Source organism: Saimiri boliviensis, chromosome 2 (assembly GCF_048565385.1).
Source record: "Saimiri boliviensis isolate mSaiBol1 chromosome 2, mSaiBol1.pri, whole genome shotgun sequence".
Lineage (NCBI taxonomy): Eukaryota > Metazoa > Chordata > Mammalia > Primates > Cebidae > Saimiri > Saimiri boliviensis.
Window position 1 is genome coordinate 182896008 of NC_133450.1, and position 72089 is coordinate 182968096.

Consider the following 72089-nt stretch of genomic DNA (forward strand, 5'->3'; position numbering starts at 1 on the left):
GAATGTTTCTCCATCTGTTTGTGCCCTCTCTTATTTCATGGAGCAGTGGTTTATAGTTCTCCTTGAAGAGGTCCTTTATGTTCCTTGTTGGTTGTATTCCTAGGTATTTTATTCTCTTTGTAGCAATTGTGAATGGCAGTTCATTCTTGATTTGGCTCTCTTTAAGTCTGTTATTGGTGTATAGGAATGCTTGTGGCTTTTGCACATTGATTTTGTATCCTGAGACTTTGCTGAAGTTGCATATCAGTTTCTGGAGATTTGGGGCAGAGATGATGGGGTCTTCTATATATACAATCATGTCGTATGCAAATAGAGATAATTTGACTTCCTTCTTTCCTAGTTGAATACTCTTTATTTCTTTTTCTTGCCTGATTGCTGTGGCTAGAACTTCCAGTATTATATTGAATAGCAGTGGTGAGAGAGGGCATCCTTGTCTAGTGCCAGACTTCAAAGGGAATGCTTCCAGTTTTTGCCCATTCAGTATGATATTGGCTTTTGGTTTGTCATAAATAGCTTTTATTATTTTGAGATACGTTCCATCAATACCTAGTTTATTGAGGGTTTTTAGCATAAAGGGTTGTTGAATTTTGTCAAAGGCCGTCTCTGCATCAATTGAGGTAATCATGTGGTTTTTGCCTTTGCTTCTGTTTATGTGGTGAATTACGTTTATAGACTTGCATATGTTGAACCAGCCTTGCATCCCCAGGATGAATCCTACTTGATCATGGTGGGTAAGCTTTCTGATGTGCTGTTGCAATCGGCTTGCCAGTATTTTATTGAAGATTTTTGCATCTATGTTCATCATGGATATTGGCCTGAAGTTTTCTTTTCTTGTTGAGTCTCTGCCAGGTTTTGGTATCAGGATGATGTTTGTCTCATAAAATGATTTGGGAAGGATTCCCTCTTTTTGGATTATTTGGAATAGTTTCAGAAGGAATGGTAATAGCTCCTCTTTGCATATTTGGTAGAATTCGGCTGTGAACCTGTCTGGACCTGGCCTTCTTTTGGGTGGTAGGCTGTTAACTGCTGCCTCAACTTCAGACCTTGTTATTGGTCTATTCAGGGTTTCTACTTCTTCCTGGTTTAGGCTTGGGAGGAGGCAAGTGTCCAGGAATTTATCTACTTCTTCCAGGTTTACTAGTTAATGTGCATAGAGTGGTTTGTAGTAATCTCTGATGATGGTTTGTATTTCTGTGAAATCTATGGTGATATCTCCTTTATTGTTTTATATTGCATCAATTTGGTTATTCTCTCTTTTCTTTTTTATTAATATGGCTAGTTGTCTGTCTATTTTGTTGCTCTTTTCAAAAAAACAAGCTCCTGGATTTATTGATTTTTTTTGAAGAGTTTTTTGTGTCTCTATCTCCTTCAGTTCTGCTCTGATTTTAGTTATTTCTTGTCTTCTGCTAGGTTTTGATTTTTTTTTTTTTTATCTTGCTCCTCTAGCTCTTTCAATTTTGACGATAGGGTGTCAATTTTAGATCTCTCCTTGCTTCTCATGTGGGCACTTATTGCTATATATTTTCCTCTAGAGACTGCTTTAAATGTGTCCCAGAGATTCTGGTATGTTGCATCTTCGTTTTCATTAGTTTTGAAGAACATCTTTATTTCTGCCTTCATTTCATTGTTTATCCAGTCAATATTCAAGAGCAAGTTGTTGAGTTTCCATGAAGCTGTGCAGTTCTGAGTTAGTTTTTGAATTCTGAGTTCTAACTTGATTGCACTGTGGTCTGAGAGACTGTTATGATTTCCATTCTTTTGCTTTTTCTGAGGAGTGATTTACTTCCAATTATGTGGTCAGTTTTAGAGAAGGTGTGATGTGGTGCTGAGAAGAATGTATATTCTGTGGATTTAGGGTGGAGAGTTCTATAAATGTCTATTAGGTTTGCTTGTTACAGGTCTGAGTTCAAGTCCTGGATATCCTTGTTAATTTTCTGTCTGGTTGATCTGTCCAATATTGACAATGGAGTGTTAAAGTCTCCCACTATTATAGTGTGGGAGTCTAAGTCTCTTTGTAAGTTATTAAGAACTTGCCTTATGGCCCGGCATGGTGGCTCACGCCTATAATCCCAGCACTTTGGGAGGCTGAGATGTCTGGATCACAAGGTCAAGAGATTGAGGCCATCCTGGTCAACATGGTGAAACCCTGTCTCTACGAAAAATACAAAAAAAAAAAAAAAATTAGCTGGGCATGGTGGTGCATGCCTGTAGTCTCAGCTACTCAGGAGGCTGAGGCAGGAGAATTGCTTGAACCCAGGAGATGGAGGTTGCAGTGAGCCGAGATCATGCCATTGCACTCCAGCCTGGGTAACAAGAGTGAAACTCTGTATCAAAAAAAAAAAAAAAAAAAAAAAAAAAAAAACTTGCCTTATGTATCTGGGTGCTCTTGTACTCTTGTATTTAGGTGCATATGTATTTCGGATAGTTAGCTCTTTTTGTTGCATTTATCCTTTTACCATTATGTAATGTCCTTCTTTGTCTCTTTTGATCTTTGTTGCTTTAAAGTCTATTTTATCAGAGATGAGAATTGCAACTCCTGCCTTTTTTTTGCTCTCCTGCCTTTTTTTGCTCTCCATTTGCTTGGTAAATTTTTCTCCATCCCTTTATTTTGAGCCTTTGTGTATCCTTGCATGTGAGATGTGTTTCCTGGATACAGCACACTGATGGGTTTTGGCTTTTTATCCAATTTGCCAGTCTGTGTCTTTTGATTGGGGCATTTAGTCAATTTACATTTAGGGTTAATATTATTATGTGTGAATTTGATACTTCCATTTTGATGCTAGCTGGCTGTTTTGCCCATTAGTTGATGTAGCTTCTTCATTGTGTTGATGCTCTTTACCATTTGGTATGTTTTTGGAGTGGCTGGTACTGGTTGTTCCTTTATATGTGTAGAGCCTCTTTCAGGAGCTCTTGTAAAGCAGGACTGATGGTGATGAAATCTCTGAGTACTTGCTTGTTCACAAAGGATTTTATTTTTCCTTCACTTTTGAAGCTTAGTTTGGCTGCATATGAAATTCTGGGTTGAAAGTTCTTTTCTTTAAGGTTGTTGAATAAGGGTCCCCACTCTCTTCTGGCTTGTAGGATTTCTGCTGAGAGATCTGCTGTGAGTCTGATGGGCTTCCCTTTGTGGGTAACCTAACTTTTCTCTCTGGCTGCCCTTAGCATTTTCTCCTTCATTTCAACCCTTGTGAATCTGACTATTATGTGCCTTTGAATTCCTCTTCTTGAAGAATGTCTTTTTGGTGTTGTCTGTATTTCCTGGACTTGAATATTGTTCATTCAGAGCTGCTGGGCAGGTACGTTTAGGTCTGCTGCAGCAGAACTCACAAACTGCTTTTTGTTCCTAGGTGCTCTGTCCCAGGGAGTTAGGGCTTTATTTATGAGTTTCTGTTGTGCTGCTGCCTTTTTTTCCAGGGCTGCCCTGCCCAGCTAGGAGGCAGCCTAGTCACTGTCTGCCTGAAGAGGCTTTACTGAGCTGCTGTGGGTTCCACCCAGCTGTCCTGTGAAATTTCCTGCAGCCCTGTTTATATGGGTGTAGTTAGAATTCCCTCTGCAGTGGTGGCCCACCTCTGTATTGGCGGACTCTCTCTGTAATGGCAGGTTGCCTTGGCAACAGTGGTTTGCCTTGGCAATGGTAGGCTGCCCCAGCAATGACGGACTACCTCCGTAGTAATGGAGTGTCTCGGTAATGGTGGATGCCCCTCCCCCACAGAGCTGGACCATCCCGGGTTCAGCTGTGCTTGCTGTGAAACTCTCAATCCAGAGAGTTTCTGATTGCTGTTCTTTTGTCAGAGAGGGACCAGCCGAGCCTGATCACCTGGCTCCCTGATTCAGAGCCCTTTTCTTTTTTATTTAGTTGAACAGTCAACTCTCTCCCAGGTGTTCCAGTCACCTGCTGAAAAGGCGCTGGGATCTGTGTGATTTCCCCTGTGGTGACTCACTGTGCCAGCTTAAACAGCGGCACTGAGATTCATGGCACTTTTTTTGCCCAGGAATCTCTTAGCCTAGCTCCCTGTTCAGTCCCATTTTTAATCAGATGAATGTGCGACTTCCTGGGGCTCCAATAGCCAGCTAAAACGCACCTGGACCAGAGTATTTTGTACAGAGAACTGCTGCGCCAGGGTGCCGGCAAAGCAGGGACCCCAGCAAAGCAGCCGCACCAGCCAAAACAGCTGCGCAGGCCAGCGCTGGTGACCCATGGGGCTCCTCCACCTGTGAATCTCCTGGTCTGTGGGCAATAAAAATCCATCGGGAAGTGCAATGTCGACTCACCCTGTGTGCTTTCACTGGGAGCTGCAATCCTGAGCTGTTTCTAACCGGCCATCTTGGATCTTCCCCCAGTAGTCATTCTTAATGAGAGAGAGATGAGTGAGTAATAGGTTCATTTCCAAAATAAAGCAATATTAGTTCATAGTATAATCTCTGGAAGTTTGTAAATCCTGGAACAAATATTTAATACTTTTTCTCAGTGTTACTGAGCAAAGAAACAAATGTATGCCTAGTCCTAGTATCATCTAAATTAAGAAAAGGAATTACATTGCTTTATCTTCCAACCACTTTGCTCTAAAAAGGAAAACACCCAGAATCATTTCAGGAAATAATCGTTAATGCTTTAATGCATACAAAAGATAATTATGCACGTTAAAATGATAATGATGTAACATTACATACCTTATTAAAATGGCTAAAACTATCACATTCCAGCAGAAATAAAGAAAAAAATGGCTAAACCTAAAAAATTGACATAGCAGTTCCTTATAAGGATATGGAACAGCGTAACTCTCATTTATTACTGATGGAAACACAAATGGTATAATACTTTGGAAGACAGTGTGGCAGTTTCTTACAATGCTCAACATGGTCTTCCGAAGTGATTTAGCAGTTATCTTCCAGATATTTATGTAACTTATTTGAAAATGTATGCAAATATTAAAATAGTATATAATTTATTCATAATCAATGAAAACCAGAAATAAACTGATATTCATCAATAGGTGAATAAATTATTATATTTCCAATGTTACAATGGAATATTTTTCAGTGATAAAAATTAGACTAATGAGCATATTGCTAAGTGAAATAAACAATTCCAAAAAGATTACATAATATATAACATCATATATATGAAAGTCTGAAAAAGGCAAAAATATAGAGATAATCAAATATCAGTGGTTGCCAGAAATTTGGGAGAAGGAGAAAATTTGAATAGACAAAGTATAGGGAATATTTCAAGGTGATGCAACTATTCTTATGATACTGTAATGGTAAGTGCATGGCCCTAGGCATTTGTCAAAACCCATAGGACTTAGGAGCACAATAAAGTGAATATTAATTTTTTTTTTTTTTTGAGATGGAGTTTCACTCTTGTTGCCAAGGCTGGAGTGCAGTAGCATGATTTCAGCTTACTGCAGTCTCCACCTCCCAAGTCAAGTGATTCTCCTGCCTCAGCCTCCCAAGTAGCTGAGATTACAGGCACCCACCACAACACCCAACTAATTTTTTTTTGTATTTTTAGTAGTGACGGGGTTTCATCATGTTGGCCAGGCTGGTCTTGAACGCCTGACCTCAGGTGATCCACCCGCCTATGCCTCCCAAAATGCTGGGATTACAGGCATGATCCACTGCACCTGGCCAAATTTTTTCTTTTAAAATGTTAGGGGAATCCCAGGACAGAATGTAGATCTCATTAAAGGAAGTCAGAGAAAAGGTGCTGCTGATTTTAGTAACTTTGAAAATGACTAGACTCTGTGACTAAAACTAAAATAAAGAATACATAGCATTGTTCTCTAATTGATATATTTTTTTTCTCATGGAGTACTCTTTATATCCTGATACAGTATAAATATGTAGTGAAATTGAAAAATCAAATGAATGGAAGATGGTGGGGACAAAAGTTCTTTCGTTTGATGTGTTAAGTTATGGATGAGCAAGGACAGGAGGCAGGAATTATCCACATAGTCATGAACTATAGTTAGAGACATCAGTATGAGTTCATTCTTAGCTTAATAAAGATAGATATGTTTACAAGTAGAAATAATCATAGGTATATGTGAATACATGGATTAGCAGATACACTCATATTTTCTTGCTCTTTTACTGAGAAAACCCAGAAGCAAGACTTCCCCCAGGAGAACCAACCACATCCAGCACTAAAATCTTGGATTCTAATATATCTTAGGGGAACTAGGGATCCTTGCAGAAATGGCCAAATCTGGGGAAGGGGCAGAAAATATACAAGTATGTATGGAACATTTGATACTGCCAGAAAGTATAGACATTTTATAAAAATTCCAGCACTTTGGGAGGCCGAGGCGGGTGGATCACGAGGTCCAGAGATCGAGACCATCCTGGTCAATATGGTGAAAACCCGTCTCTACTAAAAATACAAAAAATTAGCTGGGCATGGTGGCACGTGCCTGTAATCCCAGCTACTCAGGAGGCTGAGGCAGGAGAATTACCTGAACCCAGTAGGCAAAAATTGCGGTGAGCCGAGATCATGCCTTTGCACTCCAGCCTGGGTAACAAGAGTGAAACTCCGTCTCAAAAAAAAAAATTCCATAATGATGAACTCCTTAAGATTTTTACAGATTTTTTTTAAAAATTACTAACATGACCCTGAATAGCCAAGACAATCTTTAGAACAAATGATGGAGGCATTACATTTCCCAATTTCAAAGTATATTACAAAGTTATAGTACAAAGTTATAGTAATTATAACAATATTTAACTGGCATAGAAACAGACATATAGATCAATGGAATAGAAGACAAAGCTTAGAAATAAATGCATGTATATAAGGTCAACTTATTTTTGATGAGTGTCAAGAATACACAACAGGAAAATGATAATCTCTTGAACAAATGGTGTTGGGGAAAACTGGATTAGCCACATTCAGAGTAATGAATTTAAGTCTTACCTTAACACCATATAAGACCATGCCTGTAATCTCAGCACTTTGGGAGGCCGAGGCAAATGGATCACCAGAGGTCAGGAGTTCAAAACCAGCCTGGCTAACATGGTGAAGCCCCTTCTCCACTAAAAATACAAAAAATAGCTAGGCATGGTGGTGTGTATCTATACTCCCAGCTACTCGTGAGGCTGAGGCAGGAGAATGGATTGAACACAGGAGGCAGAGGTTGTAGTAAGCCAAGATTGCATCACTGCACTCCAAGCTGGGTAATAGAGTCAAAACAACAACAACAACAACAGCAAATCAATTTAAAATGGATTGAAGACCTTAAACTAAAACTCCCAGTGGAATACATATGAAAAAAGTCAAAATATGGGCTAAAGACTTGAGCAGATATTTTTCCAAAGAAGACATATGAACAGTTAGATGAAATTATGCTCAACTTCATCAATCATCAGGGAAATACAATTTAAAGCTGTAATGAGATATAACCTAAAATGTGCTAGGATAGCTCTCATAAAAAAAAAAAAAAAAAAAAAAAAAACCAATAAGTATTGGTGAGGTTGTGTAAAAATGGAACCATCATTTGTTATTGGCAGGAATGCAAGTATTGCAGGCATTATGGAAAACTGCATGGGGATTTCTTAAAATATTATAAAATAAAATATCCATATCATTCAGTAATTCCACTTCAGGGTGTTTACTCAAAAAGTTTTATGGAAACAATATTCACAAAAGCCAAGGCATGGAAACAACCCATGTATGCATTGATGGATAAATGAATACAGAAAATGATACATATATAAAATAGAGTATTACTCAGCTTTAGAAAAGGACATATTAACAATATGCAACCACATGGATAAATTTTGAAAACACATTAAGTGAAACAGGCAAGTCACAGAAAGACAAGTCCTGCATGATCACACTTATGCAAAATTTCTAAAATAGTCAAACTCATAGAATAAGAAAGTAGACTTGCCTGCCAGAGTGTGAGGGGAGGAGGAAATGAAAAATTATTAATTAATGGGCCTAAAGTCTCAATTGTACAAGATGAATATGTTTTAGAGGTATGCTGTAAAGCACTGTCTTCATAGTTAGATATATTGTATTCTACACTTAAAAATTTATTAGCACGGTAGATCTAATTTAAATGTTCTTACCACAATAAGTAAAATTTTAAGAGAAAATAAGCTAAAAGGTAAAATAAAATATATCAAAGTAGGTTACTTTAGGAAATATGATTTTGTGAGCTATAAACAAATAATAACATATTGTAAAACATAAAGTAAAAACAGTAATAAAAGGATGTTAATAAAGAAAAGAAACTCCACAATTACAAAGAAAATTCACAATGATTAATTATGGAAAAGGGACACAATAGCCAACTGAAAGACTCTCAGTGGCCAAAACTGAAATAATTTTTGCAATAAAATATAGTACTTTTAAATTATAAGTCCATACAGACATTAATAAATGAGTGAATAAATATATAAATGAGGGAGAATAGAAAAATTCCTTTGGCAGAAGCATTTCAAATAATTTATGTAGCTAAGCACCACTCTCAAATGTCTGGCATAATCGTCCACTCTTTAAATGTCAACGTGTGCATAGTTACCTTATTCCAGAGTACAGGGTGGAAGATGGAGAAAGTAACTTCAAAGCCAAGGAACTTGGAAAACACTGCCTCAACCAAGTGATTTGATTAAGGTATGTCCACAGAATGTATTATGGATATGACGTGATGGAAGTGGCACTTTGCTTCTCTGTTTTGCCTCCTCCAGAATGTAACCCTTGCCTAATCATCAGAACAATGTTAAACATAACCTGACTGAGGGCCATGCTACGACATATCTCACCAGTCCTCCCCAAAATTGTCAAGATTATTAAAAACAAGGAATCTGAGAAAATGTCACACTCAAGAGGAAACTAAGGAAATAAGATAACTTAAATCTGATTGTCTTATTGTTTCATACTAAGACTAAATCTAAATTGTAGTTAGAGCTTCCAGAAGCTCTTGTTTGCTTTACAGGTAAAAGGATTTCAAACCACCTCACCAGGCAAATAATTATTTGCTTTGATAGAAATTCCAAATTAAGCACTCCCGCACCTTTGATGCTGTTTTAACTCAAACATGTAACAAGCTGATCATTAAGCACGCCATTATTCCTGAAGTCACTACAGATAGACTTCTATAGAATTCACTAAGGTAAAAAGACAATGCCGAAAAAAAGAGATTAAATCATACATGTAGTGAATGGTTAACTTTAAGCACACACACAATATTACTAAAAGTCAATTTATCACTGTAATTCCTTAACATTTATTATTTCCCAGAGGATGTGTGCCAGGAGAGTTAGGCGAAGTATCTTCAGAATACATTTAAAATGTTCTAGAGATGCTTTGCTGACCTATTTAAAACTTTTCTGTGCTTTGTTGTGACAAAGTTAATAGCTGAATCCATTTCATATGTATATTTTAGAGCAGACTGATGGTCTGATTACCATCTGTTAATACCACTGCCTGCTTACAAACAGCTTCTGGGAAATCCTAAGAATCTTAAAAATAGAAAATGGCATATTTCAATAGAGAGCACAAAATGATATTGCCAGAATTTTGATTTTTGTCCACAGGTAGAAAAACATATTCATTGTTTTCATGACATGGCAAGTAAAAGGAGTAGCTAAATTAAACACTTCACATATGACTGAGTAGTTCCATGCTAACTGCTAAGTTCTCACAAAACAGAATTACTCATCTCCTACTGTATTAGTCAGGGTTCTCTAAAGGGAAAGAACTAATGGGATAGGATGCATATATAAAGTAGAGTTTATTAAGGAGTACTGACTCACATGATCACAAGTTGAGGTTCCAGAATAGGCCATCTGCAAGCCGAGGAGCAAGGAAGCCACTCTGAGTCCCAAAACCTCAAAAGTAGGGAAGCCCATAGTGCAGCTTTCCATCTGTGGTCAAAGGTCCAAGAGTCCCAAAGCTGAACGAGTTCGATGTTCAAGGGTAGGAAGCATCCAGCACAGGAACAAGATATAGGCTGGGAGACTAAGCCAGTGTAGTCTTTTCCAATTCTTCTACCTGCTTTTATTTCAGCCTCACTGGCAGCTGATTGAGATTGTGCCCACCAGATTAAGACTAGGTCTGCCTTTCCCAGTTCACTGACTCAGGATGTTAATCTCCTCTGGCAACACCCTCACGGACACACCCAGGAGCAATAGTTTGCATCCTTCAATCCAATGGCATTGACACTCAATATTAAATATTATAACTACCAAATATCAATGTGCTATTAAAAGTACACTTTTCTCTTAGGTAGGTAACATATCAGAGATACTGTTCTAGCCACAGTTTTAAGGTCTACGTTAACATTCTGGGAACAGGGAGAGAGAGAGAGAGAGAGAGAGAGAGAGGGAGAGAGGGAGAGAGGGAGAGGGAGAGGGAGAGGGAGAGAGAGAGAGAGAGAGAGAGAGAGAGAGTGTGTGTGTTTTAGAAGAAAGTTTGGATTTCACACATGATAAAGACACTAGAAATCAAGTGCTGCTTTCTATTGATGATTTACAAAAACAAAATTTAGGTGAATATCGGAATATTAGACTTAACTGGGTATTTGAAAACACACCTTGTTATCTATATGACATAGTGTATGGTTAAAAATTTTTTCAATGAAAGTGTTATCAAAATAATTTTTGATGGCTAAAACAAACTTATTTATCTATAAATACATATTTTTATTTTTTCTTAATGTAATTTTTATTTATAAAAAGTACAACATTCATCAGTAGGCAAATTACCAATTAAAAACTATCAATTGGTGCATCCACTTGGGAGAAAATAAACAATATTTCTCAGTAGAAGTTTGATACATATTTAAACACATATTGTAACAAGACTGTTTTACTTGTACAATTGCTCAATTGTGTTTATTATAAAAACTGTTAATACTTAAGTCTCTGAACTATGAAACGTTTTCTCTTATTTCAGACAAATGTTCCAAGTTCTCTTAGTCGCATTGCTTCATTTTTTTATGCACTTGTATAGCAAAATCATTCTGTCTTAATTCATTTTTGTTCAGCTTATCATTTCACTTCTATGAGCTCAGCTCTTTTTTAATGTTAACTCTTTAAACAATGCTTTGTAAGGCTTCGAACAAATTGAGGAAAGCTGGCTATTACTTTGTAATTAATAAAGAAAATGCATTGCCCTTTTTGGTTTTAACTACTTGTGTTAAGGTCCTCCAGAGGGACAGAACTGATAAATGTGTATATGAAAGGGAGTTTATTAAGGAGAATTGGCTCATACTATTGACTAAACTCTAATTTTTTAATCTTGCACAAATTTCTATTTAAGGGGTCTGGGGAGTCATGCCCTACAAATCATAAATTCTCATCAGAAGGGTTTTATTTAACTCTATATATCATGACTTATTTTCCAACCTGACATTGGCATAACATTACAAGACAAAGAAAAAAAATCAAAATATTTTACCTTAAAACATGTTTCTCTGCCATATCTAGAAACAGCTCTGTAAAACTGTTCTTTGTGGAGGAGAATTTGCATCTGTAAGAAAATCTCTATTAACATAGCTAGATCCTTTTCCTCCAGACCTCCTAATCCTAAAGAGGTTAGCTAAGATCTGAATAGGAAACATTTGCCACTGATCATGTCTAAGGGCAACCACTGTAAGACTTCACAAGAACTTTGGGCTCCACAATCTTTATCTTAACCTAAATATTCCCTTTCTATGAATCCCAGGTCTTTAGACAAACTTAACCAATTGTCAATCAGAAAATGTTTAAATTCACCTGTAGCCTGGAAACCTCCGCCACACTTTGAGATATACTGCCTTTCTGGATTGAACCAATATATTTCTTGAATGTGTTTGATTGATGTCTGGTGCCTCTCTAAAATGTATAAAACTAAACTGAGCCCTGACCACCTTTGATATGTTTGCAGGTCCTCCTGAGGACCATGTCACGGGCCACGATCACCCATATTTGGTTCAGAATAAATCTCTTCAGGTATTTTTACGGAGTTTGACTCTTCTCATCGACACTATCAGAAAGTGAAGTCCCACAATAGACTGTAAACTGAGGAAGAGAGAAGGCAGTAACGTCTCAGTCTGAGTCCAAAAGCCTAAAAGGCAAGGAAGCTGACAATGCTCCCTTCAGTCTGTAGCCGAAGGCCAAAGAGTTCCCAGCAAAACCTTTGGTGTAAGTCCAAAGGCTGAAGAACCCGATGTTCAAGGGCAGGAGGAACAGATGGAGGCATCCAGCAAGGGAGAAAGATGAAAGCCGGAATACTCAGCAAGCCCGCTTATCTCGCCTTCTTCCACCTGCTTTGTTCTAGCTACACAGGCAGCTAACTGGATGGTGCCCACCCACATTAAGAGTTGGTCTTCCTCTCCAAGTCAACTAACTCAAATGTTAATCTCCACTGGCAACACCCTCACAGACACCCAGAAACAATAACCAGCTATCTAGACATCTTTCAGCTCAATCAAGCAATAACCATCACACTACTTTACTCAAATACCGTTTTTTTTTTTGTTTTTTGTTTTTTGTTTTTTTTTTTTTTTCTGAGACATTATTTTCCTCCATCCCTCTTTTGTTGTTGTTGTTGTTTTGAGACAGGGTCTCCCTCTGTCTCTCAGGCTGGAGTGAAGTGGCATGATCATAGTTCACCACTGCCTCAACTCCCTGAGAAGTAATAAAAGGGAGGAGAGAAGCTTTGCAAGAAAACTGGCCCTTGCTTAAAGGAGTAAAAGCAGAGTAGGTTGGGCAGGTGTTGGATGTGATAGAGTGGAAGTGAGACCAGAGACCAAGGACGAAGGAACCACAGCTGTGGTCAAACCAGCACTAAAAGAATGCGATTAGAAGATCATGATGTTGCCACCACAGCAGGGCCTTGTGAAGCCGGTGGGCTTTCTGCTTTACAAAAGTTCAGCAGTTTTGTCTTTCTGGACAGAGAGGTGCAGTAGGAGGTCACAGAAGGTGAGGAAGGTCAGAAAGCAAGTCCCAGGTCTGCCCTGAGCTAACACAGGATGGGAGTGGAGAGGCAATTCCCCCTTGGGCCACAACTTTACCTTTTGTGCAATGGGGAGATGGTAAGAACCCTGTTCTGCCCACAACATCCAGCTGGTGAACTGGTCTGTAAATGAAGATTCTGTGCCAACCACCTAGAGGCAGGTATTACAGTTCCCATTTTACAGATGATGAAATTGGGCCTTGCAAGGTGTCATGCCCCAGATCATGCAACTAGCAAGGTCCAAGTGACTCAAACTCAGTTTTTAAGGGACCATGTAAGCTGCCTCTTAATGTTGGTTCTTGGGAGGCTGCTTCATAGGGTGCCTTTCCAGGGAAGGTAGCAATAATGGGACATCATCTCTGAGGCCTCATACAACTTTGAGAGGTCATTAATGTATTAAAATGAGGAGCAGGGAGGCATGAACGTCAAGTCCAAATTCCTTGCCCAACCGCCAAGACCCTTAGCACTTGGCCTCCCCAGCTTCCCCTCAACATGCTCCTCCCCTGGTGTTCTGGTGCCACACTTCAGGGCACTTCCAAACTCTGTGACCTTGGGCAAGTGGGCCTCTATGGGTCTCAGCTTTGTCTTCTGTATAATGAAAACAATTAAGTCCTTACTTTATAGGGCTACTGTGAGGATCAGAGGAAGTGCTTGGCAGATGGTGGCTGTTGTCGCTAGCACTTTCGATTAATTACTGGGCTCAGGCTGCTGTCGCTCACCCTTACCTCCTCTGAGGCCCACTTGGACCCACTCCCTGGACCCTCATCACAGACTGTTGTTTTCTGCTTGCTTGTTTGCCTTCATGCACACTGGGCATCAGTTGAATTCAAGAATGTCTAGCCCTGAGCCTAGCCCAGAGTAAGTGTTCTAGAAGCATGGCTGGATCCCACCATCCAGCAATGATTGAGAATCCATGCTCTGCTAGGCCTTGCCAATCATGCCAATGTCCACACTCAGAGTTCTGCTACCCTCAGGCTTGGACTTGAGTGAAGGAGATAGGGTGGCACACAGTGACACTGGCATGCGGTAAGTGCCATTGTGGGGGCTGTGGGGCCAAGAGGAGGACCAGACCCTACCATGCCATGTGGGGAAGTGCTGGTCCCTTACTGCTGTAGTGCCTGCAGCACCGCAGCAGCTAGTGATGTGCCACCCTCAATGTGCCTGTCCCTTCCCATCATGCAAAGATGATTGCAACAGGAAATTAAACCACTATTACCAGAAGCCTGCAAGCCAGTCCCTGCTCTGGGGACTTTACTGCATTTACTCTTCTCTCAGAGTAGCCAGTGTGGGAAAAGAGGCCCTGAGAGGCTGGTTACTGCTGGCACACTCAACCATCTTGTGGTTGTGTAGGATTTGAACTCAGGCCTGATGGATCTCACCTTCAGCACTCTGCCCTGTGCCATTGAGCTTCACACCACTCTGTCTGTACCTTCTCCTGTGCAGCTAATTGTCCCAATGTGCTCAAGTATCTTAATCTAAATCAGGATATTCACAGGAGGAAAATTCATATACTTCATTTCAAACACCTACCTTTGAAATAAGTAAAGTGTTACTGAGTTGAAAAAAATTATAAAAATGTTTACAAAATATTTTGAAATATACTATATATATATGTGTGTGTGTGTGTGTGTATACACACACATACAAATTAAATATATACAGATATATGTGTGTACATATATATATATTTATATATAATGCAATGCTAGGGAATACAATATAATGGTAAGAGATAATGTATTTTTATAATATTTTATTCTTTTACTGAACATACTATTTTCTGCTATGCATTATTATTCCTGTAATTTTACACATTTTTCTTTTCTTCTAATTTGTACATATTTGTAGTCCCAGCTACTCAGGAGGCTGATGCTGGAGGATCACTTGAGACCAGCAGTAAGCTTTCATCTAGCCACTGCACTCTAGTCTGGGTAACAGAGTGAGACTCTATTTAAAAAAAAAAAGAAAAAGAAAAAAAGAAAAAAGAAATTATAACAGTATAAGAAAGTATTATTTTTGGGACAGGAATTATGGCTTATATCATGACCTACCAAGTGGTTCACATAATATCAACACTTTGGGAATCCAAGATGGGAGGATCACCTGAGGTCAGGACTTCAAGATAGGCCTGGGAAACATAGTGAGACCACATTTCTTAAAAAAAAAAAAAAAAAAAAAAAAAAAAAAAAAAAAAAAATTAGCTGGGCATGATGGTCTGTGCCTGTAGTCTCAGCTACTTAGAAGGCTAAAGAGGAAAGAATGCTTGAGCACAGGAGTTTGAGGCTGCAATGAGCAATGATGGAGCCAATGAACTCCAACCAGCAAGACCCTGTCTCAAAACAACAATAGGAGTGGTGGTCCCTTACTGCTGTAGGGGTATTATTTATTCATATATGTATATAAATTTATAAATATAAATTTATATTTATATGTAAATTTTATAAATTTACACACACAGACACGAGTGCGCGCGCGCGCACACACACACACACACACACACACACACATATATATATATATATATATATACACACACACACACACACACACACACCCGGCTGTCATATTATGCTCTGGTGGTATAAATCATGGATATATCATGGGTATCAGATAAATGTATATATATTTTATTTACATGAAATGTATATATGTATATATGTAATCTGAGTGTGTGTGGGATTAAGACTAAGGATAAGAAAGAATAAGATCATTATATAATCTTACATACAATATAGGCAGAAAGAAGAGAAACAGTATAACTGAGTAAACTGGTAGAATGGCCAATGAAACCGAGAGCACAAATATCTAGTATTATTTTAAAATTACGTACAGTGTTGTAATATAACCAGAAATTCACCTCTGAATTGTTTTAAATAAATAATGCAAAATGTGCATGTGTATTTTGATTTTGTTGGCTTGTAATATAAATCAGTAAAATGGGTTGTTTCCCATGTTATGTTTTCCCAGAGATAAAGGAATATTCTGAAAAATTCTGAAAGACAGATCAGGGAAAAAAGCCTTTGGAAGAGCCAGATAGAAGCCTGAAGAATTTGAAGAAATCTTCTTTAGAAAATGAATGAATCTTCCACTAGAGTTTTCCTTAATCTGACCTGCATATTAAGTGTCAGAGAGAGACAGAAGCACTGGGTTTACTTAGCATTTTTTATATCTGTTTTAGATTTTACCCAATGTGATACATCCCTATATATATATATATATATATATATGGATGTTTATATATATAATATATATATATTTATATATAATATAAATATATAATTAATATATAATTATATAATTATTATAAATATATACTCTTATATGTTTATCATATAATATATATGTAATATATATTATATATGTAATATATTATATATAATATGATAAACTTAATTCTATGACAGATCAAGGCAACTACTCTTTATTTCTCTACGGGTATTAATTTGTGCTTTTCCAGGAAACATTCTAAATTTGAAGACTTCCAACTGATCTTAAGGGGCTTGCTTAAGTGCAAATAAATCTGTGTATAGTGATGACATTAATCCTTTTATTACCACAATATTCTATTTTTAAGTATATTATGTATTCCTAAATATTTAAAGCCTTTCAAATTTATTTATAACTGATTTTTTAAGTACCTACCTTCCATTGCAAACTATGCACCTCAACCTCCATATGAATTTCTAGTATAGTGAAAATTTACCACATTATCATAGTTAGAAGAGCATAAAATTACTATATCCAGGAGTGCAAAATTACTAACCCTTATTTTAAAATATGATAAATCTTATAAAAGCTTTGAAACATAAAGTAATATAAATTTTGGAGTAGTAGATATTATTTATTGCAAACAACAATAATGATAAAGCATTTCCTTTACTGGCTAACTCATATAAAATAGAATAGCAGGTAACATTCTGTTACAAGGTAAGAAGAAGTTTTTTTTTACTGTATTGTGAAATAGAAGACTGTAAAATGAATATTTTGTTCTTGTTTCTCCTGGAAACTCTGGTTGGGAGGTTTGTGAATTAGAAGACTTGCAGTAGTCCTTAACCTAAACACCTTGAATTGCAGTTTTCTCATTCAGAAATGTAATACTGAATTAGAATGAACATGAACCCAAATAAAATGGAGTATTTTTACATAAATGGTCACCTAACAGCAGGATAACACTGTCATTTGTGAACATTATAGATTTTATGTCAATTACAAAAATAAGCATCCAAACTTGGACAAAGTGAAAGCCCCCTGTAAATAAGTTTATGCTTGGAAAAATTAAAGAATAGGCATTGTCTAATAAATTATAAAATCTAGAGTTCAGATTTTTTTAAAGGCTTCACCTAGAGTCCCATGATATCTGAAAGGACAATTTTAAATCAGAGACAGCACAGCTCAATGAGTAAAGGTGGAAGCAGGAAGCTGCTTATTAAGAAAAAAATTTACCTCACTAGTTCCTTTTTTTACCTAATATAAATTCATTTGATGTTGTGTAACTTTTATAATCAGTACAAAAATGCTTGGGAGGCTTTTGTAATTTTAGAGATAATAAAAATGTATGTGAAAATTTCACTCTGAGATTTAGTTGGAGACATGATTTACTTTCATAATTCAAGATTGTAAATTGATCTAAACTTTCAACCATTCAAGCAAAACACATACCACCCTGTGATGTAGTTGTTATCCTCCTAAATATATACCTAAGAGAAAGGAGTGCCTATGTCTACCAAGAGACACGTATAAGAGTATTCATAGCAATTCCACTGTTAATTGCCAAAATCTGAAAATAATCAAATTTCAATCAACATGAGAATGGAAAAACAGATTGTAGTATGTTCACACAATGAAATACTCAGCAATAAAAAAGAAAAACCACAGATTCACGTGACATAGATGATGTTACATTTATAATGATAAAGTAATGTAGATATAAAAGAGTATATGATCTCTAATTAAATTTATATTAAGTTCAAAAAAGGCAAAAGTAATTGGTGATACTCTGAGGAGACAGAAGAGTATACACGTCTAGATGGAAGAAAAGGGCACAAGAGAGCCTTCTTTAGTTGTTGAGATTGTTCTATTTTCTGACCTAGGAGTTGTGTATACATGTATGCCACATATATACATACAAAAACATACATACACAAACGTGTGTGTGTGTGTATATGTATGTATGTATGTACGTTAAAATTAAAGAGAAGCTCACATTAGTATTCCAGTTTTATAAATTAGAATGCTGAGGCTTAAAGAGCTTATGTAAATGCCTATGGTCTGGCTGCCAGGAAGTGGCAGAATGGCATCAAAACAATTTGTAATATTAAGACATGATTGACAATGTTGTTTTTAAAATCCAGATTATTTAATATTGTTAAATAGCCAAATGATTTTTAATGCTTTATCCTAAATTTAAAATTAAAATTTCAACTTATTTGAAATTGCAAGTACAGTAACATATTACCTTGCATTTGTTAAAGAAACAAGCTATTTGGAAAAATTTGCCCTACTGAGTTATATTTGAGATATGTTTGACAAGTGAAGGTTTTTTTGACAGACTTGTGTCAGCTCAGAGTGGTTTGCTATTAAAAACAAATTTTGATATTTTATAGTTATAAAATTTCAAATAATTTGTAAAATTAAAAGATTTAACTCTATATTCATTGAATGCATTCTACAGCAGCTTAACACATACTCTTTTTTTCCTTATATTGCCCTCATACTGTTGATACACATTCTATTTCATTTTTGTCAATCTGTAAGGTAGTATATTTTTTAAATTGCCTAAACACATAATTTTATCTCCCTATTGTTTAATGTATCATGTTTTACAAAGAAAAATATGTTTTGTTTATAAACACATCATGAAAAAACAAGTTTAGTGGAGAGAACTTGAAGTTCAGTATACTTGAAGAGAAAAGATTGCGTATGATCTTGACCTTTGAACCGTTGCAATGTTGGGTAAATGCTGTTGAACAGCTCTCAGAAGTATGTCAGAACATCCACTAATTGTCGGAGCATCATTGAAAATTGCTGCCTTTAGTCAGTTTGGCCTTCCTAACAAAATGCCACAGACTGGGTGCCTTAAACAGCATATTTTTTTTTTTTTCCCCCACAATATGGGTGGTTAGAATTCTGCAGTCAAGGTGTCACAATGATCATTTTCTGATGAGGGGTCTCTGGCTGGGTTGCAGATGGCCCTCTTCTCACTTTGTCCTCACATAGTAGGAGTGAGGGAGACTGCAAGCTCCCTGGTGTATCCACTTATGAAAGTATTAAGCTCATCATGAAATGTTCATTCATATTCTCATTTTAACTGGTACAATTGCATGAGGATACACCAGTATTGATAAACTGTGATGGGTTTATTAATAGATCAGTGACTCTACAAATACCAATATAGTTTCTACTATGTATGTAATTATGTGCAAGGTGCTAAGCAGGGTTTACATTAAAATCATTCTAATTTTAAACTAACCTCTATTTTACATTATTATAAATGCTAGGGCTTTCAGCAGATATGCTAATATATTTATAAATTTACACGTAAAACACACAGAATAAAAAATGGAAAGACACTTCCTAAAAATGTTATTATTTTAACTTGTTTACCGAGTATTCAGTTTTGTAATCAGGTATTAGTCACACAAAATTTGACAATATTAAAATTTCCTTTGTAAATTGAACATAGGAAGTTCTTTTTTTGTTTTGTTCAAAGCTAGCACAAATGACTACACACAAAGTTATACTGAATAATTTTTGGGAAAATCTGGCTACTAAAACCATTAATAAGATAATCAGAAGTTAAAAATATCATTCGGGAATTGGTATATGGTGAGGTTGCTAAGGTTCATTTGATTACCATAAAAATCAGCATTAAAGAGAACAATACCTTCCTAAGATATTAAAATCCATAGTGAAGTCAGAAAATGGCAGAATAAGAACATTCTATATGCCAGACTGGCCTTCAAATAACCTTTAGATATCTATATTTTAAGATTTTTTTCTGTTCTTTTCTAGTTAAGACTTATTCCTATTTCAGAGTAAGCAAAAAATATGTATTTCATTTATGAGATTTCTAGAGCATCTTCAAAAATAAGACTCTAAAGAAAAATCATTGCAAAGTAAAAGTTTTATAATAAATCTCCTATTTTTTCTTTACATTTACGTAATATTTAAGTATGTAACTATTCTCAATCCAATTTAAAGTAAACATTTACCCAAAAGAACTACAATTTGTACTTAATATTGTGTCATAACATCTTTAGGGTAATATCTGCAGTCTCTCAAATTCACTATAGACATATTCAGCTTTACTCTTTTGAAAATATTGTTACTTATATCTGGAACATTCTTCCAGCCTTGTCTGCCCAATAACTTCTACTGCTTAAATTTCTTCAAGAGTGAATTATCCCTTTGATTAATTTTGAATGTGTCTTAGGATAAGTGTTTACAAAGATAAAAAGATGAATGCCTTTGCCTCAATGTTACTCTGTGAAGCACTTGATGAAACATTTTACCTAAGAACAGTTTTGCAGTAATCTTTTTCTTTTTCCATACTTCTTTAACTACTTACTAGATCAAAAGCATCTGAATTTCTGTCTCGGGCTCTTTTACTAGAGAATCTGACCCTTTATAGTTCTAACATTTTAAAAAACAGGAATTAAGCAACTTTTCTTATTCTAGCCTTTGGCTACCTACCCTCAGATGTCAGGTCCTTTAGTTACCAGGTCCTTATTGTTTTAAGAATTCAGTGGTACAAATTAAAGTGGTTCTTTGTTTTCCCCTCTGCAAATTAAATATTTATATTTTATGGATGTTCTTAGTCAATCTGCTTTCTAGCTTCCACAATGCTATTGTTGTCCATTTTCTCATTTCCACTGTAATTTTTTTTTTTTGAGGGGGGGAATAATGCCTTTAAAGATACTTCCCTGTTTTAGTATTAGAGTCTTAAAAGGAGGAAAAAGTGGATATGTGTGTTCAGTTTGATATTTTTACTCAATTACTTTTTAAATATAAGAAGAATGTATTGATTTTGATTCATTCTTCTTATATCAATACATTCTTCTTATATTTAAAAAGTAATTGAGTAAAAATATCAAACTGAACACACATATCCAAATCAAAACCACACTGAGATACCATCTCACACCAGTTAGAATGGCGATCATTAAAAAATCGGGAAACAACAGATGCTGGAGAGGATGTGGAGAAATAGGAACACTTTTACACTGTTGGTGGGAATGTAAATTAATTCAACCATTGTGGAAGACAGTGTGGCGATTCCTCAAGGACCTAAAAATAGAAATCCCATTTGACCCAGCAATCCCATTACTGGGTATATATCCAAAGGATTATAAATCATTCTACTACAAGGACACGTGCACACGAATGTTCATTGCAGCACTGTTTACAATAGCAAAGACCTGGAACCAACCCAAATGCCCAACGATGATAGACTGGATAGGGAAAATGTGGTACATATACACCATGGAATATTATGCAGCCATCAAAAACGATGAGTTCACGTCCTTTATAGGGACATGGATGAACCTGGAAACCATCATTCTCAGCAAACTGACACAAGAGCAGAAAATCAAACACCGTATATTCTCGCTCATAGGCGGGTGTTGAACAATGAGAACACATGGACACAGGGAGGGGAGCACTACACACTGGGGTCTGTTGGGGGGAAATGGGGGAGGGGCGGGGGGTGGGGAGGTGGGAAGAGATAGCATGGGGAGAAATGACAGATACAGGTGAGGGGACGGAAGGCAGCAAAGCACACTGCCATGTGTGTACCTATGCAACAATCTTGCATGTTCATCACATGTACCCCAAAACCTAAAATGCAATAAAAAATAAAATAAAATAAAATAAAATAAAATAAAATACACTGTAGCTCAAAAAAAAAAAAAAAGAAGAATGTATTTAATTTGATATGTATCTATAATGTGAATATACAAATTTTAAGTTAATTATAGAAGGGAATATTGCCACATGAAATTTACAGTTATGTCAATTATTTTATTGTTACAGGGCTGAAATATCTTTATTTGCCTTGGAATTGGAATAAACATTAAAGTTACTATAAAATTTATATTAACAAGTTTACTTCCTCACACTCATGTATTCTGGCATTTACAGTTACTATTTGGAAGTTTTCTAGCAACCAAATTGTTGTTGTTTGTAAGGTGTGTTTGTGTGTCTGTGTGTGTGTGTGTGTATGCAAACACTGTTTAATATTTTTATTATTTTGTCTCATTCATGGCAGGTAGAATGGTCCCTAATATTCCCAGCATTTGGTATATACACTCCTTCTACCCGTTACTCAATCAAACACAAATCTAGGTATTGATGTTAAGGATTTTACAAATACAATTAAGGTCACAGAGCCATTGACCTTAAAATATGGAAATTAAGATATGGCACACTGGGTGTGCCTGACCTAATTATGTATGCCCTTTAAATAAGGATCTGTAAATTAGAAATAGAGAAGAAATCCAAAGCACTGAAAGGATCTCATACACCATTATTAAATGGAAGATGTAGGGGGACACATGACAAGGAGTGTGAATAGCCTTTGGAGTACATTAGTCAGGGTTCTCTAGAGGGACAGAACTAATAGAATAGATGTTTATATGAATGGGAGTTTATTAAGGAGTATTGACTTACACAATCACAAAGTCCCACAGTAGGCCATCTGCAAGCTGAGGAGCAAGGAAACTAGTCCAAGTCCCAAAACATCAAAGTAGGACAGCCGACAGACCACTGAAAGCCCCTGGCAAACCACTGGTGTAAGTCTAAGAGTCCAAAAGCTGAAGAACATGGAGTCTGATTCGAGAGCAGGAAGCATTCAGCAGGGGAGAAAGATGAAGGCCAGAAGAGTCAGCAAGTCTTCTCTTTCCACTTTCTTCCAACTGTTTTATTCTAGCTATGCTGACAACTAATTAGATGGTGCCCACCCAGACTGTGGGTGGGTCTTCCTCTCCCAGTCCAGTGACTCACATGTTGATCTCCTTTGGCAACACCCTCACAGACACACCCAGGAAAAAAAAACTTTGCACCCACTAATCCAATCAAATTGACAATCACTACTAACCATCACACACACACACCCTTGTTAACCTGAATCCATACACAGCTCCTGAAATTACACATAATCTTCAAATAAAAACAACAAGTTTACATAATGCAGCTATCCTTCATACAACCAGAAGTGCATGAATCACTTATATGGCATTACTTCAAGTTAACAACACTTAAATGCTGATAGGATATCAATAAATCTATGTCATATGAAAAAGGGAAAAGAAAATGAAGATATTTTCTAAAACAAGTGTATATGTGTATAAACATGTTTTTAACAAAATAAAGAGGACATACTCAAGATATTTATAGTCCTCCTTTCTGCAACTGGTCACATGGTCCTTGCTGGTATTGACACTACCTTTTTTGCCTATCCATTCTATATGTCCATTGCCTTCAGTAAGCTCCTCAGCAGGCTGTGAACTTTTACCTGGTGGAGTGACCTAAACCTTCATTGCTGAAGGGTCTTAGACATTTGTAGTCTCGCCTGGATTGAGTTGTTGTAGCTTTCCATTGACCTTAATCATAGGATATGGTAATACCAAGAGACTCTCTAAGGGATCTTCCATATACTCCACACATACTCTTCCTTACTTCCATTGTGAAGTAGTTGACTGATTTCATCTTGATAGTCTGGGTCAATAACCACAGCCAACACTGTAACTCTCTTCTTAGTCTATTGATTTAGAGGTAGGAGGAGCACAAAGTGTCCAGGTGGCAATTTTAACATCCAGTTTAATGGAATTGTTGTGGTGTCTCCTGGTGTCAGTGTTCCTCGCTCTGGAACTAAGATCTCTATCTCTAGGCCAGAAGAACATAATGTCATGGGAACAGGAAGCAAAAATTTTGCTAGTGGGTCATAAGGAGTGATGATGAATGGTGCCACACCCACTTCCACCTTTTGATTCTGGGACCCATGAATCCTGGCGATTGGAGAAAGAGTACCATACATTGAATGCTGATTCATGGCATACACAGCCTTCTGAAGAACTTTGCCCCAGACCTGAAAAGCAATGTCACCTAGTTGGTATTGTAATTGTGACTTCAAAAGGCCATTCCACCATTCTATCAATCAGCTGCTTCAGGATGATGGGGAACATGATAAGACAAGTGAATTCCATGAGCATGAGACCACTGCCACACTTCTTTAGCCATAAAGTGAGTGCCTTGGTCAGAGGCAATTCTATGTGGACTACCATGACGGTGAATAAGGCATTCCATGAGTCCACAGATGGTAGTCTTGGCAGAAGCATTGTGTAGAGAATAGTTAAACTCATATCTGAAGTAAGTGTCTTTTCCAGTGAGGATGAACCACTGACCTTTTCCTGATGGAAGAGGTCTAATATAATCAACCTGCCACCAGGTAGCCAGCTGATCACCCTGAGAAATGGTGCCATATCGACGGCTCGGTGTTGGTCTTTGCTGCTGGCAAAGTGGGAACTCAGCAGGGCCTGCAGCTAGGTCAGCCTTGATGAGTGAAAGTCTATGTTGCTGAGCCCTTGCATAACCTCCATCTCTTCCACCACAGCCACTTGGTTTATGGGTCCATTGGGCAATAATGGAGTGGCTGAGGAAAGAGGCTAAGTATTGCCCACACAATGCATCAGTCTATTCACTTGATCATTAAAATCCTCCTCTGCTGAAGTCACCCTTCAGTGAGCATTCACATGAAATACAAATAACTTCACAGTTTTTGACCACTCAGAGAGGTCCATCTCTTCCCCAAATTTCTTTGTCACCAATTTTCCAGTGATGCTTCTTCCAAGTCCCTGACCATCCTGCCAAACAATTGGCTACAGCCCATGAATCAGTATGTAATCACACATCTGCCCTTTTCTCATTCCAAGCAAAGTACACAAACAGGTGTACTGCTCAAAGTTCTGCCCACTGAGAAGATTTCCTTTAGCACTGTCCTTCAGGGAAGTCCTAGAAAGGAGCTGTAGTGCTGAAGCTGTCCACTTTTGGATATACCTAAATATTGTGCAGAGCAATCTGTAATCCAGGCCCTAGTCTTCTCTTTCTCTGTCAACTGATCATAGATAACTTCCCATAAGGTCATTGGTACAGGCAGAGAGATAGAAGGCAGCGTGGCAGGAATGGAGACTGTGGGCATTTTTGAGCCACTTCCTCATGTAACTTAATTGTGCCTTAAGGACCTGCTAATGCCTGATCACATATATACCACTTTCATTTGATGGTGGAATGCTGTGCATGACCAAATTTATGGCTAGATAGATCAGAAAGCACCCAGTTTATGATAGGCAGTTCAGGTTGTATGGTGACTTGATGATCCATAGTCAAACCTTCACTTTCTACCAAAGCCCAGTAACAGGCCAAGAGCTATCTCTCAAGAAGGAGAAGAGCTAGTTGCAGAAGATAGCAGAGCCTTGCTCCAAATCCTAGAAGCCTCCAATGTGATTCATCTATGAGGGCTTGTCAAAGGCTCTAAACATCTTTATCAACCACTGACACCTCAAGCAAGATTGGATATGCTGGGACATATGGCCCAAGTCGCAGTGCAACTTGCACAGCAGCCTGGACCTGTGGCAGGATCCTGTTCTCGACCTCACTCAAAACTGGCAGCCTTTCAGGTCACTCAATAAATGGAGCTAAATAATACAGGGGGATATGCACAGCTCCTGACTGATAGCAAGGAAAGAGCAATCTTAACCCTACAACCCAGTAACTTAATTCTGCCAATAATAGGAAAGAGCTTGAAAGCAAATTTTCCCCCAGCCTCCAGATGAGAACTCCACCTGACTAACACCTTGATTTCAGACTTGTGATGTCCTGAATAAAGAACACACCCACACTGGGCTAGGCTTCTGACCTAGAGAAATTCACACATTTCTAGATCATTGATAAATAAATGGTTGTTTACTTAAGTTGCTAAATTTATACTAACTTTTTACAAAACAATACAAAACTAATACACTGATATCCTGCAGTTTTTCTATACTGTTTTCATTATAGTTTCATTTGTATTTATCTTTCTCATTACTCCTTGCAGACTTTGAATATGAAGGCCTATGTGCCTCTTCTGTTCAAGAAACTTACTATCTAGAATCTTCTATATATTACTTGTCTATTTATTCCTTCATTTTCTAATCTATTTTCCATTTACTCCTAATGACTATAAAGTTCTTATCTCTTTATATTTTTGTCCTGGGATCTGTATCTATTTTATATTATTCTCTTTTCATATGAGTTCAAAGTGAACATTTATCTTTAGTTTCTTTTATTTCTCCCTTAACATGTTCCTTTTCTATATCTGACAACAGTGTTTATAACATTTTTTTTACTGTGTTGATGGCATTGATTTCTTTATCACTGAGAATGTTTTAAAAGTCTTATTTTAAATCTCTCTTCAAGATTGCCCATTTATTTTTATTTTCTCAGGAGTGAATTATTCCATTGTTTGACTAGGTTTTGTGTGTGTTTTGATGTTGTGTTTTCTTGGCTGTTTAGAAATGTTAATATGTAGAGTCAGTTTATCTTAATTGGTCTTTTGGGATTTTTTTTTTTTTTCTTCTCTACTGCTTGCTTTCTATATATGAGTTTCATATTTGCATTTCATGCCAGAAGGAGGACATATATTAGGAATTTAACATTCTAATTCTGAAAAAAAGAGGATAGATCTGTTTCCTAAGATACTGTATGGGTTGGTCCTGGTCTTGGTAGCTACATAACAACTATAAAGCCTTCAGCCTAAGGCACGGTCACAGAAATTTTGTAGTTTCTATTCACAGAGGTTCCATGCTCTGAAAATGACTTCTGTGCTCCACCAAAACAAACAAACAAAAATACATTTTCTACTGTATTGTGAAATATCTGAACTTTTTACTACCTCTGCCTATTTCTATTCTTGGGTTCAAAGGACTGAGATATCAGGCTTCCATGTTCCCAAATTATTTTTTTTCCTAATTTTAGTCAAAGGAGATGTTTGCCCCTTTATAATGGAATTAGTTCTGAAACCAGCCCAATTACCCCACAGAACTGATGTTTATGGTTCTTTTAAATACATATAGAAATTGACCCTTCCAGTTTTAAAACATAAGAAAATTACAGCCCTGCTTTTTTTTTTTCCTTGCCTCCCTCGATGATCTGGTTCTTCACTCTTGGGCATTGATGTTCCCTGGCTGAGGCTACTCTTCGTCGGATTCAGGAGCCATAGAGAAGGGATACTTGTCCATCATTGCCCATAGGAGTGAGGGACTAGCCAGGGTTCTTTTCTGTTTTCAGATTGCCAATGAACTAATTTGAGTGCTCTTTGACAATTGAGGGTTTCTTGCCGAGGGCAGTCCCCTGTGTTACATGAAGGCCAAGAAAAAAGAGCAAATTTCCTGTTGCCTTTTACAGTTGCAAGTCCACTTTCACTTAACACTCTGTAAACTGTGCCTTGGAAACAAGCAACAGTGATCTCAACTCTACACAGATGCACTCCACTGGTTGTAGACTCACTTTTGGATTCAACTTTCTCACAGGTGCCAGATCCCAGGTTACATGAGGAAAACTGATTATGTGATTGGCAAATTTTATGAGAAGGAACTAAGCATGCTCAGCTTTGTACATTCTGACATCTCTATTTGCATTCAGCCTATCCACAAGAGTTGAGGAAAACCAAGGCATAGAGGGACAGAGCAATTTGCCTGATACTACACAACTAGAAAATGGAAGACCTGGAGTTCAAACTCAGGGGGACTTCTGCAAAGATGGTGGAATAGGAACAGCTCTGGAGTGCAGTTCCCAGTGAGAGAGATGCTGAAGGTGAGTGATGCCCGCATTTCCAAGCAAGGTACCAGATTCTTCTCAATGGGACTGGTTGGACAGTGCATGTAGCCCAATGAGGACAAAACAAGGTAGGGAGGGGTGTTGCCTCACTTGGGAAGTACAAGGGATCAGAGAATTCCCTGTGCTACCCACAGGAGGCCATTGGGGACTTTTCTGGACACTCCAGCACTCTGGCTCAGATACTGTGCTTCTCCCACAATCTTTACAACATGTAGACCAGGAGATTCTTGCCAAAACACCAGCACTGTAGGTTTCCAGCACAAAATTGGGTGGCTGTTTTAGCTGGTGCCTGGAAGGCCAGTGAGATAGAACTGCTCATTCCCCTGAAAAATAGGGGGCTGAAGGGAGAAAGCCAAGGGATCTGGCTCAGCAGGTCCTCCCTCCACAAAGACCAGCAAGCTGAGACCTACTGGCTTGAGATTTTCACAGCCAGTACAGCAGTTTGAGCTCTACCTGGGACAGTCAAGCTTAGTGAGGGGACAGTCACCCGCCATTACTGAGCTATATCTAACCTTGCCTGTGTAAATGAAATCGCAGGGAAGTATACACAGCAGCTGGGCAGACCCAGCGGCAACTCAGCAAGGCCTCTGCAGGAAGGCTGTGATTAGACTCCCTTCATGCTGGGCAGGGCACCTCTGGATAAAGGCAACACCCCATCAGGGACTTATAAATAAAGCCCTGCCTTCCCAAGACAGAGCACCTGAGAAAAGGGGCAGCTGTGAGTTCTACTTCAGCAGACTTAAATGTCCTTGCCCAGCAGCTCTGAAGGAAGAAACAGAGCACCCAGCACAGCACTTGAGCTCTGATAAGGGACAGACTACCTCCTCAAGTGGCTCCCTGACCCCTGTATATCCAAAAAGACACCTCATGCTCTGGCTCACATCTGGCAGCTACCCTTCTGGGATGAAGCTACTGGAGGAAGGAAAAGGCAGTAATCTTTGCTGTTCTGCAGCCCTGACAAGTGATTCCCAGGCAAGCAGGGTCTGAAGTGGACCTCTAGCAGTCCAGTAGCAGAGAGGCCTGACTGATAAAGGGAAGACAAAAAAAAAAAGAAAAAAAAAAGAAAGAAAGAAAAAGAAAAAGAAAAATAAAGGAAGAAAGAAATAGCTTCAACATCAACAGAAAGGATGTCCACTCAGAGATGCCATCTGAAATCACCAACTTCAAAGACCAAAGGTAGATAAATCCACAAAGATGGAAAAAAAAAAAAAAAAGTGCAAAAAGGCTGAAATCACCAAAAAGCAGAACGCCTTTTCTTCTCCAAGGGTTTACAATTCCTCACCAGCAAAAGATCAAAACTGGATGTTCCTCACCCGCAAGGGACCAAAATTGGATGGAGAATGAGTTTGATGAATTGACAGAAGAACGCTTCAGAAGGTGGGTAATAAACGACTTCTCCAAGCTAAAGGAATATGTTCTAACCAATGCAAAGAAACTAAGAACTTGAAAAAGGTTAGATGAAATGCTAACTAGAATAACGAACTTAGAGAAGAACATAAACAACTTGATGGAGCTAAAAAAACACAGCATGAGAACTTCACAAAGAATACACGAGTTTCAGTAACTGAACTGATCAAGCAGAATAAAGGATATCAGAGATTGATGATCAACTCAATGAAATAAAATGAGAAAGCAAGATTAGAGAAGAGAGTGAAAAGAAATGAACAAAGCCTCCAAGAAATATGGGATTATGTGAAAAGACCTAATCTACCTTTGATCAGTATACCTGAATGTGACAGGGAGAATGAAACCAAGTTGGAAAACACTCTTCAAGATATTATCCAGGAGAACTTTCCCAACCTAGCAAGGCAGGCCCACATTCAAATTCAGGAAATACAGAGAATATCATAAAGATACTCCTCAAGAAGAGCAACACCAAGGCACATAATCATCAGATTCACTAGGGTTGAAATGAAGCAAAAAATGCTAAGGGCAGCCAGAGAGAAAGGTCAGGTTACCCGCAAAGGAAAGCCCATAAAATCCGCAGCGGATCTCTCAGCAGAAACCCGACAAGCCAGAAGAGAGTGGGTCCCATATTCAACACTCTAAAAGAAAACAACTTTCAATGCAGAATTTTGTATCCAGAAAAACAAAGCTTCATAAGTGAAGGAGAAATAAATTCCTTTACGGACAAGCAATTGCTGAGAGATCTCATCACCACCAGGCCTGCCTTATAAGAGCTCTGTAAGGAAGCACTAAACATGGAAAGGAACAACCAGGACTAGTGAATGCAAAAGCATACCAAACGGTAAAGACCATAACACAGTGAGGAAACTCCATCAACTAATGTGCAAAACAACCAACTAATATCAAAATGGCAGGATCAAATTCACACGTAACAATATTAACCTTAAATGTAAATGTGCTAAATGCCCCAATCAAAAGACACAGACTGACAAAGACAATAAAGAGTCAAGACCCATTAGTGTGCTGTGTTCAGGAAACCCATCTCACATGCAAAGACACACATAGGCACAAAATAAAGAGATGCAGGAAGATTTACCAAGAAAATGGAGAACAAAAAAAAGCAGGGGTTGTAATCCTAGTCTCTGATAAACCAGACTTTAAATCAACAAAGATTAAAAGAGACAAAGAAGAGCATTACATAATGGTAAAGGGATAATGCAACAGGAAGAGCTAATTATATATGCACCCAGTACAGGAGAACCCAGATAAATAAAGCAAGTTCTTAACAACCTACAAAGATTCTTAGACTCCCACACAATAGTGGGAGACTTTAACACTCCACTGTCAATATTAGACAGATCAACAAGACCAAAAATTAACAAGGATATCCAGGACTGAAACTCAGATCTGGACAAAGTGGACTTAATAGATATCTACAGAACTCTCCACCCCAAATCCACAGAATATACAGTCTTTTCAGCACCATATCACACTTACTCTAAAATGGACCACATAACTGGAAGTAAATCACTCCTCAGCAAATGCAAAAGAATGGCAATCATAACAGTCTCTCAGATCACAGTGCAATTAAATTAGAACTCAGGATGAAGAAACTAACTCAGAACCACATAACTTCATGGAAACTGAACAACCTGCACCTGAATGACTGCTGAATAAATAATGAAATGAAAGCAGATGTTCTTCGAAACCAATAAGAATGAAGACACGATGCACGAATCTCTGGAACACATTTAAAGCAGTGTCTAGAGAAAAATGTATAGCACTAAATACCCACATGAGAAACAAGGAAAGATCTAAAATTGACACCCTAATATCACAATAAAAACAACTAGAGAAGCAAGATCAAACAAATTCTAAAGCTAGCAGTAGACTAGAAATAACTAAAATCAGAGCAGAACTGAAGGAGATAGAGACACAAAACACCTTGCAAAAAAATCAATGAATCCATGAGCTGGGTTTTTTGAAAAGATCAAGAAAATACATAGACCACTAGCCAGACTTATGAAAAAGAAAAGAGGGAAGAATCAAATAGATGCAATAAAAAAGATAAAGATGATATCACCACTGATCACACAGAAATACAAACTACCATCAGAGATTACTAAAAACACCTCTATGCATGTAAACCAGTAAATCTAGAAGAAATGGATAAATTCCTAGACGCTTGCACCCTCCCAAGACTAAACCAGGAAGAAGTTGAATCCTTGAATTGACCAATGACAAGGTTTGAAGTTGAGGAAGCAATTAGTAGCCAACCAAAAAAAAAGTCTAGGACCAGAATTCTATCAGAGCTACAAAGAGGAGCTGGTACCAATCCTTCTGAAATTATTCCAAATAATATAAAAAGAGGGAATCCTCCCTAACTCATTTTATGAGACCAACATCATCCTGATACCAAAACCTGGCAAAGACCAACCAAAAAAGAAAATTTCAGGCCAATATACATGATGAACATTAATGGAAAAATCTTCAATAAAATACTGGCAAACCGAATCCAACACACATCAAAAAGCTTATCCATCACAATCAAGTAGGCTTCATCCCTGGGAAGCAAGCTGGATTCAACATTCACAAATCTATAAATGTAGTCTATCACATAAACAGAATCAAAGACAAAACCACATGATTATCTCAATAGATGCAGAGAAGGCCTTCAACAAAATTCAACAGTTCTTCATGCTAAAAACCCTCCATAAACTAGGTATTGATGGAATGTATCTCAAAAATAATAAAAGCTATTTATGACAAAACCACAGCCAATATCATACTGAATGGGCAAAAGCTGGAAGCATTCCCTTTGAAAAATGGCACAAGACAATGTACCCTCGTTCACCACTCCTATTCAACACAGTATTGGAATTTCTGGCCAGAACAATCAGGCAACAAAAAGAAATAAAGTGAATTCAACTAGGAAAAGAGGAAGTTAAATTATCTCTATTTGCAGATGACATGATTGTATACTTAGAAGACCCCCATCATCTCAGCCCAAAGTTCTCCTTGGAATGATAAGCAACTTCAGCAAAGTCTCAGAATACAAAGTCAGTATACAGAAATCACAAGCATTCCTATACACCAATAATAGACAAACAGGCAAATCATGAGCCAACTCCCATTCACAACTGCTACAAAGAGAATAAAATAACTAGGAATACAGCTAACAAAGAAAGTGAAAGACCTCTTCAAGGAGAACTACAAACCACTGCTCAAGGAAATGAGAAGACACAACAGATGGAAAAACATTTCATGCCCATGGTTACGAAAAATCAGTATTGTGAAAATGGCCATACTGCCCAAAGTAATTTATAGATTCAATGCTATCCCCATCAAGCTACCTTCTTCACAGAACAGGAAAAAAAACACCTTAAACTTCATATGGAACCAAAATGAGCCTGCATAGCCAAGACAGTATTTTAAAATCTTTTTTTGTTGTTGTTGCTTATGTTTGAAATTGGTTTCATATGAACAGATAGTACAATATTTTGGCTAAGGGTCTCTAGTATTATGTCTTGTTGACTCAAGTAATTCTATGTACAATAGAAGACTTTTTAAATCATTTTTTGTTGCTTATGTTTGAAATGGGTTTCATATGAACAGATAGTACAATATTTTGGCTAAGAATCTCTAGTATTATGTCTTTTTGACTCAAGTAATTCTATATACAATAGAAGAATTGGAAAATCAACAGATTGAAAGACAGTCTTACCATTTTTAACAAAATAATAGATGTTAGTTCTCACTATAATGAGTTAGATGTATACAGTCTGCCACAGATTTCCTACTTTTTGCCTTCTTCCTCTGCATATGTAAGAAAATATGACTCTTGGCTGCTACTTTTTGGAGGAAAAGTTTGATAGAATCTCAGTTTCTCCAGGAAGGACTCATGTTTTAGCAACACAATGATAATTATAACTATAATAATAGACTCTGATAACTATAATGCTATTTATTCTATGATTATCATGTATCAACCATTAACTATTTCACCTAATAACTAACCAGTGGATTAGGAATTATTTTGACCACCTCACACAAGAGCAATTGAGAACAGTTTAAGCAGTTTGCACAAGGTAACAAAGCCAGAATTTAAATCATGTCTGTTTGACTAAAAGAAATGCAATGCTACTACAGTTTTTATTCCATAGTATACCTGCCATATCAAGTTTAAATGTCTTTTCCCTTTTTGTTCAGTATTTTATAGACCAAAACAAACTCAACTTCATTTTGAATAGAATAGCTACCAACTGCTTTGATATAATGTTGAAAGTTTCATGTGTAGTTTATTCTTTTCTCTTGAATAACTTATTATGAATTTTCATAGTCTTACATTTTAAAATAATTTTGTGTATTAGCAATCAGCTGATGTGCTAATATATTTAACTAAAATTCATAGTCTTATATTTTAAAATAATTTTGTGTATTAGCAATCAGCTGATGTCCTAATATATTTAACTAAAATTCAGTCTTATATTTTAAAATAATTTTGTGTATTAGCAATCAGCTGATGTCCTAATATATTTAACTAAAATTATGTCATTCCTTGAATAACAAGACAAGAAAATACTTTGTAGAACATTAGAAAATCCTGGAAATTAATAATTCCTATTTTTATTCTAGGTCTTCTACTAAACACTTACAGATACTGTCATTTACTCCACATTAACCTCTCAATTAGAGAAAAACTACAGTGTTTATCACTAGACAGATGAGGAATCTGAGGTTTCCTTATGTGTAAAGCACCCAGGCCATACAATTGCATATGGTTAGATCATATAATTAGTAAGTGGCATGATTAATAATTGGCTCAATGATTCCCAAGTCCATGCTTTTATCACTAAACGATAACATCTTTAGTCAATTCTGAGAGAGAGAGAGAGATACAGTATTACAGTACAAGTATTCTACATGAAAGATGGCATTTGTTCTGGCATCAATAATAATAAATTCTAGACACATTTAATTTTTTTTTTACCCTAACCTCTCTACTTACCCAAATAAGGAGTAATTACCAGAAATAATTAATTCTAGGACCTGACTATCATAAACCAATTTATTAAATTCTTGTGAATTTTTTGCTTTGTTTCAACCATGAATGATATAATCATCTTCTTGTTTATCATTTAAATGTTAACCCTACTGACATAAATTAATAGGTATATGAAAACAATAAGACTATATTATTAGTGATTAAGATTTGCAAAGGTATAAGACTATGAGACATTTGTGACCCTGAGATTAGAATATTTCATATCAATGCCATTTTATATTATCCAGTATTATCTTTGGGGATACATGTTAAATATGTTTATGAAAATATAGTTCATGTGAGTTATAGAATTTTATGAAACTAGATTTCATTCCTTTCTGAAGTTTATGGAAATTAGATTATCTTAAAATATCCTTCTAGTCCCAACAGAACTATGCCACAATATGTCTTCTTCACTTACTCTACTTCTCAACAATATGTCTTCTCTTCTTACTCAAAGACATTTCAACAGTTTTATTCCTTATAGATCAATCCATTTTCCTGTCTGTAAATACATGGAGCTTAGCAAACTATAGTTAACTGTAACAAATTCCATTTCCTATTGTTTAACTCACAGATGGTAAATGGATTCCAAACCAGAATTATTAATAATTTAGTATTCTACTGCAATAATTTATTATTATTGCACAGTTCAATAGCCTGCCTTTGGAAGTTCTCTGTTCTTAATTAATATCAAATAATGACTTAGGTATAATGGGAGATGTTGAAACAGGTGTTTTAGCTTTCTAGGGTTGCCTTAACAAAGTAACACTGGATGACTTAACATTACAAATGTATTTTCTCATAGTCCTGCAGGCTAGAAGTTCCAGATCTAGCCTGGTGTTAGGAGGTGAGTTTCTTCTGAGAACTCTAACCTTGTAAATGACCATCTTCTCCATGTCTTCACATGGTCTTTCTTCTGTTTATGTCTATGACATAATATAAAAAAATAAAAACACAATAAAATCTCTCTTCGACTCTGCCTGCTAACTTATTCTATTTATTTTTGTCCTATGGCTTATATAAACCCAAATTCATTGAATATGAACTTTTTTACCTCCTTTGAACCACCACACAATGTTTTATGCTCCTCTGTGCCCCAACAGAATGAGGCTTTCCCATGGAGCTTTTATTTCCCTGTGGCCCACGAGGATCAGCAACACATTCTCTCCCATATTACATATCACGGTCCAGACTTTGTGCTTGGTGTGTTTCTACACTGCCAATTCCAGATTACTAAGTCCTAGAAGACCATCATCTGCCTTTTCTGATTGTTCTTATAATTGGCCACCTGGGCCCTCCCTGATGTCATCATATGATTCACCTTTTCCCTTTCTGTCCAGGCCCTGTGTTTATCCTCAGCAACTTCAGTGTTCATGTGGATGACATACCACTTTTATGTAAAAATATTATCTTGTATCACTTCTTAAAATCATAATACTCAATTGACTGTACAACTTCTTTTTGCTATCACCCTTTTTTTAAAAAATTAAAAAATACTCTTATTTGTCTTATGCTTGCCCCAGTCTAGTTTGGGGGCTACTCCTTTGTTGCTATACAGTCCAGAGTAAGTTTTAATTATATATTTATCTGGACTGTGATTTTCTTAATAATTTACATATTAGTATGTCTGGAACACCCTCCAGATATAGGAACACATATAATTCCTCCATACTGCTGATCGATTTGGCCAAGGGTATCTGCTTCTGTTTTAAATACCATTCACAGAGAACTTTAAATTTCTATTTCCCTACCATGTTTTTGTGCAGACTCAATGGCTAGCACTTTTCTTGGATCATTTTAAATGTCAATTTTCATTTAGTCAAGATACACTATTGGAAGTCCTTGATGAGAATTCTATATATAAACCAATCCCATAAATTATCATCTGCAAAAACCTTCTATGTTGAGGTAAATTTTTAAATTATACAATACGATAATAGACTACATATTTAGGTATTCTTTTATAATTTACCATTTTCTTTGACTTTCAACATATTTTGTCTTGCCAACAGATTTGAGAAGAAAGTATGTCAGGTATTATTTTCCAATTAATGATGAAGGCACTGAGCCTCAAAGACGTTTTAATATAAATATTAGAGTTTAGATTATATGCATTCCTAAGCCTCAGAGAGCTCACTAAATTAAATTATATAATTACAGATAAAACACTATCTAATAAACAGTATCACGAGTTTATAAATACTGTATAGAATGTAAGAGAATGGAATGTGCTTGGACTTCAAGCTGTCAGGATACTATATTTTAATGCACACAATTATCAGTGGACAAATAATCAATATATTGACTGGATAGGCAATAAAAGGTTCAAAGCATATGGATGTTATAAAACAGACCATCATTGACTACTAATAAATGTTCATTGAAAGCCATGAAAAGTTTATTGTTTTAAAGTTAAGATTCCACAAATATATAGTGAACATTTTATTGTACTCAGATATGTAGTATTGCATTCAATCTTTAAGTCAAAACTATAAGACATGTGTTGCTATTCAACTTTACAGATGAATAAACTAAACCTTGATAAAATAACAGCCCTATATCATCTAGACTACAAATACAAAAATAAAATATGCTTATTTTAATTATTATTCTCTATGCCACAAAATGTTAAGCCCATGCTAGTTCCTAGATTCTACACAGCCATGGAATAAATATTTTTTAACCTAAAAAGTGTTTCTTTGTGTACTTTTTTTTTTTAAATGAAAAGATATGGAATCTGGTGTTCCACTGTGCTAAATTAAAACAAACCAAACTTTTCTACGATACATTTAAAGAATAGTGTGATTTTTAAATAAATAATATTCCATTTTTTCTGTGAAGTTTTAGTTCTCTCAGAACTAAAACTTTCTTATTATAAATGTACAGTATGTTGGATTTCAGATAGCACAAACCCTTTTCCTTTAATAGGAGAATCAATCTTAGTTTTCTTTTCCTTTTAAAGAGTTGACTGCGAAAGACTTTGGATAGTGCTCCACTAAAGAAGGTCAGTTTTCCACCAGACTTTTTAAACCAGTGTCTTAAACTGCTGAGAAACAATTTTGGTAAACATACCATCTTAATGCTGCATTCCTTATTGGCTCAATAGAGGAAGGATTCACAGATTGAAAACAATCAATAGAAAGCAGCAGCCTAAGTCAGCAGCTAATGTTCATTCTCCTTACAAGTCCAATAAAAGCTTACATCAGTGAAGGAAGTCATGGCAACCGCAAAATCAAAAATAAAATGGCAATCTTCTGCTCTTAGAGTATGTGAAGCCACTTAATGGTCTTGTTAAATCTCTCCAGACTCCACATAATTCTGGATTATTGCTTTCAAGTTTAGGGGACTACTTTCCAGTTTACCAACTGACCCAACATTGACATACTGATAGAGCATCTTCTAAACTGGATTCCTTTTCATGTTACCTTCTGCCACTTTTCAGGAGAGTTTAGAAATTTTCTAGTATAAATTGCTAAAGTAAGACATGACAGAGTGAGCTCAGGTGTGGGAACAAGACTCAGTTCATTTTCAGAAAGAAAATATCTTTATACCTGCTATGAATAAAATGATTTTGCTTTGAATATTAACAGAATATTATATAGCTGTGGTGTTATGTTTACAAAAACAAATAATATGTTTAGTCAAAGAAGTGAATAACAAAAGAAATAATAACCTGATTAAAAATGAGCAAAAGAACTAAAGAGATATTTCTCCAAAGAAAGCATACAAAACAGCTAATGGAGCATACGGAAAAGTGCCCAGGCCTGGTGCAGTGGCTCACTCCTGTTATCTCAACACTTTGGGAGGTCGAGGTGTGTGGATCATTTGACGTCAGGAATTCCTGACCAGCCTGGCCAACATGGTGAAACCCTGACTCTACTAAAACCACAAAAATTACCCAGGCATGGTGGCAGGCGCCTGTAATCCCTGCTACTCGGAGGCTGAGGCATGAGAATGGCTTAAACTCAGGAGGCAGAGGTTGCAGTGAGCCAAAATTGCATCATTGCACTCCAGCCTGGGCAATAAAGTGAGACTCAGTCTCAAAATAAAAATTAAAGAAAAAAGAAAAGTTTTCCAATATCAGTAATTGTTAAGGAAATGGAATTCAAAACCATGGTGAGATATAGTCTTAACTGTTAGTATGACTAATATGAAAAAACAAATGATAACAATTGTTTGTGAGGGAGGAGGAAAGGAAATCTTTCTGTGTGAATGTAATTGGTATAGTTACTATGGAAAACAGTATGGAGGTTCCTCAAAATATTAAAAATAGAACTAGCACACATAATTCAGCAATCCCATTTATGGATATATAACCAAAGAAATTAAAATCAGGATCTTGAATAGATATCTGCAAATCCATGTTTACTGCCCCATTATTCACAACAGCCAAGACAGGGAAGCTACAGAAGGAAATTCTATCATTTGACAATATAAATGAACCTGAAGAACATTATGCTAACTGAACTAAGCCAGACCCAGGAAATACAAGTATTACGTGATACCATTTATATTAGGAATATCAAACAGTCAAACTCCTAAAAGTGAAGTATTTGTTGCCAGAAGCTGGGGGAAGTAAGAAATGAGAATTATTACTCAAATCATACTAAGTTTAAATTATACAAGATGAATATGTGCTAGGAATCCACTGTACAGTGTCATGCCTATAGTTAATGCCATAGCAATATAGATGTAAATTAAGGCAGATATTATAGAATAATAGTATATTGTATTGTATACCTGAGATTTTGCTAAGAGGATATATTTTATGTTGTATTATTCTCATAAAATAAAAATACTAATAAATACACAGGGTGGGAGGACAATTTTGGAAGTGAATATATTTATGGCACGTATTTTGGTGATTGTTTCATGGGAATATACTTATTTTCAAATTCATCAAGTTGCATATATTAAATATACACATCTACAGGACAGTGGCAAACATAGTAGACAGGGTTATTTTATTCACTACACCACTATTCGAGGTTTTCCTATTGATAACCTCTTTTATGAATATTATTCACTTGTTGCCATTAAAGAAATAATACATTATTAATAAACAATATATTTAATTATTATTAACTTAAAAGTTACTGTTGCTCTGCATGCTACTCAGTAATTGATAATGTCAGTTTGTTTACATTTTAACCATGTGTAGCAGTATCTTTTCTTCACTAAAGTTTTTTACTTATTTTCTTATTATTTTTGTATGTCTGATGTACATTTGTCAATTTATTTAGTTTGAGCTTTCCAGAGTCACTTTAGTTTAGATGTGCCCCTTGAATACAGAATATATATAACACCACTGACCCTTAAACAACACAGACTTGAACTGTGTAGGTCCAATTATATGCAGATTTTCTTCTACTTCTGCCACCACTGAAACAGCAACAGAAAGACCAACTCCTCCTTTTCCTCCACCTAAGCCTACTCAACATAAAGACAATAAGGATGAAGACCTTTCCACTTGACGAAGAGTAAATATGTTTTCTTTCATATGATATTAACTTTTTCTCTAACTTTATTATGAGTACAGTATAAAATACATATACCACACAAAATATGTGTTAATTCACAGTCACATGTATACTTGAAGATGGAGGATGGGAGCAGGGGGATTGAAAATTTGTCTGTCGGGTACTATGCTTATCACCTGGGTGATGAAATAATCTGTACCCCAAACCCCATGATATGCAATTTACCTATATAACATGCCTGCACAAGTATCAATTACCCTTGAACCTAAAATTAACTTTAAGAAACAAACCAATAAACACACAATATCACAAAGTATGTGTTAATGTATTGTTTGTTATCAGAAAGGCTTACCGCCAACAGTAAACTTTTGGGAGTGGGGGCAAAAGTTATGCACAGATTTTTCACTGTGTGTGTGGTTGGTGTCTCTACCTCCTGTGTTGTTCAGGAATCAACTGTAATTAATCTTAGCTCTGTTACTTAATAATGTTTGATATTTTTTTCATTGACCATGTTATTGGCTGTATGATGTTGTGTGACTATTGAATTTGTTTTTAATTACTGTGTTTAGAAAGGTTTTAATATTTATATTAATACCTATTTATACATATGAATGCCATTAGATATCTATCTATCTATATATACATATATATACATATATATACACATATATGTATATATGTATGTGTATATATATATATACGTGTATATATATACACGTATATATATATATATATATATATATATATATATATATATATATATTTTTTTTTTTTTTTTTTTTTTTTTGAGACGGAGTTTTGCTCTTGTTACCCAGGCTGGGCACGATCTCGGCTCACCGCAACCTCCACCTCCTGGGTTCAAGCAATTCTCCTGCCTCAGCCTCCTGAGTAGCTGGGATTACAGGCACGTGCCACCATGCCCGGCTTTTTTTTTGTATTTTTAGTAGAGACGGGGTTTCACCATGTTGACCAGAATAGTCTCGATCTCTCTTGACCTCGTGATCCACCCGCCTCGGCCTCCCAAAATGCTAGGATTACAGGTGTGAGCCACCGCGCCCGGCTGATATCTACATTCTTATTTAACTTCTTATCCTCTGGTTTGCCAGAGTTTAATTGTATACTTTACTTCCCATACATTTGCTATGCAAAAATGTGTTTTTAAATTGTCTTTTTTACTTTCCCTTCTTCTCCCATTGTCACTTGCAGTATTTATAGTTTTGAATAACATGTTAATACAATGTTCTTCCAATTTTTTCTCATTTTATTTTTAACCTTAGATTTATCTTGATGTACATTTGAATGTTCACATCAGTCTCTCCCTGAAGTTTGTTTAGTCATTTTTGGTTGAATGGTGCTTAACCTCTCATAGTTTCTTTGGAAGAGTATATAGAATACTGTATGTTCGTGCATGTCTCAAAATATGTTTCTATAGTATGATAATTGAAGGGGATTTAGGATAAAAAAGACATTTTTAAATCACATTTTAAATATTTTTTGATTTTTTGAAATATTGATCCATTGTTGTCTTCCTTTATAGGTTGATTTGAATGTCTGATTCAATTGATTCTTTTGCCCTAGTGAATTATCCTCATTGCCATCCCAATGCCTGAGAAAAATTATCAAGAACACCAAGAAAAAAGAAAAAGGGAATACTTTTCTTTATAATTGTATTCAAAGTCTTTTACCAGGCTTTGCCTCAGAGTTGATTGGATTTAATTTGCCTGTCTATCTGATGGGTCCTTTTAAGATGTAGGCTTTTGTTTTTGAAAAGTGTTCTTGGATACAGTTTTGCATTCTAGAGCTATCCATTGTTTTGATTTTCTTCTTCAGAGACCTCAATTACATGAAAATTATTTCTTGTTTGTCTGTTTTCCATTATGAAGATGTTCTGTTTTATACTTTGTGCTTCTTTCTTTATCTCACTTTCAATCTCTGTCTGCTTTATTACAGATTAAATATCTCTTTTTTCTGTTTCTTATTTTTCTCAACTATTCTTTTATATCTTCATGTTTTTATTGATTTATTTTCTATTTATTAACCCAAATTTCAGGTTAGTTTTCAAATCCTCAAAATGCTTGGGGTATTGATTTACAATTTTATTTTACTTTATGTTGAAAGAAATGGAAAACACTCTTGTTGGTTGATGGGTCTTTAAATCATTTTCTGATTTTTAATGATAACTTTTAAAAGACATATTGAGTTAAAAATTAATATGGTAATTTTTTGGTAGTTTACAATATTTTTAGTTCAAGAACATCCTCTTCTTTCAGTGTTGCAAAGTCCAAACTCTTGGACTAGATTGTGGATGATGTTTTTGTTTGTTTGTTTGTTTTTGTTGTTTTTTTTGTTGTTGTTGTGGTTGTTGTTGTTTTGTTTTTCCTAGTGGGGAGAGGGATTATGTGTCAACATTATTCTTTTCTTGTTTGTCTTGTAGAACACTAAATGTCTCTTTTTTTTTTGCTTCTCTTCTCCTTTATCCATCAGGTTATTGGGGGACACCTCCTTTGTCCTTTCTTTCTTTTCTACTTCCTCTGTCTCAGACTTTAAATCACATTTACACTGAAGGTCTTTTCTTACAGTCCAGGCTCTTATTTAGTCATAGACATTTTTAGTGTTTTTAATCTCATGGTGGACCTACTGATTCTGTGATCCGTCATTAGCTCATTAGCTCCCAATTTCTCTCTTCCTTGCTTTTTTTGTTTTGTTTTGTTTTGTAAGTATTTTTGCTCACCATGGATACTTGTGGTTGTGTGGATGTACCAGGATCTGGTGCTATTTCCTTTATTTACTTTCAGTTATTTCTACATTTGGGCATTCTATGACCTCAGGTTATGCTGATTTAGTATATATTTATTTTATTATTCTCTATTTTTGTAAAAAATATTGAGAGCTATGAGAAAAAATTGGATAAACCCTCTTAACAAATATATTTGCAATATCTGTGACTGCATATCCTTTTACTGTGCATTTCTATCTTTTTTTTTTGTTTTCACACTTTAGTGGGGTTTGTTTTGGTTTTGCTCATACATTCAGTTCTCGAATTTGGATTTTACTAAGTATTTAAAATATTTTTATTGCCTCCAGTAGAATGTTGTGCTCAGTAGTATTCTGTTTTTAGACAAATTATTTGAATATTTATCACCCTGCTTCCACTTCCATAATCTTAATATATTATCTGTTAAGTTGAAAGTTTAAATAAGTAATTCCAAATACAAGAACTTTTTCTTGTTTTTTTTCAATAAGTACGTTTCTGAGAATAAAATTTTTCCTATTTTTTGATATTGTTACTTCTTATTTACTTGCAGTATCTATGATAGGTTTGCTGATTTTTATCTTTTTATTTTAGAGGCATATTCTTGATTGTGATTTTCTGTTTATTATACCTGACTACTCTGGGGCAAAACATTGCTATTCTTCTGCTGCATATTTTATAACTTTTTGCAATGAGGGGAAATCTAAGATGACACTTCTGCGAGTAAATTATTTTCTAAATTTAGTTCTAGTATTCAATGGCAATGACTGATTTTTTTCCTCAGGTTACAATCATGGAATCGGGAAAGGAGATATTTTTCAACATTACTTAAGTAAAAGCCATCCTTCAATATGTACATTAGTTCAGAGGGTTTTATCTCTTAATAAGATTTTTTTTCTTTTTTTGAGACAGGTTCTTACTCTGTCACCCAGGCTAAAGTACAATGACATGGTCCCAGTTCACTGCAGCCTCTGCCTCCCAGGCTCAAGTGTGCCTCCCATCTCAGCCTCCCAAGTAGCTGGGACCAAGGTGCACACCACTATGCCCTATTTTTTTATTTTTTATTTTTGTAGAAACAAGATCTCGCTATATTACCCAGGCTAGTCTTGAACTCCTGCTTCAGGGTCCCAAAGTGCTGAAATGACAAGCATGAGCCACCATCCCCAGGCTGTCTAAATATTCTTGATTCTACATAACTAGTTGTTCTGTCTCATGTTCAGAGACACTTCTAAGCATAATTCATCTTGGGAAGGGTCCAGAACCAATGGAACCAGAAACCTTTCTTCCTTGTAATAAAATTTCCCCATGTAACAGGAAGTAAGATATTTTTAAATGATTTAAAATAACAGAAATTATTTTAACACTCTTATTTCAAAACTGATAAAAATTGTCTACAAGTAATTTTTAAAGAAAAAGAAGTAATTGCCTTAAGGTAATTTTCTTTTCATGTTTATATTTTGTGATAAGTAGCAACTTCTTTGCTACAGAAGAAAAAAAACACATACATTTGACTTGTAGATGACCAATGGTCTGAATTATGCAATCTTAGTTTTGCCATGTATTCAAACAATTATACATTTTATGATTTTTAATAGTTTGATAATTGTGATTATTTCCATCTGTGAAAAAAATGAAATAGAAATTTTAAAAATAATTCACTAAGTATTGGGTTACCACTGCCCAGGGCTCTGTGATCATCTGTCAAAAATTATGACAGAAAGAGAATTACATTGTCACTGTATTCTTACTAAATGAGGGTGAATTATGATAATGAGAAGATTAGAATAATATGAATCATTTAATTTTCTATTTTTCTACTACATTTAAAATGTAAATTATAAAACATTGTAGAGACATTTTCATAATACTATATATATTCATAGAAAGCTTTCAAATGCATGTGTTAATATAGGGTAGAAAGCCCTAGTCTCATCTCCTATCTTTAATTCTCTCATTTAGTGAAGCCTATGCATTCTCAAGAAAACTGTTCAAGATGCCACAACTCCACTGGAAAAATTAAAGGATATCAATATATAGGCATTTCATTACCTCTCTTACATTTTAGCAGCTGGCATAGGCAGATGTTTGCTGTTTCTTTCTTTCTTTTTTGCAGTTTATTGAAAGGAACAATAAAAAGGCTATAGCTCAATAAAAAACTTGTGTTTTCTTTCATTTGCTTAACTGCAAACTTATACCTGTGTGAGTCACTGTGTATTGGTTTACAGTCAGCAAGTTTGAGTATTTTATTTAATATGATAAATCATATCAGGTTTCAATTGAGGTAATAATAGCAAAAAAATTAGGAAGTTTTGTTAGGATATTTTGGCAAGAACACAGGATAGTAAAACATAAACCAAAGAAAAATATTAAAGATAATTATCATCTTTAACACATGCAAGGTCCAATAAAATAATAAATAACATAAATTAAAGAATGCTATATTTACGGTTTCAAATTTGCCTTTCGTGGTATACTGAATAATGCCCACCCTATATAACCAGATTCTGATCTGTAGAACATGTGATTATTACTTTATATGGCAAAAAGGACTTTGCATATGTGATTAAATTAAGGATTTTGAAATACAGAGATTATCTTCTGTTAGCTACAAGGCACAATATATAATCACAAACTTTAAAAGAGGGAGGTATAGGCAGCTTTGACTACACAGATAGAAGACAATGTGACTACTGTGCAAGATGCTATGCTGCTAGCATTGCAGTCAGAGGAAAGGGCTGCAAGCCAAGAAATTCAGGTAAATGCCAAGCAAAGCGACTTTTTCCCAAACCCTCCAGGGAGGGAGTGAAAGTTGCCCTGCTGAACTCTGACTGTGAAATAGATTTTGGCTTTCTAATCTGTGGAACTGTAAAGAAATGTGTGCTGTTTTATACCATCAAGTTTGTCGTTTTTTATTAAAACTAACACACTTTTAAAAACAATTATTTTTAATAACTGCTACATTCAGGAACATTACAAAACATTTTAAAAGTATTATAATGCTAATTTATTTAGACTAAAAAATAAATGTTTCTTCTAAAAGAATTTTTATATAACTGAACTCAGTTAAAAAAGCAACAGACACATATAAAACTGCATGTATAGCTTAAGAAATATGTATATGCACACATAAAATACTCACATTTCTTAACATTCTTATCTTGAAAATATTGTTTTAAAATGTATCATTGTCTTCCTGTGCATTTTAATCTGAATATATATATATATATATATATATATATATATATATATATATAAAGATTTAGCAAATTAGTTATATAAAAATATGCTTGTCCAGACTTTGATCCCTCTAGGTAAAATTAAATAGTTTCTCCAAAACTACCTTAAGATTTTTGTTACAGTGCTATTTTTGTTTGTTTGAGAGGGAGTCTTGCTCAGGCTGGAGTGCAGTGGCACGATCTTGGCTTGCTACAATCTCCGCCTCCTGGGTTCAAGTGATTCTCCTGCCTCAGCCTTCTGAGTAGCTGGGATTACAGGCATGCACCACCATGCTTGGCTAATTTCTATATGTTTAGTAGAGATGGGGTTTCACCATGTTGGTTAGGCTGATCTCGAACCCCTGACATCGTGATCTATCGCCTTGGCTTCCCAAAGTGCTGAGATTACATGCGTGAACCACTGTGCCCCGCTATTACAGGACTATTTTATTAAAAATACTTTGGATGTGTTGTGTAGTTGAATATTCACACTTTTTGGATAAGTACTATCATACCCCAATTTATGGTTGAAAACATTAAGTATAAGGAAATAACATCGATTGTCTATAAATATACTTAGAAAATGGCATAGCCTATATAGAAACTCTATTTCATTCATTTGTAACATTGATTTTTAACCATTATTTACAGAATATATCATTTCACAAGCGATCATAAACAGTGTTTGATTTTTAGTTCTGTGTTTTATAATAATAAAGTGTGTCAACCACTTTTCAAATTTAGTACATTTCAAAATTTGTCTAGGTTAATTGCATCTTCCTCTTTCAAGTTTATAAAAGATAGGTATATTTTAGTTGATTCCATCATTTTTTATACTACTACTAATAATTTTCCTTTTCTTTAATTCTGACTTGCTTTCAGTTAACTTCCATTTAGTAAAATCATATATTTTATGTTTCCATGTTTAGTAGTATTTTTACATAAGGCAATTAGGTAGTTATTTACTAATATTGTTATGGTTTTACTGTGTCCCCACCTAATCTCATCTTGAATTTTAGCTCCCATAAATCCCACATGTGGGAGAGAGCCAATGGAAGATAATTGAATCACAGAGGCAGTTTCCCCTATAGTTTTCTCATGGTGGTGAATAAGTCTCAGGAGATTTGATGGATTTATAACTGGGTTTCCCTTTCACTTGTTTTTTATTCTCTCTAGTCTGCCACCACATAAGAGGTACATTTTGCCTTCTGCCATGATTGTGAGGCCTTCTCAGTCATGTGGAACTGTGAGTCCATTAAACCTCTTTTTCTTTATAAATTACCCAGTCTCAGTAATTTATAATGAAATTACCAGCAGCATGAAAATGGACTAATTCAAATATGATACTTCTTTTTCTCTTTAGTATTTTTTCAGATTAATATGTAAACATTTATTAAATTTAATGGTAGCTTTGGCATATAATATGAAGTTAAGACATTATAAGGTCTTTGAAATGATCAATTGTCAACTTGAAAATGCTTCTCTCATCTACTAATTTTTCCTATCACACTTTCTTCAGACTCAATTATAGGGTTTTATTTATACAGTTGCTCTTGTTGCTGATCATGTGGAAGCTGTTGTTTGTGTAATAGCATTTACTATTTTATTAGATGCTTCAGGGTAGAGTTATATCTCAACTTTTAAAATGCAGAAGTAAAGTGAATTATCTAAAGAACACTTTCATGTATTATATGGACAATTCAGATTATTTTAATGTAAATATACTTATTGTTTTTATCATGGAGGCAAGTATGTACTATGTTTTTTTTAAAGTACCATTTCTACACAATAAATTCATTTCCTTTGGGCAGATATCCAATAGTGGGAAGCCATTGTTTTGAGTGAAATAATACAGAAACAGAAAGTCAAATACCACATGTCCTCCCTTGTAATTAGGAGCCAAATAATGGGCACGTGTGGATATAGAGTGTTAAATAATAGACATTATAGACTACTAAGGTTGTGGGGTAAAGGAGGATGGATGAGAAATGAGAAATTATCTAATGGGTACAATAAATTATTCAGGTGATGGTTATACTAAAAACCTAGACTTCACCACTATATACTATACCTAAGTAACAAACTGCACATATACCCCTTACATTCATGTGATTTTAAAAATAAAAATAAATAAAAGTGGCAAAATGTCTCAAGTAACAGGAGCAAGATTTATTGACATAAACAAATAACTATCAACATCAGCATTTTTATTGTTAAATAGTTGACTAGTATTACAACTATTTAACAATAAAATTACTCAAATTATTTTAATTCAGATAAATTTCCTGTGTTTTCAATGTTTATTAACAACCTTAATTTACTGCATCTAGATAGGATAATATGACTATCACAAATTTATAACTCATAAGTGAATACATATTTCATTTTCATTTTATAGTAGTCATTTTGTCAATATTTTTACAAGTCAAATATAAATCATGCAAAATAAATCATAAATAGGACTCAATATATTTTGTAAGTTTATGCATTAAAATTTTGTTTTAATAGCCACATTAAATAAATTTGAATAAAATTAAATTCATATGGAATATTTAAATAATTTTGAAAAATTCACTTGTTATCAGAGAATCATGTTTTAAACAGGAAAACAGTAATATTAGTCAAATGTTTAGTGTCTTTTCATGATTAATATAATTTCTGGAAACAGTCAAACTCTGTTAAACATTTGAAGAGATTCATTCTGAATTAAATATGAGCGACCAATGGCCCATAACACAGCTCTCAGAAAATCCCGAGAATATATGCCCAAGGTGATCAGGCTTTAACTTGGTTAAAGTTAAATGTAGCCTCTCTACATTTTAGAGAGACATAAGACATCAATCAATACATGTGAGATGTATATTGGTTCAGCTGGAAAAGCAGGACAGCTGGAAGTTGGGGGTTGGTTGGGTAGGGGGTGGGAAAGTGGGAGGGACTTCCAGGTCATAGGTAGATTCATAGATTTTCTGATTGACAATTGGTTGAAAGAGCGAAGTTTTTGTCTAAAGACCTAGAATCAATAGAAAGGATTGTCAGGGTTACCATAAGAACTTGTGGAGACCAAGGTTGTATCATGCAAATGATGTGTCCAGGTAGCATGCTTCAGAGATAATAGATTGTAAATATTTCTTATTAGATTTAAAGGGTCTGTTTTATAAGTCTTAAGTCCTGTGTTGATGTTAATGCTGATCACCTTTTCCTGAATTCCAAAAAGGAGGAAGGTCTAATGTTATAATGTGGCATGTCTGACTCCCTCTTCCCATAATGGCCTGAACTAGGTTCTACAGGTTAATTTTGGAATTCCCTATGCTGAGAGGAGGGATCCCTTCAGACGGTTGGGCTGGGGCAGTGCTTGGAATTGTATTTTTTGCTTAATGAAAATATTGTAAGCCAGGTGCAGTGACTCGTGCCTGTAATCCTAGCACTTTGGGAGGCCAAGGTGGGTAGATCACCTGAGGTCAGGAGTTTGAGACCAGCCTGCTCAGCCATCCAACATGGTGAAACCCCCATCTCTACTAAAAATACAAAAATTAGCCAGGTGCAGTAGTGGGTGCCTGTAATCCCAGCTACTCAGGAGTCTGAGGCAGGAGAATTGCTTGAACGTGGGGAGGAGAGCAGTTGTAGTGGGCCAAGATTGCACCACCGCACCCCTGCCTGGGCAACAGAGGGAGACTCAGTCTCAAAAGCCAAAAAAAAAAAAAAAAGAAAGAAAGAAAGAAAGAAAAGATTATAGAGTTCATTTATCTTTTAAAGTAATAAAGGTCCATGCTATATTAGAAAACTTAACGTAATTTTGTATTTTATAAAACTAGATTTATTAATAACACTGTTTTTGTGAAATGTACCTAGCCACAATTTTGCATATATTAATTACTATATTTCTGAAATTAATTAAATTCATATCACCATACAAACTTATTTTTCCTAATTATTCAATGACAACAGTTAAACTATGCATACATATATATACGTGGTAATAACTCATATCATTGGTCAGGCATGGTGGCTCAAGCTTGAGAAGCACTTTGGGAAGCCAAGGTAGGCAGATCACTTGAGGCAAGGAGTTTGAGACCAGCCTGGGCAATGTGGCAAAACTCCGTCTCTACTAAAAATATAAAAATTACCCAGGCATGGTGGCACATGCCTGTAATCCCAGCTACTTGGGAAGCTGAGGCAGGAGAATCACTTAAATATGGGAGGCAGAGGTGGCAGTGAGCTGGGATAGTGGCATTGCACTCCAGTCTGGGCAACAGAGCTATATATTTTTAATTCTCAAAAAATAAGTAAAAATAAGTAATACCATTGAGTGAATATACTACATCATATAATTATCTGAGAATTGTGTTTACCCTTTAATGCCACTACTAAAGAGCATTCAAAACATTTACTCTAATGCTTAATTCATGCAGCCATTTAGAGAAATAGTCACTTGACAATAATTTCAAAAGTTTACATATTGGTCTAACTTCAACCAGAAACTTTTCTCATCATCCCCTACAAAGTATCATTATTAGAGTAGTATTTTTGTGAACCATTGTTTTTATTTCTTGAGAACTAGTTTGACCAAATATTTTGTGTTAAGATGCCCACTTCATTGCCTATTCAGTAGAAAATGGCCAATGTAGATTAGTTTGATAAAATGTTAGACTAATATTTGGCAGATGGACTCTCAAAATAAAAATAAAATACAATTTTTAAAGATGAAAACTTTTCATCTTTAAAAATGTGAATTACCAGCCAGGCGTGGTGGCCACGCTTGTAATCCCAGCACTTTGGGAGGCCAAGGTGGGTGGATCACTAGGTTAAGAGATTGAGACCATCATGGCTATCATGTGAAACCCTGTCTCTATTAAAAATATAAAACATTAGTGCATGGTGGTGTGTGCCTGTACTCCCAGCGAATTGGGAGGCTGAGGCTGAGGCAGATAATCCCTTGAACCAAGGAGGCTCAAGTTGCAGTAAACCGAGATCCCGCCACTGCACTCCACCCTGGGTGACAAACCAAGACTTCGTCTTAAAAAAAAAAAGTAAATTGCATGGTTAATTCATTTATTCATTCAACAAAGAGTGAATAAGTATTTATTATATGACAAGTAAATTAATAAAAAAAAAACCTGTATATTGGAGCTTGAATTTTATTGATCAGAGACACAATAAATAGTATAGGCAATATATAAATGTATTATATGTTATATTAGAAAATAATTGCTATAGAAAAACTATTTTGGGGTAAAAAAGCAATTCAGAAAGCTTGAGAGAACTACTTTCGTATTTAAATAAATGGTTATCCTAATTTAAGAGGTAACGTTTGATCAGAGAAGTAAGCTATATTTTGAAAGGATTGCTCTAGCTGAGAATACCACTGTTTTTTGAGGGGTGGAGAAGGGGAGTAAAAAGGGACAGAAGGACAAATTTGTGGACCTAATCTTAAGGGTAGCACTATAAACTTGGTTATAAATGCCTAAAGTTTGGGACAGTATTGCAGCAGTAATGATGATGAAACTATCAAGATTCAGACATTATTTTGAAGGGAACAAAGGAAGTTTTCTGGCAGAAGAATGTGATACATAAGCAAAAAGCAACCATGGAAGGTGATTAAAATACATTTGTTTTGAGTAGGTTGAAAAATGAAATTACTATCAACTGAGACAGGGTAAATATAGGGTAGATTTGGTATTGGGACAGGGGGAGTTTAGATGTTACTGTTGAGATGTCTAAGATCAAGCAAATATGTGAGTAGGTATTTGGCTATACAAGTGTGGTACTTAGGGAAAAAATGTGGGCTGAAAATCTAAATTGAGTAGTTTTGAGCTTAGATGGAATATGTAAAGCCATAAGACTTGAAAAGGTTACCAAAAGTACAGAGTGAGTATAGAAATCCAAAGACTGCAGTTTGGATACTCAAAGTTTAAGAGGCTGAAGAAAAGATATGAGGAGGAAAAAGGCAGAAGAAGGGTATGTTTGGTAGGAGCATAGCCATGAGACTTTGATATATTGGACATCATATAAGTAAAGTATACAGAGGAGAACGTACTAATTAGTTATATATAATGTTAAATGTGAACATAGATCAATAGAAACAATTACAAAGTGTTCAAATGAATTGAACTCACTTGTCCATTCCACAAAATATTCTCCATCTCATAATCACCTTTATATTTTCTTTCGAGTCATTTTCTATTTGGCAAACTAATACATAATTTATTTTTAGGGGAAATTAGCTAGGTTATAGCATACTACCTTAAATATTTGATATTTAATACAAAGTGATTAGGCAATTGAACAATTATTTATCTACTGATAAGGCTATGATAAATCCTCATTGATCAGACATTCTGAAGCTTGTGTCTTGTACCCACTTTCAGTCTGTATTCACTCATTGATTACACTTTCTAGTCTCATGGTTTTTAAAATATTACATAAGCAGAAAACTAATTTCTATTTTCAGCTCAGATTTCTCGCTTAAATGCAATACATTTACACATAAATACCCAATCAATATTTTATGTGAACTTTATATAGATATCACAAATTCTTCTAAGATGTCTGGTCTAAAGTAATTGAAAAGAGTTAACATTTTTATTGTAATAAAATTAAGTTGGAGTATCCACTAAACTGTATCAGGAGGTTGGTTGCTTGTTTGTTGTTTTTAATAATTTTTAGTTGGAGCAAAGTAAACTAGGCTTTCTGACCATTAACTTTATGAATGGAGCTTATTATAAATGCAAGACTTTCGATAGGAAGAAAAGTTTTATTACTTATATTTCACAATAAATTCTGTGCATTGAAGTAAAAAGTAGAATTACTTGCTTGGATCTGCGGCAGCATTTTAGGCTCAATTTAGATTTTAGAATGAGACTATAATACTTGAGTGAAAACAAGATAAAATCTTGAAGAAATTTTCATGATTGAAGAAAAATACTATAGCTCATTCTAGGAAAGGCTGACCATGAAATAAGGACAGAGGGAATGACTCCAGATATTTATTTGTTTATTCATTTATTTTTTTTTATCTTCTGGAGTGAGGCTTCTGCATAACTAGCTGGGAACACTGCAGAAACTATAGATGTTTTGGAAGGTTAGATTCACCCTAATCTAAAAGAAGCAAGGAGAAATATGGCTGGGAAATTGAGAGTTTCTGTATTCAATCACAAACAGTAGAATACATTAGCCTGCTTTCAAAAGTAAGCTAACCTGTATGCTGAAAATATAATGAAGCTTAACTAAGGTGAAAGCATTTTTTTTCTTTACTGTGAAATAGGCTTCCTGAGAGAAAGGAAAGACTTGATGTTTTTTATTTGCTTTTCTCTTTAAAACTCTAAGATCAATTTTCAATGTGCATAGAGAAACTCAAAAATAAATTATCCTTTTGATCAACATAACTGAGCACTGTAGAATGTCGGCTGACCACTGTATATCTATTAATATCATGAATCATGTGGTAGTTTACACACAGAATCAGGTTACTAGACACTGCAAGGAGCAGCTCATTTAACCTCCACTTAACTTCCCTGAGTTATTTTGTGATTCTTTTTCACTCCCATTGCAGCTTGCCAAGGAGTTGCATATCTGTTAATGGTAAATCTGATTTTATGTATGTTAGACAGCAGAAACAAGTTATTGACACCAGTGTAACCTTTTGTTTCAGGAAGATCCAGGATACTGAGCTTCAATGGCAGTGATAACAACAAATAAATTAGACATAACCAAACAGCTTGATAGGAAGCAAATACTGTACTTCAGAGCAGCTTGGAATTTACAGCAAAGGAGAATGTCATGTTTTTAAATATCTTTTAAAAACGTTACTTGACTACTATTTACTATTTTTTTAATATAAGAAAAACAAAAAGGAACATGATTTTCAAAACAGTGCCATAAATTAATATTTTTAGCAATGCACTAGCTATTTCATTACAGGTCTCAAAGAAAAACTCTGCAATTCAAAATAGACATTCCTCTCTTTTTAATTGGAACAGTTTGTTGTAAGCCCTGAATCATTATTTTTTGTACATATTTATAAACTTTCATTGAGAGTCCAGAAGTTTTTTGTGAAAGGTACAAAACAGTCTTCATTTTTATTTTTTGTTATATTTATACTGAAATCAGTAAAAACATCAGTGGTATATAATGTAATCTTAGAAAGAAATGGGGCTGAAATGCATTAATTATGAACAGTACATTTAGCAGCAATGTATGCGTACACACACACAAACACACACACACACACACTTTCCTAATTACAACTTTATGAAGATTAACATATAAACACCAAAGGCTTTTTAAAGTGACATAGAAAAAATAGTTTCAGGTGAGATTTTTTGGACATATGAGAAATTTATGTTGAAATATGAGTTAAAATATATTTGTATAGATATCTGAGAGAACTGAACAACAGAGGAGGTTTGAAGATACCAACCATCTGCAGATATAATCTGTTTAACATTAAAGCTTCAGTGCTTATTATCAAAAAAAATTGTTCCCTATACACACAAATGTCCACTCTGGTTGCCTAGAACAGACTATACAGAAAAGGAATAAAAGGAAGGAAATCATTGCCAATGAATAAAAATAATGTAATTTCTCAGTTTTCATACTATTAGAATTTTAGTATCCTAGGTTGTTTTCACATTGCTATAACTACCAAAGAGTGGGTAATTTATTTATTATTATTTTTTTTGAGATGGAGTTTCGCTCTTGTTATCCAGGCTGGAGTGCAATGGCACAATCTCCGCTCACCACAACCTCCACCTCCTGGGTTCAGGCAATTCTCCTGTCTCAGTTTCCTGAGTAGCTCGGATTACAGGCACGCACCACCATGCCCAGCTAATTTTTTGTATTTTCAGTAGAGACGGGGTTTCACCATGTTGACCAGGATGGTCTCGATCTCTCGACCTCGTGATCCACCCTCCTCGGCCTCCCAAAGTGCTGGGATTACAGGCTTGAGCCACCGCGTCCGGCCACAAGAGTGGGTAATTTATAAAGAAAATAAGTTTAATTGGCTCATGGTTCTGCAGACTGTACAGTAAGCACAATGCTGTCGTGTTCTCAGATTCTTGGGAGGCCTCAGGATGCTTACAATCCTGATGGAATGTTAAACAGGGAGCAGGCATATTAGGTGGCCAGAGCAGGAGCCAGACAAGGGGGGCAGGTGCCACACACTTTTAAAAACCAGATATGGAGAGAAGTCATTCACTACTACAAGAACAGCATCAAGGGGATGGTGCTAAACCATTCATGAGAAATCTAACCCCCCCCCGCCCCCCACCTCTGACCTTGATCCAATCACCTCTCACCATGCCCCACTTCCAATACTGGTGATTACAATTCAACATGAGATTTGGGTGGGGACATATATCCAAACTATATTAGCTAGCTTCAGTAAGTCTTTGGTGTACTCCCTCAGAATGATTAGAACTTCGAAAATGGGTGTCCTTAAAAGGGCTATCATCAGTCCTAATTTATTATGCCTGATTGACATATAGTTATCTGACAGCAAATCAGTCTAACATCACAAATATATTATTTCTACCTGTCACACTAATTTGCAAACAGTTCAATCAATTGATTGACTATTAATGAGCATCTTGTCTTTCACACTGTTTTAGGTTTCTCAACATAATTATATTGTTCTTGCTGTAACTCAATTAGAGGAAGAACATATCTTCGTTCATTTCTAATTAATATATTACTAATATATTGGTAACTACAGTGGGAATATCATAGCTAACCTGTTAGCTTGGACTCTGACTTAACAATGTTCTTTTCATTTATATAAGAAGTTAGTCACTGCCAATAGATTAGAAATGGACTTCCAGAGTCCTGAACCCTCCTCCTAAACATTTCTAGTCTACAGCTTGTTAAAAAATTCTCACATTTTTTTCTTTAATCGTTTTGTGTAAAATAATTCAGGAATATGAACTTGCAGAGAATTAGAAAATGTTTTCCTAACAAATTACCAGTAATACATAATTAAACGCAGGCTGGGGAGGTGGCATAAATGAAATTTATTTGCCCTTAAACATATACATCAATATAAAGATAAGTAAACTAAATTGAGCAGGGAACACTTAGAAAGAAAAGTTTGCCATCAAAATCTCCTGCCATCCAGTTCCTAAAGTAATTGAAATTTTAAGTTCAATTCTAGGTCTAATAGATGCTGTTAATGTATTCAGAAAAAAAAAAAAAAAAAAAACCTCTATATGAGTATAGGGTAATTGTAATTCTTCTTAGAATACACATTACAATAAAAAAATCCAATTACTAAGCATATTTAAATGCTGAATAATGTCTTTAGTTAATTATTTTCCAACAATTGTATTGTGTAAACTCTGAAGATGGTATTTTTAGAAGGGTAAATTCAATATAAATTGAGTTCAGTGAGGAAAAAAGTGATTACGATATATGAAACAATGTGAATTCAAAACTCCTAATGGGCATTAATAACATTTACAAATAAAATGAGATCTTAGTTTATCCCTATATTAGGATATTGGGAGTCATTAGAATTAGCTGTTTCTGGAGAAATTAATACTGTTTAGATGTTCTACTGTTCTTCATTTATGAGAGTAGAAAATTCTAAGAAGGGAAATGTGATCTCATGGTGTACACATAATTTGTGCTATATCTAAATAAATATAAAATTTTTAAAGCAGAATTTTACATGATTTGCCACTAAGTGAAATAGAACCTTATTTGTGAGAATCAGTAGAATTCTACCTGGCCTAGATAGCCACTTATGACTATACCAACCTTCAGTAATTGAAGACAACTGGATGGATTCATTGAGAATGGTTAAATAAACACTACAGAATAATAGCTATACATGCATACTGTCATGGTCAGCAACTATTTTAGGGTGGCACATGGGGATAAAGAAATTTATCAAGGCAGAAATGATTTTAAAAGAGCAGATTTATTAAAGAAAGTGGGGCTGACATGTTGCAAAGGAGCAACAAGCAAGACAGCAGAAAGAAGGCTGTCTGCTGTCTGCCATCAGGCAGGAGCTGGACAGGGAGCTTGCAGACAGGATGCTTGGGTGCAGGCAGACTGTGAGCCGAGTGCCAGTGACAGGAACTCTGAGTGTTAGTGAGCCTTTTGCGATTCACCCTATTTCTTGGAATATTTTATTTCCTCTAACTTGTTTCTGTTTCTGCCAGTGAATCCAATTTTTCAATTTTCTTTTAACTCGTTAGTAATCCACAATTACTATATACTTGCCATTAATAATTATACATATAAATCTATAAGCAATAGGATATATGCTTTTTTATATATCAGCTTCTAGTTCTCCCATTCTGGAAACTGATTATAGCTCTCATCTATGAGTTAATAGGGAATTGTATATTTTGGGGTTCAGTTAGAATTTGTCTTGCAACTGTTTACTCACCTGTATGCAACAGGCTATGTTTCTTTCATAAGGACATTAACTATTAAAACGTATAGAGAAAATGATTTCATATTATATAAAACAATAGCATTATTTCTGAAAGTGGAGAATATAATCGTATCATCTGATATAATATTCAGTCCAAATACAAATGGATTTACTGAGCATAAGAAGCCTTTGTTCAAATTGCACATAAAATAAAATATTGATGATATTCCTAAGCAGTCTTTATTTTTGTACTAGTGTCCTGCCATTCATGCATATGACACTTTCATTTTGTCATCATTCCACCGTATATCTCTTGTTCGATTCAAAATTGTTCTTTTCTATTTTTTTCTGTGTTTTGGTACCATAATCTTCATCAGCAAGATAATAGTGTATGGAGACTGGAGAGACAGAATAATAATATTGGGTAAAGTCTGAATGAATAAATATGATAGGATCTGAAGTGGTAATAGATTTATTTTTATAACAAAGAAAACCAAACATAAAAACATAGTTACCAGAACTCATTTGCTAGATTTTATTACTAACTGTCCTATCTGTTTGCACTATTTTACAATTATATTATTTGAGTATCATGTCCTGTATTGGATATGGTACTAAGACTTCTTTCCAAAGCTTTTCTAGTTAAAGTTCAAAGCATGGCATATCAATTATAACAAATGTACCACACTAATATAAGATGTTACTAAAAGGGAAAACAGGAGTAGGGGTGAAAGGCATATGGGAAGTCTCTGTATTTTCCTTTCATTTTTCTGTAAACTTAAAACTGGTTCAAGAAATGAATTCTACTAACTCAAAAAATTAAAAAAGAAGAAAAAATTATCAAAAAAATATATTTTTTGCACAAGTGACCTGAAAAATCTTTAGCATTTTTAAGAATGTGACAAACATGTTCATATTAATTAATCACTTTATAACTAGTAGATATTCTTTTCTATTTTTTTTGGATTTGTAAAGGGTATTTTATAAAACTTTATAGTTTATCTATTCAAAATTACCCAAACATTTGATATTGCCATTTCTCATTTGAGAGTTCACAAATATAGAGAAAATGATTTCATATTATATAAAACAATAGCATTATTTCTGAAAGTGGAGAATATAATCGTATCATCTGATATAATATTCAGTCCAAATACAAATGGATTTACTGAGCATAAGAAGTAAGAGCTTTCTTTGATTGCAGGTCAGTGGGTTAGTATGGATACATTTCTTCTTCTGAAAACAAATATCTCCAGTTTTTGTTGCTAATCTTCCTTATCTAATGGGTGTCAAAGTAGCAGAGACTTTCCTTAAAGTTGTATTGAAAATATTTAGTTGATTTTATAAATGGAAATGGCGAAAATGATGGTTCCTGAAGTAATTTGTAAAATATCTGTACACTATGTTAAACAAGTCTTCCTCAGTAATTGCTTTCTAAAAATGTAATCTAAAATTGCACTTCATTTTTCAGCTGCCATTCTAATCAGTCAAAATATTGAAATTTCAGCATCTTGGTTATAAGAAAACAGCAAGTTTCAGGTTAATCAACATTTATTGAAAAAAAAAAGATATTTTAGTGGAATTCCTATGTCAACATGTTTCATTTTTAGCAGGGGCTTACCTAGTATACCTCTGATGGCAATAAGAAAATTATCAATTATCACTGAAAAATTATACTTCATAATATTCTCTTACCATGTGATAGTTTGAAACCATTTCAATATATAAAGATTTATATTTTATATTTTTCTCTCCTACTTCCTTTGAAGAGATTTACTGTCTACTCCTACTAGCTTTCTGCAGTGTTTCCATCTGTGAAAACCCAAAGAATTTGGCTTTCACTTATTTTTTTCTTTTTTTACCATATGCATTTTCAAACTGATGAAAAGCAGTTGGGTGTCATTGTCCTCACAGATATTCAAATGCCATCAAATTTTGTTTCTTTTTTCTGTCTCTTTCTCAAATACAAGTAATGGTAGCATCCCAGCTCTCTAGATTCCTGAAAGAAATCATTTGCTGGAAATAATTCACTTGGCTTTAACTCACTTTAGGAATATGGGAATTGAAAACAAGTAAATGGAAAGGGATCAGGAATACAGTGGCAAAAGAAATGAGAACCAATTAGTGGTTCAATGCATAATACTTTATTTAATTAAATTGATATTTATCGATCTACTACACACATTGCTTGGCACAGTGGGTGATACAAAGATCAATTGGACATAATGCTGTGTTGTCAGAACTCACAGACTACTGAAAAAGATAACAAAAGGATGAAAAGCAAGGTCAATTTTAATAAGCTCTGTAATTGAGCTCTAGACAAAGAGTAAATTAAACAGAGATGGGGAAGATTGTATGTGATTGAATAACATGGGAATAATTTACCAACAACATGTCTTCTAAGATAGATTATGGAAGATTAATGGGAAATTTAAATGTAGGGAAAGACAATTGAAGTATGAGAAACACAATGAGTAAAAATATATAGACAGAAAATGTCAATTTTAAGAAAACAAGTTTATTATAGCAAAAAATTATTGATAATATATATTTCCTTTCTACCACAGCAGTTCACTGAAAATACTTCTGGCTGTCCATCTGTGAGAACTGAATCAGTGTGCCTTGGGAATTATAATCACATTGCTATTAAACTATTTATTAATTTACTCAATGAACATTTATTCAGTGTCAGGGCCTATGCAGTAGTCCCCTACACACAATAAATATGAACAAAATTGAATTGAATGTGTTTCCTTTAGGACAGGTATAAAAGGGCAATAACATACACAGTTGAATGAATATTTGATATTTTATCCTACTTCCAAGTTAATATGATAGCCTATCACAATTATATTGATGCTGGCAGAAGACACTAAAATATAGGATCAGAGTTTAAAAAAAATAGTTTATTACTCATAACACTAACAGTAGCCAGAATGCACTGATTGCCCAAGCGTGACTCCTCCCAGAGTGATACAAAGTAAACCATGTCAAAGATGTATCTGCAGTGGGCTGCATTAGAGAAGAAACTTGAGCTTGGGGAACATGAATCTTTTATAATAAGCAGTAAGGATGCCTGACCTTTGCTCCAATGGAAAAAAAAAAAAAAACCCAAAAACCAAACAAAAAACTCTCTTGGTCTAACAAAAAACTCTCTTTGGTTTGCTGTACCAAAGAAGTCCTTAAAAATAATTCCAGAACAAAGACAGTCAGTGGCTGTATTTACAAGATGTACAGAAATGTGAGGAACCTAAGAAGAATGGTCTCCCTATAAAGTTTAAATAAAGAAAAGGGAATTGCTCTCCCTGACTAGCAAGCAGAAGGGAGCAATGTGTCATGGACACGTTAACACTTGAGCTGGCTCTTCACAGTTACAGTACATAAATATAAAATGCTAAAGAAATAGATTATAGGCAGAAAGACAAGAAAAGAAAGTTACATTTGTGCTGATAGAATTATATTCAGAATTTTGGGTGAAAGATTATATTGCTAAAGAAAGGTTGGATATAGAGGAAAATGCAGGGGAATTGATTCAGAAAAGGAGTGTTAGAGCCACATCATGGAGGTAATTGAATAATCTGCCAAATACATTATTTTTTCTGTAGAAATAGTAGAGAGCAATCAAAGGTCTTTAAGTTAGGTAAAAATGAAATAATTTCATCTGATTTATGAATGAAATGTTAATAGTTTTATGAGGGAGACCAGGAGAATTGAGACTAGAGGCAGAATAGGGAGCAGGTGAAGGCGATTGCAATGCATGATAAAGGTCTGTGTATAAATTGAAAAGATTGCAGACATATCTTGAAATTTTAATTGATGGGATTTTTTGACTAATTAGATTAATGTCATAAGGATAAAATTCAAGAAGCTATTTAGGATCTTAGCTGATTCAGAGGGTACATGATGCTATCAACTAAAAACAGCCAAAAACCAAAATCAAAACCAAACATGTAAAACAAAGGGTTAACTCTCATTTCAAAGGGAAAATCAAAGCCCTGTGTTCAGACATATTTACATTCATGTACCAGGGAGCCATTTAGCTGCAGGAATCAAGTACACAGTTTACAATTTAAATCTTGAGCTTCGGAGAGAAATTTAGCTGAAGACAGGATGAACTCCGTAGCCGTTGCACAAGCCCCATTATTCCCTGCCATCGCTGTCGTGACATTCTTAGCGATATCTGAACAGGCAGCTCTGCTTTTTCATTTGGTACTGGCCTTACAAATTATGTACCCACTCCTGACTGTAGATTTAAATTTGGAAGTCATCACTCTTTTAGGAATAAAGTGATTGGAATAAATGATATTGTCCATAGCGAAAAATATATATAACTTAAGAAAAAAAGACAGAGACAGAAACAAAGTGAAGGTATATTAATCACATTAAAAAAAGAAAAGAAAAGAAAAGAAAAAACAAAGGAAGAACCATTAGAAGCAATCAGAAGTGATCAGCTACATATTCTGGGATGGAGGTGGGGTGGGACATGCTCTTAAAATGTCATTGTCTTTCTTCTGAACTGTTCCACAGTAAAAATTTATTATAAAAATCACTGTTGCTCTTAATATTTTTTCACAATGAGACAGATAACTGTTTTCAAAATACTAATCAGATTTGTAGCCCCTGATTTCCATGGTGTAGAATCCTTCAGTTACCATGGCTGTTAGAAGAAAAAGAAAAAAAAAAAAAAAAAAAAACAAGCAATGAAATACTTAATTTGCCCCACCTAGTTCTTCATGGTGTAGCTACTTACTCTCCAGCTTCATTTCATCTCCCTCCCCCGACATTCCCCACACTCCAGACATTCAATCTTTTATTCATTTCCTTAAACTAATCTTGCTTGCCAATCTTTTCTTCCACAAAGATATTGCCATCACCTCAGCTGGGAATGGCATTTCCTTTGACCCTCATCCATGCCCACAAAAAAATTGAGCCATTCTAATTTGTAGATCATATTTTTAACACTAAGGGCCCAACTACTAAACCACCATATACCACTGAGGATAGTTCAGGAGCTCAGTTCAACACTTTCATAGAACTCTGAATTATTCCAATATAGTGTCTGTCACAAAATTTAATTGATACATTTATTTTATGAGTATCAGTTTAATGTTTGTCTCTCTCCCTAGAGTTCAAAGTCCTTAAAGGTAGGGACTATTTGTGTTTACATCATTATAGTAACATACAGCATAAAAACCTGGTCCATATTTATTTAGTCTTTCAAAAAATATTTTAGTAAATGTTATTGAGACCCTGATATGTGCAGTCCATTGACCTAGAAATGTGATACATAAATAAAAACAAATGAAACTTTTAACATTCCCATTTTTGTAGCTTATATTCTAATAGGAAAAAGAAAGAAAAACAAAAATGAAAAAAATAATTGTCTTTTACATATCAATTAGTCCAACTACAAAAAAGACAAAGCAAGTTAAGGTAAGTTGAGTTCTGGCATAGTGGTTAGAAAAGTAGTAGTAGTAAGTAAGATTATCTCAAGGTTAGGTCTAAATGAGAAAGTGATACTTGAGCAAAAACCTGAAAAGATTAGGGGCAGCAGTGCTGATATGAGGAAGAACATGCAGGACAAAGGGAACAGAGACAGAGGTGCTAAATTAGTTTGCCTTTAATTTTTAAAGAACATGAAGTAGATCTGTTTGCTGAAGTAGAGGTAGAAAGGGAGAAAATATTTAGAACAGTAGTATTCCTGGTATATTTCATAATCAGTATTATGTTAAAATGTTCCTCCTCTATGTAGGAATATTATTTTCACTAATTAACAAGATGTGAAATAAATAATCCTGGTGAGAAAAGAAACAGAATAAGTATCCTTCAGTTGATGACACGTATACATTTTAAGATATTTAAAGGTAATTAAAGGTTAAAACTGCAAAAGACTTGGGACATTCTGTATAATTATACCACTAGATTTTAAAATAATTAAAGATTGCAATATAAAATAGGGAAAACAACAGATTAATTATTTCTATTAATGAATTTTTGATAAAATGTGGACAAATGTATTCTTACATATTGGTTTGTCACAATTATGAGTAATCAATAATGGGTTCTTTCTTGAGCTTCAGTTTCCACAAATTTCCTACAACTATCAAAAATGATCTTCAATATTCAAATGTGGTAGTCAGTATTGCCAGATTTTAAAATTTATCTTTGCTTCTGGTCTATTAAAATCATGATTTATTAATTTCAGTCATGGACTTTTTTTTTAATTTATTTTTTAATTTTCATAGGTTATTGGGGAACAGGTGGTGTTTCATTATATGGGTAAATTTTTTTTTATTATTGGTTATTTATGAGATTTTGGTGTACCCATCACCTGAGCAGTATACACTTAACTCAATTTTCAGTCTTTTATCCCTCACCCGCTTCGTTCTCTTTTCCCTCGAGTAGCCAAAGTCCATTGTGTCATTCTTAATGCTTCTGTATCCTCATAGTTTAGCTCCACTTATAAGTGAGAACATACGATGTTTGGTTTTCCATTGCTGAGTTACTTCACCTAGAGTAAGTCTCCAATCTCATCCAGGTTGCTGCAAATTATGGAATTTTTTAAATGAAGCAATATGCATACTGATAATAGTTGAGGTGGAGAGAAAAGGTCATATTTTCTATAAATCTTGAAGAGAGAACTGAGAAGATAAGTATGAGGATATGAGAGAGAAAAAGAGAAAGAATGATTTCAGTTTTTGGCCTGACCACATAAAACGATAAAGTTGTCATCAGTTGGAAGACTTCAGGTGAAGCCAGTAAGAGTAGGGAAATTATGACTTCCCTTTTATGCTACCAAATTTGATATTTTTATTGGACATCCAGGTGGATATATCCAATAGGCAGCTGTACTTATAATCTGAAGTGGGAAGGGAGACTTGAACTGGAGTTATAAATGTGAGTGTCATTAGGACACAGCCATGAACATGGATGAGATCACTCAAGAGGTAATGGTTAGTAGCAAAGATAACCAAGGAGTCAGCCCCAGAGGAGCAATATTCAGAGGTCAGCAAAAGGAGAGAATGGATAGGGCTTTGCTATGAGATATAAGACTACAAAAGAATGCCTGGTCACTTGAAAGCTAGGTGGGAATATTAAATGCAGGAAACAATAGTCAATACTGTGGTGATGTTATTTATTTGTTGTTAAGACAAAGACTGATAATTAACTATTGGAGTTAGTATTGTGACCTTGATAAAAGCAGGCACCATGGAGTCACAGAACAAAAGCCTCATCAGTGCAGGTACATGAGAGATTAAGAGGAGAGGAGATGGAAACTATAAATATAAGCAATTGTTTCAAGGGAAGCAAAAAAGAAAATAGGAGCATTTATTATGGGAATAATTCATCAGAGAATGAATAAGCTGATACTGGACATAATTGGATTAGTCCCTATGTATTCAACCAGATAGGAAAGTTGAGGCTGTGAAATTTGGGGATAGAAGAAATGATTAGTTTCCTAAAATTACCTCTTTTGCTGATATAGGTAAAAGGTCTGAAGGAGGCACAGTTTTAGTTCCTGCATACTAATCACTCCTTTTCCCCTTTGTCCTAGAATTCATTTACTTTGAGTCTGGGTGTTTTCACTCAAACATTGTTAATCCCATAGTTTTTGGAATAAATGAATTAACAATCATAGTAAACAATATAATAAATTAATGAAATAAAAAGGGCAAATTGCTTTAAAATATGAAACCACCCAGTCTTCTCTCTTTTTTTCTTCTTTACTGATTCTTTTTTGTTTCTTGACAATAACTTTCCAAACAATCAGGCAAACAAAATACTAAGGATGTTAGATATATAGTTAGATGCAAGGAAGTGTCTTACTTTTATATGTGAGTTCTTTTTGCTTTCTTACATCTCTAGCCCAAATTTTCCAATTTTCTCTCCAAAAGGAAAATCTCAATTATCTTATTAAACATAGGATTAGCAAATTTTCTGAAACCTACTAGTCTTAAATAAGTCTACAGGACAAAATGTAGAACAATGACTAATGGACTCTATTGTTTCAGCTCCCATAAGAAATTATAGCTATGTTTACTGATTTGGTGTTTTTTATAACTGAGTAGTGATAAGTTTGTTCATTTGTTAATTTGTTTTTTCTAACTGGAAAAACTTGCAAGGTTTGTGTTTTTTATTTATTTGAAAGGCTGTCACTAAGCATTGTTACATGGCTATTAGCAACCTAGAAGACATAATTGCTTTAAGCAGCCATGCCATTTCAGGTTGAGAACAACACTGAAGAAATGACATGGAGATCCTATATGTCCACTGGGAAATTTAGTTTAAAACAATTTCTCCCATATTTTAGGCATTGAATAGATTTGTTTCAGCTGACATTAAAATATAATTATTATAAATAGATCAGGAATTTTGTTTTCATTTTCATTTCCTTGTTCTTATGGATTATATTCATCTAGTAAATAAAGACTAAAATTTTAATTAAAATGATTTAAGTAAATTTTTCTTATTAGGACTTATTGCAGGCACATTTTAAGAAAATAATAAGAACCCAGACAACTCAAGGCTAGAGAAAAATATTATAATTGCTATCTCCCACGATGAGAAGCAAGACTTCCAGTAAAGGTGTTCAAGGTCAGCAAAAGGTGTTCAGGTCTATGGATTTAAGTATTGCATGAGAAGGTGGGGAGAGGATGTTGGTGTCTATTGGAAATGGGAAATCTGGATATTGTGCCACTGAACACTTCCCTTCTAGTTCCCATATTCAGAAGGACTTTTGTCAGTTTTAGTCACTGGGATTTCACTTAGCAGTTCTAATTTACTGCAAATGAACAAAACATCAATTGTAGCTTGGTATTGTTTAATCATATTTCCAGTTTGCATCTATAATAACTGATAGTTTCATCATCTTTGTCCATGACAGATGTCACAAGTTCAGTGATGAAATATGTCGAGTTTACCCATTTTTTGTTTTTCTCACTTAGCAATGAAGTTATTGGAGAAAAGATTCTAGTATAATTTTCAAATCATGCACTCTACTAATTATGCCATTAAGATTAGATACTTATGTCAATTACAGTATTCTTTTCTAGTTTCAAAATTTTTATAAGATATAAACATAGAATTGAATAATATTGTTTTACCAGAAATTCCACAGTTAAGAATGCAAAAAGTATTTATGGAGTGTTTACTACTAAGTGTGTGGTACTCTGCTTCTGATAAAGATGAATTCAGTCAAGTGCTTTTGTTTGTTATGTAATAGAAACATTGTGTGCTAAAATAGAGATATAAGGCTGTGAGGATTTGATGTGTATAACCATATATCTATTTTTACATATCTATAGGTCTGTGCATATGAATATCTGTGAAAATTTAAGATTTGCTTGTAATCTTGCTTGATATGTCTATGTCTGAAGATGCATCTACTCTCAAAGTGTTAATGCAAACAAAATTCTAATCTTACCCAGAACATATTAATATTTGAAATGTAAAATTACCTTCTGTGAAAAACTGGCAATTCCTCAAGCCTTTTGCCTCATCTGATCCCTATGTATTTCTTTTGCCTTCGATTTTAAACTTTTTGGGGGAAAAAAACTATCTCTTCAGGAAGATGCCATATGCCATAATATAGTCCATACATATCAAAACTCTAGGTTCATGTATTTTTGAACACTAATTATTACTAGTTTGAAAACATTAAGTTGTTTTTACCAATTTTGTTTCTTTTGACTAACTTGTACTCTCTAAAAATACTTTTGAAAGATAGATATGTCTGATAATTCTGTTTTTAACCCGATGCAACTCTGTGATGTACTTTAATCTCATAATCTGCTTTTTTCTTTCTAGATCTCTGTAGCATTTCCTTAACTGAGAAACTTCAGGGCCGACATCTCATATACAGGGGGCACATTTTAAATAATCTTTCCAAATAATCTCAATAAAGGACTATATTGTTGGCAGATTAAAAAATGTTGAAGAAGACTTAAAGTCAAGTGCAACTTATTTCAGAGTTCATAAGCTTTAAAATTATATGACTGAAATTAATTTCTATATTTTTCTCAATATATTTTTAAATTCTGTATTATTAGAAAAATAATTTTCTTTTATTTCTAAAACACAATAATCAAAACACAAGGTAATAAATGAACTATAAACAAATTGTTGGCAAATAAATTAATAAAATGATCCTTCTAAAATGGAAAGTCAAATTGCCATAATATCAAATCAGTATTTAAACACTGATTTCAAGCTTTCTACTCAAGTACTTTCATTGCTACACCTTAACATTTACACCACAGTACTAGCATATCAAATAAATAATACATTTGATATGCTATTATTGTGATACCATATTTGATACCATATATGAGAATCTTTATCTTTACATTTTCTTTCTTCAGTTCATTTAGGGTGTGTGTGTGTGTGTGTGTGTGTGTGTGTGTGTGTGTGTGTGTGTTTCTGAATGTGTGTATGCATATATTTGAGTTTGTCAAATGATGAGAAGTAAGTAAAGATAGTCGGCAAATGAAAGCAGCATGAGTTTTAAAATAATGACACTAAGGAAGGAAAGGAGAAAGAAAGTGGAAAAAAGATAATTTGCCTTTTATCAATCGTGAGCTATATATTGAAAGTGAAATCTGCATAGAATGTTCAAAATACATTCATATATCTATATCTAAATCTATATCCATACTCTTTTGAAAATACAAACTTTGGGCTGATGTTTTTCTGAGAGAGAGAAAAAATTGCACCTATGAACAACAGCTTTAGCTTGTACCTGGGGAGTTTGATCTGGTACATAATCTTCCTTTTCTCACTGGTACTCCAAACATTTCAGATTTGCTTAGCTAGTCTCCACTGTCTCAAAACCAGTTTGTTAATATAACTCAAGCTCTCTCTGTCTCTTTTCTCTGAGGTTGTTCTCTGGTCTGCACTGTGTTGCATAGGAAAGGCATATGCAACCATATCTCCAATACTCTAAATGTATTCTACTTTAATTGCAAAGCTTGAAACATCAAACTATATGGATTAAGCAATTTAAAATTAACTTAAATCTTAATTAAACATAACAATTTAATTACCAACATTTACTTTCTGCAGTTAAATAAAAACATTAATATTAATATAACTGAATAATACATAACGTGATAATTATATGAATATGGGGTAATTTTGGTATGTAGAAGCATAAATTCATTGGGATATGTCAAACTGTAAAAAATTTAGACAAAGTGAACATTTCTTCTTGATTCTATTATTATGCTTCTCTACTTGAACTATATTTGATACAGTGACGCTATCTTCCACTCTTCAGAATTGAGACAACTCTATAAATGCCTCACCTATCACTTACTAGAATAATTGGGGAATCTATCTACCTCATGTTCAGAGTGACATTGCAACTTAAATGCATTTACATGGATTTTTACCTTTTTTGGCTTTTTGAAAACTGTCTAATCTTGACCATTAAGTAAATTTAAATACATGTTTTCTTCTTTGAAATAAAAATAAAGCTAAATAAATAAGGATTTACGATATCATTCATCTTCCATTGAAATTGATAAATGAGCTTACTGAAGCAGTAATAAACAAAAGGGTATCAAATAAACCATGATTTAAATGAGAATACAGGGAAAACACATATAAACATTAGTTCTAAATAGATACTGAAATCATGCTTAAAGATATAGACAAATGTTTGAATATATTGATTGAGATGAATAGATGTTTCTTATAAAATTGATGGGATAAATCTATTTTAAAATATACAATATATTTTACAATATACAGTATAGAAAAAGAAATATAAGATCCTTTTTCTTTTTAAAAAAATACTGTTTTTATTTTTGACTTATAATGTTCTCTTATTTATTTGCATAACTGTATTTTTAAAATTTTGTTTATTGAGTAACATTGTTTTATACCAGGGAAAATTAACAAATAACTGAAATAATAAAGCATAGAAGAAAATAGTTAATACCCAGTTTTTTAAAAAAATTTAATAGTACTTTAGGTTCTGGGGTACATGTGCAGGTCATGCAGGATTGTTGCATAGGTACACATATGGCAATGTAGTTTGCTACCTCCATCCCCCCATCACCTACATATGGTATTTCTCCCCATGTTATCCCTCCCCACCCCCTGCTGTCCCTCCCTTGACCACCCCCAACAGACCTCAGATGCTCCCCTCCCTGTGTCCATGTGTTCTCACTGTTCAACACCCCTCTATGAGTGAGAACATGTGGTGTTTGATTTTCTGTTTTTGTGTCAGTTTGCTGAGTATTACAGTTTCCAGATTCATCTGTGTGCCTACAAAGGACACAAACTCATCGTTTTTTTATGGCTGCATAGTATTCCATGGTGTATATGTGCCACATTTTCCTTGTCCAGTCTATTGTCGATGGGTATTTGCGTTGGTTCCAGGTGTTTGCTATTGTAAACAGTGCTGCTATGAACATAAGTGTACATGTGTTTTTATAATAGAATGATTTATAATCCTTTGGATATATACCCAGTAATGGAATTGCTGAGTCAAATGGAATTTCTATTTCTAGGTCCTTGAGGAAGTGCCACACTGTCTTCCACAATGGTTGAACTAGGTTATACTCCCACCAACAGTGTAAAAGTGGTCCTATTTCTCCACATCCTCTCCAGTGTCTGTTGTCTCCAGATTTTTTAATGATTGCCATTCTAACTGGCCTGAGGTGGTATCTCAATGTGGTTTGATTTGCATTTCTCTAATAATTAGCAATGATGAGCATTTTTTCATGTGTTTGTTGGCCTCATATATGTCTTCTTTTGGAAAGTGTCTGTTCATAACCTTCGCCCACTTTCCGATGGGCTTGTTTGTTTTTATCTTGTAAATCTGTTTTAGTTCTTTGTAGATTGTGGATATTAGCCCTTTGACAGATGGGTAGATTGCAAAAATTTTTTTCCCATTCTGTTGGTTGCCAGTTCACTCTAATGATTGTTTCTTTTGCTGTACAGAATCTCTGGAGTTTAATTAAGTCTCTTTTGTCAATTTTGGCTTTTGTTGCCAGTGCTTTAGGTGTTCTAGTCATGAAGTCCTTGCCTATGCCTGTGTCCTGAATAGTTTTGCCTAGGTTTTCTTCTAGGATTTTTATGGTGTTAGCTCTTTTGTTTAAGTCTTTAATCCATGTGGAGTTAATTTTAGTGTAAGCTGTCAGGAAGGGGTCCAGTTTTTCTTGATTGCATTTAAAAAATGTTGTTTGACTACAGATTTTTCTGAAGCTTAATATTTTTGAGGAGGGAAGGTACCCAAGTACCTTAACTTTATAACTTCAGCAATTGTCACTATTTCTGAAGACAAATTATTCAATTTTCAATAAGGATAGAACCATTATTTCAGTCTCTTGTAGAACATTTATTTTTTAAGAAAGTATTCACTGATGGCTAATTTTTTAATTATCTCATTCTGGTTAGAACTCCAGCATGAATAAATTCTGCTTACTAAAGAACAATTATTATATACTGCAGTTCTCTAAGATCAGAGACTATGCTCATCTTCTGTAGCTTCTATATTTCTGTATCTTCTATGTTTTATACATAACATGTTAAACACAATTTAGTTGTAAAAGTCTTCTTTGAATGATCATATCAATTCCTTTGAATAAGATAATCATCCTTCTACCTGAAACATTATCAGCAGGTTTAGAATAATTTAGAATTCATTTAAAGTCTCCTATAGTGGTGGTCCCCAACATTTTTGGCTGCACAGATCAGTTATGTGGAAGACAATTTTTCCACAGGATGATGGAGGTAGGAGGGTGGGGTGTGGTGGGAATATTCAGGATGAGACTGTTCCACCACAGATCATCAGACATCAGTTAGATTCTTACAAGGAGCACACAACATAGATCCCTTGAATGCACAGTTTATAATAGTGTTTGTGATCCTATGAGAATATAATTCTGCTGCTGAGCTGACAGGAGGTAGAGCTCAAGCAGTTATGCTGACTTGTCTGTGGCTAACCTCCTGCTGTGCGGCCTGGTTCCTAACAGGCCACAGACTGGCACAGGTCCACAGCCTAAAGGTTGGGAACCCTGTGTTATAGCAAAGCAAATGCAAACTTGTATTCATTTATTCTCACTTCCCCTTATTTTAGCTTCTCTTCCCATCAGTGAGGGCTATGCATTTGATTAGAAAGGAAAAAGAAATTATATATATATATATATATATAGTTTATATATTATATATGATATATAATTATATATATAGTTTATATATTATATATGATATATAATTATATATAATTATATATATTTATATATTGTACATTATATGTGATATATATCATATATAATTTCTTTTTTATATATTATATATTTTATATCTTTTATTTATATCTAATTCCTATACTACCCATTATTATATATTTTATATCTTTTCCTGCAAATATATTATAATTATATATATATCCTGCAAATAATATAATATATATTATATATTATATATAATTATATATAATATATATTTTATATATGTTATATATATAAATTATTTATAGAATTTATATATTATTATATACTATATATTATACATAATATAATATATATATAATTATATAATTATATATTATGCAGGAAATTATATATATAATTATATAATTATATATTATGTATAATTATATAATTATATATATAATTTCCTGCATATTTGCAGGAAAAGATATTTATGATATATATTATATATATAATATATTATATATATATTTATATAATATTTATATTTATATATTATACGAATATATATTATAGATTATGTAATATATATATTATATATATTATGTAACATAATATATATTTTATATGCTATATAATTTATATATTATATATATTTGCAGGAAAAGATAAAATATATAAGATGTATATATTATATATATTTGCAGGAAAAGATATAAAATATATAATAATATATATTACATATTTATAATATATAATATCCATATTTGCAGGAAAAGAACATTTGTATATATACATATATATATATATAAACTGTATAAAAATAATGGTAGGA